This window comes from Petromyzon marinus, chromosome 68 (assembly GCF_048934315.1).
Source record: "Petromyzon marinus isolate PM22_M1 ecotype Great Lakes invasive population chromosome 68, UKy_Petmar_22M1.pri1.0, whole genome shotgun sequence".
In the NCBI taxonomy this organism is placed as follows: Eukaryota; Metazoa; Chordata; class Hyperoartia; order Petromyzontiformes; family Petromyzontidae; genus Petromyzon; species Petromyzon marinus.
Window position 1 is genome coordinate 3,049,023 of NC_133734.1, and position 72,089 is coordinate 3,121,111.

General features: G+C 47.4%; 2 protein-coding genes across 2 annotated transcripts in view; both read left to right on the forward strand.

Moving 5' to 3' along the window:
- The first annotated feature begins 8,641 nt into the window (after window positions 1-8,641).
- Window positions 8,642-40,439, forward strand: TXNL1 (thioredoxin like 1). The gene is made up of 9 exons (XM_076054925.1): window positions 8,642-8,734; window positions 11,254-11,294; window positions 28,257-28,353; window positions 29,727-30,116; window positions 31,077-31,199; window positions 32,555-32,624; window positions 33,113-33,285; window positions 36,133-36,237; window positions 39,087-40,439. The coding sequence occupies exons 1-9, from the start codon at window positions 8,642-8,644 to the stop codon at window positions 39,114-39,116; spliced, it is 1,122 nt and encodes a 373-aa protein (XP_075911040.1). The 3' UTR covers window positions 39,117-40,439.
- Window positions 40,440-52,141: 11,702 nt separating this feature from the next.
- The window catches only part of LOC142906604 (tumor necrosis factor receptor superfamily member 6-like), a 50,960-nt gene continuing 31,012 nt past the window's right edge, over window positions 52,142-72,089 (forward strand). The window contains exons 1-5 of the mRNA XM_076054759.1: window positions 52,142-52,220; window positions 56,947-57,179; window positions 61,533-61,611; window positions 67,530-67,658; window positions 68,862-69,008. Coding sequence (XP_075910874.1) covers window positions 57,126-57,179; window positions 61,533-61,611; window positions 67,530-67,658; window positions 68,862-69,008 — 409 coding nt within the window. The 5' untranslated portion in view covers window positions 52,142-52,220; window positions 56,947-57,125. The remainder of the gene's footprint in view (window positions 52,221-56,946; window positions 57,180-61,532; window positions 61,612-67,529; window positions 67,659-68,861; window positions 69,009-72,089) is intronic.

Sequence of the window (72,089 nt, forward strand, 5' to 3'; positions counted from 1 at the left end):
TTTGTCAAGGGGTGCCTCTGTGGATGTGTATGCTTTAACTTTAACATAGCCATTTCTGTGACCAGTCACAAGGTAATCACTCAGCTATTTCAATGCTAAATTATCCTGTTTGGTTTGTACTAGGTGCCTCTGTGGATGTGTATGCTTTGACTTTAACATAGCCATTTCTGTGACCAGTCACAAGCTAATCACTCAGCTATTTCAATGCTAAATTATCCTGTTTTTAATTTGTACTAATTTGTACTAGGTGCCTCTGTGGATGTGTAGGCTTTGACTTTAACATAGCCATTTCTGTGACCAGTCACAAGCTAATCACTCAGCTATTTCAATGCTAAATTCTATGCCAATTCCTTTGTCAAGGGGTGCCTCTGTGGATGTGTATGCTTTGACTTTAACATAGCCATTTCTGTGACCAGTCACAAGCTAATCACTCAGCTATTTCAATGCTAAATTCTCCTGTTTGATTTGTACTAGGTGCCTCTGTGGATTTGTAGGCTTTGACTTTAACATAGCTATTTCTGTGACCAGTCACAAGCTAATCACTCAGCTATTTCAATGCTAAATTCTATGCTAATTACTTTGTCAAGGGGTGCCTCTGTGGATGTGTAGGCTTTGTCTTTAACATAGCCATTTCTGTGACCAGTCACAAGCTAATCACTCAGCTATTTCAATGCTAAATTCTCCTGTTTGATTTGTACTGGGTGCCTCTGTGGATGTGTAGTCTTTGACTTTAACATAGCTATTTCTGCGACCAGTCACAAGCTAATCACTCAGCTATTTCAACGCTAAATTCTATGCGAATTCCTTTTTCAAGGGGTGCCTCTGTGGATGTGTATGCTTTGACTTTAACATAGCCATTTCTGTGACCAGTCACAAGCTAATCACTCAGCTATTTCAATGCTAAATTCTCTGCTAATTCCTTTGTCAACGGGTGCCTCTATGGATGTGTATGGTTTGACTTTAACATAGCCATTTCTGTGACCAGTCACAAGCTAATCACTCAGCTATTTCAATGCTAAATTCTCCTGTTTGATTTGTACTAGGTGCCTCTGTGGATGTGTATGCTTTGACTTTAACATAGCCATTTCTGTGACCAGTCACAAGCTAATCACTCAGCTATTTCAATGCTAAATTATCCTGTTTGATTTGTACTAGGTGCCTCTGTGGATGTGTATGCTTCAACTTTAACATAGCTATTTCTGTGACCAGTCACAAGCTAATCACTCAGCTATTTCAATGCTAAATTCTATGCTAATTCCTTTGTCAAGGGGTGCCTCTGTGGATGTGTAGGCTTTGACTTTAACATAGACATTTCTGTGACCAGTCACAAGCTAATCACTCAGCCATTTCAATGCTAAATTATATGCTAATTCCTTTGTCAAGGCGCTTTGTTTCTTCTCACATAGCTTAAAGGTCGTGATCTGAGCTTGGCTTTGTTCGCTCCAGCGCTGTCCTACCAGACAGTCTCGTCCCTTCACCTGATGAAGGCCGCTTGTGTTGTGGCCGAAAACGTCGTGAGAATATTATTATTGTGTTATTTTATTTTATCAATTTATTCTTTTATTTTATTATTCTACGTGGTGGTGACTTTACCGAAAGAACCAACGATGATGAATCCTTGCAGGCACGGAAAGCTTTAAATCGAGAAATCGTTCTCATGGTTTTCATTTATTTTGGGTGTAAGCCCCCCCCCCCTAGTGAGCCACCCGGCTCTTGAACCGGAGTGAGTGCTACGCGTTGGACTGTGACTTTGTTGCAGGGGGGGGGGATATAAAAAAACCCCAGCACAAAAATAATCCTGAGATAGGCACACCGTGTAACACAATGCCAGCAAGGCTGCGCGCAAAACACCCCGGTGGGATGATGCAAAGTCAAACATCGACAACAACAACAACAACCACAACAACCACCACATATAGATGAATATAGACCTATAGAGAGCTATAGATACCCATATAGATTAATAGAGACATTCAGAGATACATGGAGACCCATAGAGATTAATTGAGACCCATAGATACCCATAGAGACCCATATAGATACATAGAGACCCATATAGATACATAGAGACCGATAGATACCCATATAGATTAATAGAGACACATAGATACCCATATAGATACATAGAGACCTATAGAGACCCATAGATACCAATATAGATTAAGAGACCCATAGAAATACATGGAGACACATATAGATATATAGAGACCTATAGAGACCCATCTAGACCCTTAGAGACCCATATATAGATACATAGAGACCTATAGAGACCTATAGAGACATATAGAGACCCATAGAGATAAATAGAGACCGATAGAGATATACAGAGACCCATAGAGACCCATATAGATTAATAGATACCCCGGGTCAGCTTAGCCTCCCCTAGCCCCCGTAGACCTGGGTACCCTCAACTGAGGTTCTTGTCAGAGCCGGGGTTGTAGCGGAACCGGCGGTGAGTCCTGTACACCCTGGCTAGGCTGGGTCAGCTTAGTCTCCCTTAGCCCCCGTAGCCCTGAGTAACCTCAACCGAGAGTCTTGTGAGAGCCGGGGTTGTAGCGGAAATGGTGGTGAGTCCCGTAGACCCCTGGCTAGGCCGGCTCAGCTTAGCCCCACCCCTAGTTCCCGTAGCCCTGGGCAACCCTCACCAAGGGTCTTGTGAGAGCCGGGGTTGTAGCAGAACCGGTGGTGAGTCCCGTAGACCCCCGGCTAGGCTGGCTCAGCTTAGTCTCCGCTAGCCCCCGTAGCCCTGGGTAACTCTCAACTAAGGTTCTTGTGAGAGCCTGGGTTGTAGCGGAACCGGCGGTGAGTCCCGTAGACCCCTGGCTAGGCCGGCTCAGTCTAGCCTCCCCTAGCCCCCGTAGCCCTGGGTACCTCTCAACCGAGGGTCTTGTCAGAGGCGGGGTTGTAGCGGAACCGGCGGTGAGTCCCGTAGACCCCTGGCTAGGCCGGCTCAGTCTAGCCTCCCCTAGCCCCCGTAGTCCTGGGTACCTCTCAACCGAGGGTCTTGTCAGAGGCGGGGTTGTAGCGGAACCGGCGGTGAGTCCCGTAGACCCCCGGCTAGGCCGGCTCAGCTTAGTCTCCCTTAGCCCCCGTAGCCCTGGGTAACTCTCACCAAGGTTCTTGTGAGAGCCGGGGTTGTAGCGGGACCGGTGGTGAGTCCCGTAGACCCCTGGCTAGGCCGGCTCAGCTTAGTCTCCGCTAGCCCCCGTAGCCCTGGGTAACTCTCAACCGAGGGTCTTGTGAGAGCCGGGGTTGGAGCAGAACCGGCGGTGAGTCCTGTACACCCTGGCTAGGCTGGGCCAGCTTAGTCTCCGCTAGCCCCCGTAGCCCTGGGTAACTCTCAACCGAGGGTCTTGTGAGAGCCGGGGTTGTAGCGGAACCGGTGGTGAGTCCCGTAGACCCCTGGCTAGGCCGGCTCAGCTTAGTCTCCGCTAGTTCCCGTAGCCCTGGGTAACTCTCAACCGAGGGTCTTGTGAGAGCCGGGGTTGGAGCAGAACCGGCGGTGAGTCCTGTACACCCTGGCTAGGCTGGGCCAGCTTAGTCTCCGCTAGCCCCCGTAGCCCTGGGTAACTCTCAACCGAGGGTCTTGTGAGAGCCGGGGTTGTAGCGGAACCGGTGGTGAGTCCCGTAGACCCCTGGCTAGGCCGGCTCAGCTTAGTCTCCGCTAGTTCCCGTAGCCCTGGGTAACTCTCAACCGAGGGTCTTGTGAGAGCCGGGGTTGGAGCAGAACCGGCGGTGAGTCCTGTAGACCCCTGGCTAGGCTGGGCCAGCTTAGTCTCCCTTAGCCCCCGTAGCCCTGGGTAACTCTCACCGAGGTTCTTGTGAGAGCCGGGGTTGTAGCGGAAACGGCGGTGAGTCCTGTAGACCCCTGGCTAGGCCGGCTCAACTTAGTCTCCGCTAGCCCCCGTAGCCCTGGGTACCTCTCACCGAGGTTCTTCTCAGAGCCGGGGTTATAGCGGAACCGGTGGTGAGTCCTGTAGACCCCCGGCTAGGCCGGCTCAGCTTAGTCTCCGCTAGTTCCCGTAGCCCTGGGTAACTCTCAACCGAGGGTCTTGTCAGAGCCGGGGTTGTAGCGGAACCGGCGGTGAGTCCTGTAGACCCCTGGCTAGGCTGGGCCAGCTTAGTCTCCCTTAGCCCCCGTAGCCCTGGGTAACCTCACCCGAGGTTCTTGTCAGAGCCTGGGTTGTAGCGGGACCGGCGGTGAGTCCCGTAGACCCCTGGCTAGGCCGGCTCAGCTTAGTCTCCCTTAGCCCCCGTAGTCCTGGGTACCTCTCAACCGAGGTTCTTGTGAGAGCCGGGGTTGTAGCGAAACCGGCGGTGAGTCCCGTAGACCCCCGGCTAGGCCGGCTCAGCTTAGTCTCCGCTAGCCCCCGTAGCCCTGGGTAACTCTCAACCGAGGTTCTTGTCAAAGCCTGGGTTGTAGCAGAACCGGTGGTGAGTCCTGTAGACCCCCGGCTCAGCTTAGTCTCCGCTAGCCCCCGTAGCCGAGGACCCGTGAGAGCGTCGCCCTGAGTCTGTGGGGCTCCGCTAGTTGGGGACGCTCCACTCCACCCACAACACCTGCCCTGGCTCTCCCGGAAGGACCCAGGGGGTATGGATCCCTCCAGCCGCCGGAGGCTTCTAACCAAGAACCTCGCAACAGGTCGTGGGTCTTGTTCCCTGGGCAAAGCTCGCGTAGGTCCGCGAAAAACGAGAAACGAGAAACGAGAAACCAGTCACGGCGTCTCGATCGACAACGCAGGCGACCGGCACCGGGCGCGGATCGATGCGGCAGGGTGACCTGCCGATTTTAGGAGAGGGATCAGCCCAACAGCGAGGGCTCATCAAGGCCCTTCTTCGGCTCTTTCGGCGAGAGTCACCCACCCACGTAGAATGAAATAATGAAAGAATGAAATAATGAAATAATGAAGAGACGGTTAAAATTTCTCGCGACGTTTCAGGCCACAGCGCAAGTGGCCCTCTTCAGGTGAAGCGACGGAACTGTCGGGAGGACAGGGCTCCAAATCATCGCTGCTGAGATTCGCGGCGGCTTTTGAGCTCGGTGAGAGGCGTGAAGACGCCTTGGCAAAGGAGTTTACGTATCAGAGCAGGAGAATTTCGCATTGAAAGGGCCCGAGGATTTACATTATGAGACCTCCCTTGCCAGTAACAAGATATAGTAATAGGTTTTTACCCTTTTAACCAGCGCAAAAACTGACGCCTTTATTCAAGGCATCATGTTTGCAATAACCACAACACAAGCAGTCAAAATGCAAACAAAAAAGAGACTAGGCTCTAAGAAAAGCCGTCTCTGGTGTGGACCAATCAAATTCAAGGACAGTGCCAATATTATTATCAGAGTTGTCTCTTTTTGCGTTTTGACTGCTTGTGTTGTGGTTATTGCAAACACGATGCCTTGAATAAAGGTGTCAGTTTTTGTGCGAGTTAAAAGGGTAAAACCTATTCCTATATCTTGTTCCTGGCAAAGGAGGTCTCATAATGTAAGTGCTCACCCCGAGCTCTCAATAACTCTGATAGTGCGCTGTTTTTGAGTTGTACGCCTTTTGGCGTCTTCTGGTCCAACACCAATGGAGACTAGACTAATTTTATTGTTTTATATTTTTTATTTTATTGTTTCCCTTCTACGTGGTGATGACTTTACCGAAAGAACCAAGAATAATAATTTTATTGTTTTACAATAATTTTATTGTTTTATATTTTTATTATTTTATTGTTTCCCTTCTACGTGGTGGTGACTTTACCGAAAGAACCAAGAATAATAATTTTATTGTTTTACAATAATTTTATTGTTTTATATTTTTATTATTTTATTGTTTCCCTTCTACGTGGTGGTGACTTTACCGAAAGAACCAAGAATAATAATTTTATTGTTTTATATTTGTATTATTTTATTGTTTCCCTTCTAACGTGGTGGTGACTTTACCGAAAAAAACCCCCAATAATATAATGGCACGGTACACTACTATCAGAAATGTGTGGTGTGTTGTTTGTGTTTTAGTGTTTGTCAGTGTTGTGGTCAGCATGCGGTGTAGAGGTGCAGCGTGATTCCTCGTCAAAGGGGTTTCAAATTCTTGGCTCTCTCGGTAGAGTCACCACGTTGAAGGGAAACAATAAAATAATATATATAATATTCTTGGTTCTTTCTGTAGAGTCACATTGAAGGGAAACAATAAAAAAAATATATAAAATATTCTTGGTTCTTTCTGTAGAGTCACATTGAAGGGAAACAATAAAAAATATATAAAATATTCTTGGTTCTTTCAGTAAAGTCACCACGTTGAAGGGAAATAATAAAATATATATAATATTCTTGGTTCTTTCTGTAGAGTCACATTGAAGGGAAACAATAAAAAAAATATATAAAATATTCTTGGTTCTTTCTGTAGAGTCACATTGAAGGGAAACAATAAAAAAAATATATAAAATATTCTTGGTTCTTTCAGTAAAGTCACGTTGAAGGGAAACAATAAAATAATAAAATATATAAAATATTCTTGGTTCTTTCGGTAGTCACCACGTTGAAGGGAAACAATAAAATAATAAAATAAATATATAAAATATTCTTGGTTCTTATATATAAAACAAAATATATATATAAAATATAAATAAAACAATAAAATAAATATAAAAACAATAATAAAAATTCTCACGACCTTTCGACCGTAACACAAACGATCGTCATCAGTCACGAACGCTTTCAATCAAAGGGGTTTTTAGTTTGGTTGCCAGAGCACAAACTTGGAATATAAAAATAAAATCTCTTCTCACGTTTTGGATTCACTGACAAAATCAATTCCCAGGATTGTGGGGGGTGGGGGGAGCGAATACTTCGGAATTCACCCTGCAATCGATTCCAAATGAAGTTTAAGTTTGCTGCCGATTCCTCTGGAGTCGACGATTCCCCACCTAACAGGAGTTTGTTTCCTGAAGTCTTCTCGAGTCAAGAAATCTAGAATTTTAAAAAATCGATTGGGATCGATTTTTTTTTCAAAACAAAAATTCGATTGGAATCGTATTAACAAAATTCCGTAATCGATTCCGATATCGATGAGGCCGGAGCGTCTCGAAAATGTTCGATTCCACGGTCATCGATTCCCGCTAACTACAACACGACCAACCAATCGATTCACGCAATCTTCGATTCCCCATACCGATTCCCCCTATTTCCTAAATTACCAACTCATCGATTGCCCCTGTATCCAACACTCTCTACCAATCGATTCCCCCTATCTACAACACTTCAGACCAATCGACTCCGCCCCCATCCGATTCCCCCTATCTCCAACACTACCCACCGATCGATTCCCACTTATCCAATTCCCCCTACCGATTCCGCCTTTCTCCAAAATTACCAACTCATCGATTCCCCCATATCAACACCATCTAGGAAACGATTCCCCCTATCCGATTCTACCCATCTCCAACACTACCAACCAATCGATCCACTCAATATCTGATTCACCATTTCCGATTCCCCCATCTCCAACACTACCCACCGATCGATTCCCACTTATCCAATTCCCCCTACCGATTCCGCCTTTCTCCAAAATTACCAACTCATCGATTCCCCCTCTATCAACACCATCTAGGAAACGATTCCCCCGACCGATTCCCCCCATCTCCAACACTAACAACCAATCGATTCCCACTTATCCGATTCCCCCTATCTTCAACACTACCCACCGATCGATTCCCACTCATCGTATTCCCCCTACCGATTCCGCCTTTCTCCAAAATTACCAACTCATCGATTCCCCAATTTGATCACCATCTAGGAAACGATTCCCCCTATCCGATTCCCCCCTATCTCCAACACTACCAACCAATCGATCCACACAAATTTTGATTCACCCTATCCGATCCCCCCCCATCTCTAACACAACCAACCGATCGATTCCCACTATTCCAAATACCCCTACCGATTCCGCCTTTCTCCAAAATTACCAACTCGTCGATTCCCCAATTTCAGCACCATCTAGGAAACGATTCCCCCTATCCGATTCCCCCCTATCTCCAACACTACTAACCAATTGATCCACTCAAATTTTGATTCACCTTTTCCGATTCCCCCTATCTCCAACACTACCCACCGATCGATTCCAACTTATCCAATTCCCCATACCGATTCCCCCTTTCTCCAAAATTACCAACTCATCGATTCCCCTATATCAACACTATCTAGGAAACGATTCCCCCTATCCGATTCCCCCCCATCTCCAACACTACCAACCAATCGATTCACTCAATTTCTGATTCACCCTTTCCGATTCCCCCTATCTCCAACACTACCCACCGATCGATTCCAACTTATCCAATTACCCCTACCGATTCCGCCTTCCTCCAAAATTACCAACTCATCGATTCCCCCATATCAACACCTTCTATGAAACGATTTCCCCTACCGATTCCCCCTATCTCCAACACTACCCACCGATCGATTCCAACTTATCCAATTACCCCTACCGATTCCGCCTTCCTCAAAAATTACCAACTCATCGATTCCCCTATATCAACACCTTCTAGGAAACGATTCCCCCTACCGATTCCCCCTATCTCCCAACACTACCAACCGATCGATTCCCGTGTGAGCCGCACGAGGAGAATCGGATCGCCACTCCCCACCCACACTCCCTCTCCCGTCATGGCCGCCCCCGTTCGGCGTCTTCGCTCCGCTGCGGAGTTTGAGGCGGCGCTGAGGGCGGCGGAGGCGAAAATCGTCCTCGTCGCCTTCACCGCACACTGGTGAGGATTACTGTAGACACACATAGATAGACACACACATAGACACACACATAGACACACACATAGACACACACATAGACACACACATAGACACACACACATAGACACACAGTCCTCGTCGCCTTCACCGCACACTGGTGAGGATTACTGTAGATAGACACACACATAGACACACACATATAGACACACACATAGACACACACACATAGACACACAGTCCTCGTCGCCTTCACCGCACACTGGTGAGGATTACTGTAGATAGACACACACACATACACACACAAAGACACACACACATAGACACACACACATAGACACATAGACACACACATAGATAGACACACACATAGACAGTCCTCGTCGCCTTCACCGCACACTGGTGAGGATTACTGTAGATAGACACACACATAGACACACACACATAGACACACACACATAGACACATAGACACATACATAGACACACACACACATAGACACATACACATAGACACACACACATAGACACACAGTCCTCGTCGCCTTCACCGCACACTGGTGAGGATTACTGTAGATAGACACACACACATACACACACATAGACACACACATAGACACACACACACAGAAACACACATAGACACACACATAGACACACACATAGACAGTCCTCGTCGCCTTCACCGCACACTGGTGAGGATTACTGTAGATAGACACACACACATACACACACATAGACACACACACATAGACACACACACATAGATAGACACACACATAGACACACACATAGACACATAGACACACAGTCCTCGTCGCCTTCACCGCACACTGGTGAGGATTACTGTAGACACACACACATAGACACACACACACATAGACACACACATAGACACACACATAGACACACACATAGACACACACATAGACACACACATAGACACACACATAGACACACACACATAGACACACACACACACATAGACACACACACATAGACACACACATAGACACACACATAGACACACACACATAGACACATAGACACACACATAGATACACATAGACACACACATAGACACATAGACACACACATAGATACACATAGACACACACATAGACACACACACATAGATAGATATACACATAGATAGACACACACACAGTCCTCGTCGCCTTCACCGCACACTGGTGAGGATTACTGTAGATAGACACACATAGATAGACACACACATACACATAGACACACACATAGACACATAGACACACACATAGATAGACACACACATACACATAGACACACACATAGACACACAGTCCTCGTCGCCTTCACCGCACACTGGTGAGGATTACTGTAGATAGACACACATAGACACACACACACATAGACACACACACATAGACACACACATAGACACATAGACACACACATAGATAGACACACACATACACATAGACACACACATAGACACACAGTCCTCGTCGCCTTCACCGCACACTGGTGAGGATTACTGTAGACACACATAGACACACACACATAGATAGACACACATAGACACACACACACATAGACACACACACATAGACACATAGACACACACATAGACACACACATAGACACATAGACACATAGACAGTCCTCGTCGCCTTCACCGCACACTGGTGAGGATTACTGTAGATAGACACACACACATAGATAGATATACACATAGACACACATAGACACATAGACACACAGTCCTCGTCGCCTTCACCGCACACTGGTGAGGATTACTGTAGACACACACATAGACACACACATAGACACACACATAGACACACACATAGACACACACACACAGACACACATACACATAGACACACACACAGACACACACATAGACACACACATAGACACATAGACACACAGTCCTCGTCGCTTTCACCGCACACTGGTGAGGATTACTGTAGATAGACACACACACATAGACACACACATAGACACACACACATAGACACACACACACATAGACACACACATAGACACACACACATAGACACACACACATAGACACACACACAGACACATAGACACACACACACACAGACACACACATAGACACATAGACACACACACACATAGACACACACACATAGACACACACACACATAGACACACACACACATAGACACACACACATAGACACATAGACACACACATAGATAGACACACACATAGACAGTCCTCGTCGCCTTCACCGCACACTGGTGAGGATTACTGTAGATAGACACACACACATAGACACACACATAGACACACACATAGACACACACACATAGACACACACACATAGACACACACACAGACACATAGACACACACACACACAGACACACACATAGACACATAGACACACACACACACACATAGACACACACACATAGACACACACACATAGACACACACACATAGACACACACACACATAGACACACACATAGACACACACACATAGACACACACACATAGACACACACACATAGACACACACATAGACACACACACACACAGTCCTCGTCGCCTTCACCGCACACTGGTGAGGATTACTGTAGATAGACACACATAGATAGACACACACACATAGATAGATATACACATAGACACACACACACACATACACACACACACACATAGACACACACAGATAGACATAGACACATAGACACACACACATAGACACACACACATAGACACACACACACATAGACACACACACATAGACACACACACATAGACACACACACATACACACACACACATAGACACACACACATAGACACACACACATAGACACACACACATAGACACACACACACATAGACATAGACACACACACACATAGACACACACACATAGACACACACACATAGACACACACACATAGACACACACATAGACACACACACATAGACACACACACATAGACACACACACACATAGACACACACATAGACACACACATAGATACATACACAGATAGACATAGACACACACACACATAGACACACACATAGATACATACACAGATAGACATAGACACATAGACACACACATAGACACACACACATAGACACACACATAGACACACACACATAGACACACACACACATAGACACACACATAGACACACACATAGATACATACACAGATAGACATAGACACACACACACATAGACACACACATAGATACACATAGACACACATAGACACACATAGATACACATAGACACACATAGACACACACATAGATACACATAGACACACATAGACACACATAGACACACACATAGACACACAGACACACATACACATAGACACACATAGACACACATAGATACACATAGACACACATAGATACACATAGACACACACATAGACACACACACATAGACACACACATACACATAGACACACACATACACATAGACACACATACACATAGATATACACATACACATAGACACACACATACACATAGATACACATAGACACACACATACACATAGATACACACATACACATAGACACACGTAGACACACATAGATACACATAGACACACATAGATACACATAGACACACACATAGACGTAGACACACATAGACGCATAGATATACACATAGACACACACATACACATAGACACACACATACACATAGATATACACATAGACACACACATACACATAGATACACACACACATAGATACACATAGATACACATAGACACACATAGATACACATAGACACACACATACACATAGACACACATAGACACACAGACACACATAGATACACGTAGACACACATAGATACACATAGACACACATAGATACACATAGATACACATAGACACACACATACACATAGACACACATAGACAGACATAGATACACGTAGACACACATAGATACACATAGACACACATAGATACACATAGATACACATAGACACACACGTAGATTTACGCATACACATAGACACACACATACACATAGATACACATAGACACACACAGACATAGATACACAAAGACACACACATAGACATAGATATACGCATACACATAGACACACACATAGGCATAGATACACATAGACACACAGACATAGATATACGCATACACATAGACACACACATACACATAGACACACACATACACATAGATACACATAGACACACACATAGATACACACATAGATACACCCACAGATACACACACAGATACACACACAGACACACACATAGATACACACGTAGACACACACGTAGATACACACGTGGATACACACATGGGTACACATAGATACACATAGATACACACATAGATACACATAGATACACACATAGATACACACGTGGATACACACATGGGTACACACATAGATACACATGTAGATACACACATAGATACACACATAGATACACATAGACACACACATAGACACACACGTAGATACACATAGACACACACATAGATACACACATAGATACACATAGATACACATAGAGACACACGTAGATAAACACGTAGATACACACGTAGATACACACGTAGATACACACACATAGACACATAGATACACACATAGATACACACGTAGATACACACATAGATACACACGTATATACACACGTAGATACACACGTAGATACACACATAGATACACACACAGATACACACACAGATACACACACAGATACACACACAGATACACACATAGACACACACATAGACACACACATAGATACACACATAGATACACATAGATACACACATAGATACACATGGACACACACGTAGATACACATAGACACACACATAGACACACACATAGACACACACATTGATACACACATAGATACACGTAGATACACATATAGATACACACATAGACACACACATAGATACACACATAAATACACACATAGACACACACATTGATACACACATAGATACACACATAGATACACACAGATACACACATAGATACACACATAATTACACACATAGATACACACACAGACACACACACAGATACACACATAGATACACACATAGATACACACATAGATACACACATAGACACACGCATAGATACACACGTAGATACACACGTAGATACACACGTAGATACACACGTAGATACACACATAGACACACACATAGATACACACATAGATACACACACAGATACACACACAGATACACACACAGATACACACACAGATACACACGCAGATACACACACAGATACACACATAGATACACATAGATACACACATAGATACACACATAGATACACATAGATACACACATAGATACACACATTGATACACACATAGATACACACATAGATACACACGTAGATACACACTTAGATACACACACAGATACACACGTAGATACACACTTAGATACACACATAGACACACACATAGATACACACGTAGATACACACATAGATACACACATAGATACATACATAGATACACACATAGATACACATAGATACACACATAGATACACATAGATACACACAGATACACACAGACACACACATAGACACACACATAGACACACACATAGACACACACATAGACACACACATAGACACACACATAGATACACACATTGATACACATAGATACACACGTAGATACACACATAGATACACACATAGATACACACATAGACACACATAGATACACACATAGATACACATAGACACACACATAGACACACACATAGACACACACAGATACACACGTAGATACACACATAGACACGCACATAGATACACACATAGATACACACATAGATACACGTAGATACACACATAGACACACACATAGACACACACATAGATACACACAGATAGATAGATATACACATAGATACACACACATAGATACACACACAGATACACACATAGATACACACAGATAGATAGATACACACATAGATACACACAGATACACACAGACACACACATAGACACACACATAGACACACACATAGACACACACATAGACACACACATAGATACACACATTGATACACATAGATACACACGTAGATACACACATAGATACACACATAGATACACACATAGACACACATAGATACACACATAGATACACATAGACACACACATAGACACACACATAGACACACACAGATACACACGTAGATACACACATAGACACACACATAGACACGCACATAGATACACACATAGATACACACATAGATACACGTAGATACACACATAGACACACACATAGACACACACATAGATACACACAGATAGATAGATATACACATAGATACACACACATAGATACACACACAGATACACACATAGATACACACAGATAGATAGATAGATACACACACAGATACACACATAGATACACACATAGATACACACATCGATACACACATAGATACACACATAGATACACACACATAGACACGTAGATACACACATAGATACACACATAGATACACACATAGATACACACGTAGATACACACGTAGATACACACATAGATACACACATAGATACACATAGATACACACATAGATACACACATAGATACACATGGACACACACGTAGATACACATAGACACACACATAGACACACACATAGACACACACATTGATACACACATAGATACACGTAGATACACATATAGATACACACATAGACACACACATAGATACACACATAAATACACACATAGACACACACATTGATACACACATAGATACACACATAGATACACACAGATACACACATAGATACACACATAGATACACATAGACACACACATAGACACACACATAGACACACACAGATACACACGTAGATACACACATAGACACACACATAGACACGCACATAGATACACACATAGATACACACATAGATACACGTAGATACACACATAGACACACACATAGACACACACATAGATACACACAGATAGATAGATATACACATAGATACACACACATAGATACACACACAGATACACACGTAGATACACACACATAGACACATAGATACACACATAGATACACACATAGATACACACGTAGATACACACGTATATACACACGTAGATACACACGTAGATACACACGTAGATACACACATAGATACACACACAGATACACACACAGATACACACACAGATACACACATAGACACACACATAGACACACACATAGATACACACATAGATACACATAGATACACATAGATACACATGGACACACACGTAGATACACATAGACACACACATAGACACACACATAGACACACACATTGATACACACATAGATACACGTAGATACACATATAGATACACACATAGACACACACATAGATACACACATAAATACACACATAGACACACACATTGATACACACATAGATACACACATAGATACACACAGATACACACATAGATACACACATAATTACACACATAGATACACACACAGACACACACACAGATACGCACATAGATACACACATAGATACACACATAGATACACACATAGATACACGCATAGACACACGCGTAGATACACACGTAGATACACACGTAGATACACACGTAGATACACACATAGACACACACGTAGATACACACGTAGATACACACACAGATACACACACAGATACACACACAGATACACACATAGATACACACGCAGATACACACACAGATACACACATAGATACACATAGATACACACATAGATACACACATAGATACACATAGATACACACATAGATACACACATTGATACACACATAGATACACACATAGATACACACGTAGATACACACTTAGATACACACACAGATACACACGTAGATACACACTTAGATACACACATAGACACACACATAGATACACACGTAGATACACACATAGATACACACATAGATACATACATAGATACACACATAGATACACATAGATACACACATAGATACACATAGATACACACAGATACACACAGACACACACATAGACACACACATAGACACACACATAGACACACACATAGACACACACATAGACACACACATAGATACACACATTGATACACATAGATACACACGTAGATACACACATAGATACACACATAGATACACACATAGACACACATAGATACACACATAGATACACATAGACACACACATAGACACACACATAGACACACACAGATACACACGTAGATACACACATAGACACGCACATAGATACACACATAGATACACACATAGATACACGTTGATACACACATAGACACACACATAGACACACACATAGATACACACAGATAGATAGATATAACAACAACAACCGCCATTCGCCACTAAGTGGCGGTGACGTCACCACGACGCTTGTGCCAGGCTATGTGCACCCTGAGGCCACGTGAAGTGTCGAACGCCCGCTGGCAGGAGGTCACGGGGCAGACCCAGGTGCCACGGGTCGACTGACTGAGATGACTGGCTGATGCACCACCTGTGCCCCCTACTGTGCCAACCTGCTGTGCTTTAGCCACCCGGCGCTCCGCTCGCTGTTGTGAGCGTCGCTCCTCCGCCCTCCGTTGTTGTTGGAGGGCGACTGCCTCCAACTGCCCAGTAGCATCCTTCACGAGCCTCCTCCACAGAGGCCGATCTTGACACCGCTGGTACCAGTCATCGGCAAGTCCACTCAGCTCCACGTCCTCCTGTACCACATCACTCCATCTCTTCTCTAGCCCGTGCCGCGCCCGCTTAGCCCCCTCAATCCGGCCAAACAAAAGCTGTTTCGGCATGCGGTGGCTGAGCATGCGGGCTACATGACCCAGCCATCGCAGCCTTGCCTGCCGGAGGAGCTCACCGATGGGACCCTGCCCAGATCTTTCAAGGATTTGTGAGCTCCTCACACAATCCAGTCTGGTTAAACCCAGGATGGATCGTAGGCAGGTCAGCCTAAATGTTTCTAACCGGCGAAGATGTTCCATTAGGGGGGTCCACGTTTCGCAAGCGTAGAGAAGGGAGGGAATGACCGTGGCCGAGAAGACCTGAAGCTTAGTGCGGAGCGACAGACCAGGTAGCTTCCACACAGCGTTACGCAACCGATGAAAAGATATTGCCGCTCGACTGATTCGGAGTGAGACCTCTGCTGTTAAACTGGAGCCAGTCATAAGCACACTGCCCAGGTATGGGAAACTCTCCACTCTCTCCACAACTGCCCCATCACCGATTGGGAGTTGTGGGGGTGGAGTGTCCGATGGTACAAAATACCCAGGCAGGTGCTTAGTTTTGGTGGGGCTGATGGTAAGGCCCCACCTCTTAGTGGCACGCTCCAGTCTCAGCAGCAGCGTCTCCAACTCCTCCTCTGACTGAGCAGCTATTACCAAGTCATCAGCATACATAACGTGGTTGAGCAATAGGGAGCCATCCCTTGACCGCACCCGGGCATCGATTAGCCTCCCATTATATCTGTACCATATGGAGATTCCCCCGGTACAGCTATTGAAGGCTTCACGAACTACATGGTCAAAATAGATGTTAAATAATGTGGGAGCCAGAGGACATCCCTGTCGCACCCCAAGGTGTACAGGGAATGGCTCTGACTCCCGGCCACGTAGTTTTACCCGGGCCCGCTCACCATCATGAAGGTCCTTAATGATCGTGAGCAGAGGGTCAGGTACTCCAAAAGCACGAAGAACGACCCAGAGCCCAGGCCTACTGATGGTATCATAGGCCTTGACCAGGTCAATAAAGCAGAGATGTAGGTCTTGTTGGAATTCCCTACACCTCTGCTGTAGCAGACGGACAGAAAATATGGCATCTGTGCAGGACCGCCCTTTCCTGAAACCGCATTGGGGCTCCGCAAGCCTCTCCTCAGCGTGCCTGGCAAGGCGATGCTGAATAATCCTTGCCAGGACCTTTCACGGCACACTGAGGAGTGAGATGCCCCTGTAGTTGTTACAGTCTGTGCGGTCCCCCTTCTTAAAAAGGGGGACCACCAGGGCATCCTTCCAATCCTGCGGAACCCGTCCAGTGGTCCAGACTGTTGTTATGATGTCATATAGGGCAGTCTGTGCACAAACGCCACCCTCCCTCAGCATTTCGCTTGGGAGATCATCTCTGCCCGCTGCCTTTCCTGGTCTCAGACTCCGGATCGCCTTCAATACTTCCTCAGCAGATGGCACCTCAGCCAGCCACTCACAGGGGGTGACTTCATCCAATATTTGAGGCACCGCAGCCTCAGCAGGGTCATCCTCACTTTGTGCCACGATGTTTTCCTGGCTGTGGGATTTTCCCTCCCCCAGGACCTCACAGAAATGCTCAGCAAATCTGCGAACCTGTTCCTGGGGGTCGGAAATTGGATCACCGTTTTTTCCCCTAATGATGGTAATAGGTGTGGCGCTGCAGGTTACTTTTTTGATGGAGTTAAATAGCGATTTGTGATCATGGGCCACTGAGGCAGACCCCATCTCCTCAGCAACCCGCGACCACCACCCATCCTTGCAGCGCCTCACGGCTCTCCGAACCTCCGAGCGAAGGCTGCGGTAAGCCTCCTCATTCTCTGACGTGGGATTCTGTAGCCGATGACAGTGGGCCTGTCGCTTTTTCTCAACCATCCTGAACAACTCCTCTGTCATCCAGGGTGTCTGGGGAGGTCTGGACCGCGTACCCAAAGCAGCCATTGCAGCTGCATAAGTCACAGTCCTAAACCTCGCCCATTTACCCTCGACATCAGGAGGAGTCGGGGACGATGCCAATCCCAGCCGCAAGCGATGATGAAATTCTCGCTTGCAACTTTCATCAGATAACTGAGACCAGGCCACTTTAGGTTGGAATGGGGTCCTGGGTGTACACCCACCACCGGAGTGGAAGAATGGCAGGCGCATCTTACAGATTACTAGTCGATGGTCAGAGGGCAGATCAGCTCCACGGTAGGTCCTGGTGTCAAGGACATGGGCTCGCATTCGCTGGTCCGTCACTATGTAGTCCAGCAGATGTTCTTGCTTGGACCCGGCATGCATCCATGATGTTGTGTGGATGCGCCGATGCCGGAACAGCGTGTTGGTAATTACAAGCCCATGGGCTGCACAAAAATCTAGCAGCCTCCTACCGTTGTTATTGAGCTGATCTGGCCCATGCCCTCCAATCACTCCAGACCAGGTGCCAGTATCATGACCAACTCGGGCATTGAAGTCACCCAACATGATGACTCTATCCCGAGGGGCCACTTTAGCCAGCACCTGTGACAGGAGGTCATAGAAGGCATCTGACTCATCGGCTTTGCCTGCATCCCTCCACGGATGTTCATCTTCGGTGGGGGCATAAGTAACCACGACCACCATTCCTCGCCTCCGGTTGATGGGAAGGCGAGCCCAAAGTAGCCTGGGGCTTACAGCTTCCCACACCTCACCGCCACGCTCCCACGCCCCCTTCATTCTTTTGTTCAAAAGAAGACCCACACCCTGTTGTTTGGCAGTCTGCTGCCCCGAGTAGAGGACTGTCCACCCCTCATGGTGGCAGGAGCCAGAGCCGGTCCACCGGACCTCCTGAATGCCGCATAGATCCAGGCGGTACCGGTCCAGCTCCCGACAGAGGAGTGGCAGCCTCTCCTCTGCAGTGAGCGTTCGAACATTCCACGTGGCCACCCGTAGTGGCTTTTCGTTGTTTCTGGAGTAGCCCCGAGGGTAGGTATTCAATCTCCTGGCTCCGCCAATTGGGGTTTGGCCAGGAGACGTCATAGACGCCTGGCCCCCCGGGGCCTCCGGCACAAGCTTAGTTGTTACATATTTCACTTTAATTCGTGGTTTTGTGGTAATTAATTGAAGGTGGAGGGGTTACCAGCCCCTCGCACCCGTCCAGAGCCCCCGTTTAGCCCCTGTGGTGGACACATATGCCATGAGGGGAGGAGCCAATCAAAATTGGAACTCCCCCCACAGCACTGTCCACGACAGAGTTGCCCGTCCGGCACCGCGAGGAGGTAGGGGGTTGTTTTGCCGGACTGTGTGTGTATCTAGATATACACATAGATACACACACATAGATACACACACAGATACACACATAGATACACACAGATAGATAGATACACACATAGATACACACAGATACACACAGACACACACATAGACACACACATAGACACACACATAGACACACACATAGACACACACATAGATACACACGTTGATACACATAGATACACACGTAGATACACACATAGATACACACATAGATACACACATAGACACACATAGATACACACATAGATACACATAGACACACACATAGACACACACATAGACACACACAGATACACACGTAGATACACACATAGACACACACATAGACACGCACATAGATACACACATAGATACACACATAGATACACGTAGATACACACATAGACACACACATAGACACACACATAGATACACACAGATAGATAGATATACACATAGATACACACACATAGATACACACACAGATACACACATAGATACACACAGATAGATAGATAGATACACACACAGATACACACATAGATACACACATAGATACACACATAGATACACACATCGATACACACATAGATACACACATAGATACACACACATAGACACGTAGATACACACATAGATACACACATAGATACACACGTAGATACACACGTAGATACACACATAGATACACACAGATACACACACATAGATACACACATAGATACACACATAGATACACACGTAGATACACATAGATACACACATAGATACACACACATAGATACACACACAGATACACACATAGATACACACAGATAGATAGATACACACACAGATACACACATAGATACACACGTAGATACACACGTAGATACATACGTAGATACACACACAGATACACACATAGATACACACACATAGACACGTAGATACACACATAGATACACACATAGATACACACATAGATACACACGTAGATACACACATAGATACACACAGATACACACACATAGATACACACATAGATACACACATAGATACACACGTAGATACACGTAGATACACACATAGATACACACATAGATACACACATAGATACACACGTAGATACACACGTAGATACGCATAGATACACACGTAGATATACACACATAGATGCACACATAGACACACACATAGATACACACATAGACACACACATAGACACACACATAGATACACACGTAGACACACATAGACACACACATAGATACACACATAGATACCCATAGATACACATAGAGACACACGTAGATAAACACGTAGATACACACGTAGATACACACACATAGACACATAGATACACACATAGATACACACGTAGATACACACGTAGATACACACGTAGATACACACGTAGATACACACGTAGATACACACACAGCTACACACACAGATACACACACAGATACACACATAGACACACACATAGACACACACATAGATGCACACATAGATACACATAGATACACATACACACATAGATACACATAGATACACACATAGATACACATAGATACACATAGACACACACGTAGATACACATAGACACACACATAGACACACACATAGATACACACATAGACACACACATAGATACACACATAGATACACACGTAGATACACACGTAGATACACACGTAGATACACACATAGACACACACATAGATACACACATAGATACACACACACAGATACACACACAGATACACACACAGATACACACACAGATACACACATAGATACACACGCAGATACACACGCAGATACACACACAGATACACACATAGATACACATAGATACACACATAGATACACACAGATACACACATAGATACACACATAGATACACACATAGATACACACATAGATACACACATAGATACACACACAGATACACACGTAGATACACACTTAGATACACACATAGACACACACATAGATACACACGTAGATACACACATAGATACACACATAGATACACACATAGATACACACATAGATACACATAGATACACACATAGATACACATAGATACACACAGATACACACAGATACACACATAGACACACACATAGACACACACATAGATACACACATAGATACACACAGATACACACGTAGATACACACATAGATACACACAGATACACACACATAGATACACACATAGATACACACGTAGATACACACGTAGATACACATAGATACACACGTAGATACGCACATAGATACACACGTAGACACACACATAGATACACACACATAGATACACACATAGATACACACATAGATACAAACACGTAGATACACACATAGATACACACGTAGATACACACATAGATACACACATAGATACACACTTAGATACACACATAGACACACACACACATAGACACACACATAGACATAGATACACACATGCACATAGATACACATAGACACACTCATAGACATAGATACACACATACACATAGACACACACATACACATAGATACACATAGACACACACATAGACATAGACACACACAGACATAGACACACACATACACATAGACACACACATAGACATAGATACACATAGACACACACATAGACATGGATACACACATACACATAGATACACATAGACACACACATAGACATAGATACACACATACACATAGATACACATAGACACACACATAGACAGATACACAGATACACATAGATACACATAGACACACACATAGACATAGTCACACACACACACACATAGACACATACATAGACATAGATACACATAGACACACACATAGACATAGATACACACATAAACATAGATACACATAGACACACACATAGACATAGATACACACATACACATAGATACACATAGACACACACATAGACATAGACACACACACACATAGACACACATAGACACATATATATCACTGTGTGTATAACACTGTGTGTATAACACTGTGTGTATATCACTGTTTGTATATCACTGTGTATATATCACTGTGTGTGTGTCACACTGTGTGTATAATAGCGTGTGTGTGTCACACTGTGTGTATAACACCGCGTGTGTGTTTGTCACACTGTGTATATATAACACTGTGTGTGTGTGTCACACTGTGTATATATAACACTGTGTGTGTGTCACACTGTGTATATAACACTGTGTGTGTGTCACACTGTATATATATATAACACTGTGTGTGTGTCACACTGTGTATATATAACACTGTGTGTGTGTCACACTGTGTATATAACACTGTGTGTGTGTCACACTGTATATATATATATAACACTGTGTGTGTGTGTCACACTGTGTGTATATAACACTGTGTGTGTGTGTCACACTGTGTATATATAACACTGTGTGTGTGTGTGTCACACTGTGTGTATAACACTGTGTGTGTGTCACTGTGTGTATATCACTGTGTGTGTGTCACACTGTGTGTATATCACTGTGTGTGTGTCACACTGTGTGTATATCACTGTGTGTGTGTCACACTGTGTATATAACACTGTGTATGTGTGTGTCACACTGTGTATATATCACTGTGTGTGTGTGTATATATCACTGTGTGTGTCACACTGTGTGTATAACACCGTGTGTGTGTGTATATATCACTGTGTGTGTCACACTGTGTATATATAACACCGTGTGTGTGTGTGTCACACTGTGTGTATAACACCGCGTGTGTGTGTGTGTGTCACACTGTGTGTATAACACTGTGTGTGTGTGTCACACTGTGTATAACACCGTTAAGGTGTATGTGTGTGTGTCGGAGTGCCCCTTGTCACGCTGTGTGTATAACACCGTGTGTGTGTGTGTCACACTGTGTATATATAACACCGTGTGTGTGTGTGTGTTTATGTGTGTGTCTGTAGGAGTGTGTGTGTGTGTGTCACACTGTGTATAACACCGCGTGTGTGTGTGTGAATCACACTGTGTATATATAACACCGTGTGTGTGTGTCACACTGTGTATATATAACACCGTGTGTGTGTGTCACACTGTGTATATATAACACCGTGTGTATGTGTGTGTGTCACACTGTGTATATATCACTGTGTGTGTGTTACACTGTGTATATATAACACCGTGTGTATGTGTGTATGTGTGTGTGTGTATGTGTGTGTGTCACACTGTGTATATATCACTGTGTGTGTCACACTGTGTATATATAACACCGTGTGTGTGTGTGTCACACTGTGTATATATAACACTGTGTGTGTGTCTGTGTGTGTGTGTAGGAGTGCCCCTTGTCACACTGTGTATAACACCGTGTGTGTGTGAGTCACACTGTGTGTATAACACCGTGTGTATAACACTGTGTATGTGTGTATGTGTGTGTCTGTGTGTGTGTGTAGGAGTGCCCCTTGTCACGCTGTGTATATGTAACACCGTGTGTGTGTGTGTCACACTGTGTATAACACCGTGTATGTGTGTGTGTGTATATAACACCGTATGTGTGTGTCTGTGTGTGTGTGTGTAGGAGTGCCCCTTGTCACGCTGTGTATATGTAACACCGTGTGTGTGTGTGTCACACTGTGTGTATATAACACCGTGTGTGTGTGTGTATATAACACCGTGTGTATGTGTGTGTCTGTGTGTGTGTGTGTAGGAGTGCCCCTTGTCACACTGTGTGTATATAACACCGTGTGTGTGTGTATATAACACCGTGTGTGTGTGTGTGTCTGTGTGTGTGTGTAGGAGTGCCCCTTGTCACACTGTGTGTATATAACACCGTGTGTGTGTGTATATAACACCGTGTGTGTCTGTGTGTCTGTGTGTGTGTGTAGGAGTGCCCCTTGTCACACTGTGTCTATATAACACCGTGTGTGTGTGTATATAACACCGTGTGTGTGTGTGTGTGTATATAACACCGTGTGTATGTGTGTGTGTGTGTCTGTGTGTCTGTGTGTGTGTGTGTGTAGGAGTGCCCCTTGTCACACTGTGTGTATATAACACCGTGTGTGTGTGTGTGTATATAACACCGTGTGTGTGTGTATGTGTGTGTGTGTCTGTGTGTGTGTGTAGGAGTGCCCCTTGTCACGCTGTGTGTATATAACACCGTGTGTGTGTGTGTATAACACCGTGTGTATGTGTGTGTCTGTGTGTGTGTGTGTAGGAGTGCCCCTTGTCACGCTGTGTGTATATAACACCGTGTGTGTGTGTGTGTATATAACACTGTGTGTGTGTGTGTGTATATAACACCGTGTGTGTGTGTCTGTGTGTGTCTGTGTGTGTGTGTAGGAGTGCCCCTTGTCACGCTGTGTGTATATAACACCGTGTGTGTGTGTGTGTATATAACACCGTGTGTGTGTGTCTGTGTGTGTCTGTGTGTGTGTGTAGGAGTGCCCCTTGTCACACTGTGTGTATATAACACCGTGTGTGTGTGTGTGTATATAACACCGTGTGTGTGTGTCTGTGTGTGTCTGTGTGTGTGTGTAGGAGTGCCCCTTGTCACACTGTGTGTATATAACACCGTGTGTGTGTGTGTGTATATAACACCGTGTGTGTGTGTGTGTCTGTGTGTGTGTGTAGGAGTGCCCCTTGTCACACTGTGTATAACACCGTGTGTGTGTGTGTGTCACAATGTGTATATATAACACTGTGTGTGTGTGTGTGTGTCACACTGTGTGTATATAACACCGTGTGTGTGTGTATGTGTGTGTGTGTCTGTGTGTGTGTAGGAGTGCCCCTTGTCACGCTGTGTATATGTAACACCGTGTGTGTGTGTGTGTATATAACACCGTGTGTGTCTGTGTGTCTGTGTGTGTGTGTAGGAGTGCCCCTTGTCACGCTGTGTATAACACCGTGTGTGTGTGTCACGCTGTGTATATATAACACCGTGTGTGTGTGTGTCACAATGTGTATATATAACACTGTGTGTGTGTGTGTCACGCTGTGTGTATATAACACCGTGTGTGTGTGTATGTGTGTGTGTGTCTGTGTGTGTGTGTAGGAGTGCCCCTTGTCACACTGTGTGTATATAACACCGTGTGTATGTGTGTGTGTGTGTATATAACACCGTGTGTGTGTGTGTGTGTCTGTGTGTCTGTGTGTGTGTGTAGGAGTGCCCCTTGTCACACTGTGTGTATATAACACCATGTGTGTGTGTGTCACAATGTGTATATATAACACTGTGTGTATGTGTGTCACACTGTGTGTATATAACACCGTGTGTGTGTGTGTGTATATAACACCGTGTGTGTGTGTATGTGTGTGTGTGTCTGTGTGTGTGTGTAGGAGTGCCCCTTGTCACGCTGTGTGTATATAACACCGTGTGTGTGTGTGTGTATAACACCGTGTGTGTGTGTGTCTGTGTGTGTGTGTAGGAGTGCCCCTTGTCACACTGTGTGTATATAACACCGTGTGTGTGTGTATATAACACCGTGTGTGTGTCTGTGTGTCTGTGTGTGTGTGTAGGAGTGCCCCTTGTCACGCTGTGTATAACACCGTGTGTGTGTGTCACACTGTGTATATATAACACTGTGTGTATGTGTGTCACACTGTTGTTATATAACACCGTGTGTATAACACCGTGTGTGTGTCTGTGTGTGTGTGTCTGTGTGTGTGTGTAGGAGTGCCCCTTGTCACACTGTGTATATATAACACCGTGTGTGTGTCTGTGTGTGTGTGTGTGTATATAACACCGTGTGTGTGTGTGTCTGTGTGTGTGTGTGTAGGAGTGCCCCTTGTCACGCTGTGTGTATATCACTGTGTATGTGTGTGTATGTGTATGTGTGTGTCACACTGTGTGTATATAACACCGTGTGTGTGTGTGTCTGTGTGTGTGTGTGTCTGTGTGTGTGTGTCTGTGTGTGTGTGTAGGAGTGCCCCTTGTCACACTGTGTGTATATAACACCGTGTGTGTGTGTGTGTATATAACACCGTGTGTGTGTGTATGTGTGTGTGTGTCTGTGTGTGTGTGTAGGAGTGCCCCTTGTCACGCTGTGTATATATAACACCGTGTGTGTGTGTATGTGTGTCTGTGTGTGTGTCTGTGTGTGTGTGTGTAGGAGTGCCCCTTGTCACACTGTGTGTATATAACACCGTGTGTGTGTCACACTGTGTGTATATATCACCGTGTGTGTGTGTATATAACACCGTGTGTGTGTGTGTGTATATAACACTGTGTGTGTGTGTGTGTATATAACACCGTGTGTGTGTGTCTGTGTGTGTCTGTGTGTGTGTGTAGGAGTGCCCCTTGTCACGCTGTGTGTATATAACACCGTGTATGTGTGTGTGTGTATAACACCGTGTGTGTGTGTGTGTCTGTGTGTGTGTGTAGGAGTGCCCCTTGTCACACTGTGTATATATAACACCGTGTGTGTGTGTGTGTATATAACACCGTGTGTGTCTGTGTGTGTGTGTGTGTCTGTGTGTCTGTGTGTGTGTGTGTGTAGGAGTGCCCCTTGTCACGCTGTCCCCTCTCTGCTGAGCCAGCTCAGTTCCAGCTTCCCCGGCGTCGTCTTCCTAGAGGTGGACATCGACCAATGCCGGGTGCGGGACAACGTGCAGCTGTGCCTGGCGCCAAGCGTCTGTGTGTGTCACTGTGTGTCTGTGTGTGTGAGTGTCTGTGTCTGTGTGTGTCTGTGTGTGTGAGTGTGTGTGGCTGTGTGTGTCTATGTGTGTGAGTGTCTGTGTGTGTCTGTGTGTGTCTGTGTGTGTGAGTGTGTGTGTAGTGTGTGTGTGTGTGTGTTTGTGTGTGTCTGTCACTGTGTGTGTGTGTGTGTGTCTGTGTGTGTGTAGTGTGTCTGTGTGTGTGTCTGTGTGTGTGTAGTGTGTGTCTGTGTGTGTGTGTGTAGTGTGTCTGTGTGTGTGTGTCTGTGTGTGTCTGTGTGTGTGTGTGTGTCTGCGTGTGTCTGTGTGTGTGTGTGTGTCTGCGTGTGTCTGTGTGTGGGGAGCGATAGTGTAGTGGTTAGCGCTACGCTGCGCTATGAACCTGGCGACCCGAGTTCGATTCTCGCTCACGGCCAACACCAGTGACGATTATCTGAACCGGTCCCGGGCCTCCTCTAGGTCGACTCAGCCTCAAATGAGTACCTGGTGCGGTGTGTAAACATTGCCACTAGGGAGACAAAGGCGGTCGGGCGTGGTGCTGGCCACCCACCCCCTCGTGTACCGTTCCGGCCTTCATAGGTGCTCGCTAACAGCACTTGCCCCTACAGTCTGTTAAGGCTATAAGGGGGATCTTTGTGTCTGTGTGTGTGTCTGTGTGTGTGAGTGTGTTTGTGTGTCTGTGTGTGTGTGTCACTGTGTGTGTGTCTGTGTGTGTCTGTGTGTGTGTGGCTGTGTGTGAGTGTGTCGCTGTGTGTGGCTGTGTGTGTGTCTGTGTGTGTGTCTGTGTGTGTGTCTGTGTGTCTGTGTGTGTGTCTGTGTGTGTGAGTGTGTTTGTGTGTCTGTGTGTGTGTGTGTGTGTCACTGTGTGTGTGTGTGTCTGTGTGTGTCTGTGTGTGTGAGTGTGTCGCTGTGTGTGGCTGTGTGTGTGTCCGTGTGTGTGTGTGTGTCTGTGTGTGTGTCTGTGTGTGTGTGTGTCTGTGTGTGTGTGTGTGTGCCTACCCACCCATCTACCCACCCACCTACCTACCTACCCACCTACCCACCCACCCATCTACCTACCCACCTGCCCACCCACCCACCTACCCACCCACCCACCTACCTACCCACCTACCCACCCACCTACCCACCCACCCACCTACCTACCCACCTGCCCACCCACCTACCCACCTACCCACCCACCTACCCACCCACCTGCCCACCCACCTACCTACCCACCTGCCCACCCACCTACCCACCTACCCACCCACCTGCCCACCCACCCACCTACCCGCCCACCCACCTACCCACCCATAACTGTCCCCTCCCCGCCCTAGACGCTGGCCACCACTCACGGCGTCGTGCTACCGAAGTCGTCGTCGTCGGCGTCGTCGCCCGGGCGGAGCGAGGAGGCGGTGGAGGCGGTGGAGGCGGTGGAGGCGGTGGAGGCGGTGGAGGCGGCGGAGGCGGCGGAGGCGGCGGGGGGCTCCCTCCCGGCGTTCGCCCTCTTCAGGCAGCGTGTCCGCCTGGAGACGCTGGGCGCCCCGCCGCCGGCGGCCCTGAGCGAGAGGATCCGGCGGCTCGTCGCTCCTGCACAGGAGGAGGCAGAGGCCACCGCCGCGGCCGCCTCCACCACCACCGCCTCCACCGCCTCCTCCGCCACCGCCTCCTCCGTCGTCACCGCGGCACAGCAGGAGGCAGACCCCACGGATATCCCTCGTGGATACGTGAGCACGGGGTGGGGGGGGGGGAGGGTGGGGGGAGGGGTGAGGGGGGGTGAGGGAGGGGTGGGGGTGGGGGGAGGGGTGAGGGGTGAGGGGTGAGGGGGAGGGGTGAGGGGGAGGGGGAGGGGTGAGGGGGAGGGGTGAGAGGGGGAGGGGGGAGGGTGAGGGGTGGGGGGGGTGAGGGGGAGGGGTGAGGGGGAGGGGTGAGAGGGGGAGGGGTGAGGGGTGAGAGGGAGGGGTGAGGGGTGAGAGGGTGAGGGGTGAGGGTGAGGGTGAGGGGTTAGGGGGAGGGGTGAGGGTGAGGGGTGAGGGTGAGGGGTGAGAGGGTGAGGGTTGAGGGGTGAGGGTTAGGGGGAGGGGTGAGGGTGAGGGGTGAGGGTTGAGGGGTGAGGGGTGAGGGTTGAGGGGTGAGGGGTGAGGGTTGAGGGGTGAGGGTGAGGGTTGAGGGGTGAGAGGGGAGGGGTGAGGGTGAGGGGGAGGGGTGAGGGTGAGGGTTGAGGGGTGAGAGGGGAGGGGTGAGGGTGAGGGGGAGGGGTGAGAGGGGGGAGGGGTGAGAGGGGGAGGGGTGAGAGGGGAGGGGTGAGGGGTGAGTGAGAGGGGGGTAAGAAGGAGTGGGTGAGGGGGAGGGAGTGGGTGGATGATGATTGTCGCTGTGACTGATGACGAATCCCATCGCCGTGACGACAACGACGCCCATCGCCATGACGACGACGATGCCCGTCTCCATGACGACGACGCTGCCCGTTGCCGTGACGACGACGCTGCCCGTTGCCGTGACGACGACGCCCATCGCCATGACGACGACGACGCTGCCCGTTGCCATGACGACGACGCCCATCGCCATGACGACGACGACGCTGCCCGTTGCCGTGACGACGACGCTGCCCGTTGCCGTGACGACGACGACGCTGGCCGTTGCCGTGACGACGACGCTGGCCGTGCCCTCTGTGTTGGCCGCTGCAGGTGGAGCTGAACGCGTTGGTGAACCTGGCCGGCTGCGAGTGCCTCAACAGTAGCGATGAGCACGGCCTGGAGAACTCCCTGGCCAGAGACGACTCGTTCCTGGAGTCCGACTGTGACGAGCAGGTGGGGGGGCAGGGGGGGGAGGAGTGTGGGGGGGTGGGTGGGTGGGTGAGTCTGTGGGTGGGTGGATGAGTGAGTGGGTGGGTGGATGAGTGAGTCTGTGGGTGGATGAGTGAGTCTGTGGGTGGATGAGTAGATGAGTGGATGAGTGGGTGGGTGGATGAGTGAGTCTGTGGGTGGACGAGTGAGTCTGTGGGTGGATGAGTGGGTGGGTGGGTGGATGAGTGAGTCTGTGAGTGGATGAGTGAGTGGGTGGGTGGATGAGTGGGTGGGTGGGTGGATGAGTGAGTCTGTGGGTGGATGAGTGGGTGGGTGGATGAGTGAGTCTGTGGGTGGATGAGTGGGTGGGTGGATGAGTGAGTCTGTGGGTGGGTGGATGAGTGAGTCTGTGGGTGGATGAGTGGGTGGGTGGGTGGATGAGTGAGTCTGTGGGTGGATGAGTGAGCGGGTGGGTGGATGAGTGAGTCTGTGGGTGGATGAGTGAGTCTGTGGGTGGATGAGTGGGTGGGTGGATGAGTGGGTGGGTGGATGAGTTGATGAGTGGGTGGGTGAATGAGTGAGTCTGTGGGTGGATGAGTGGGTGGGTGGATGAGTGGGTGGGTGGATGAGTTGATGAGTGGGTGGGTGGATGAGTGAGTCTGTGGGTGGATGAGTGGGTGGGTGGATGAGTGGGTGGATGAGTGGGTGGATGAGTGAGTCTGTGGATGGGTGGGTGGGTGGGTGGGTGGATGAGTCGGTGGGTGAGTGGGTGGATGAGTGGATGGGTGGATGAGTGGGTGGGTGGATGAGTGGGTGGGTGGATGAGTCGGTGGGTGGGTGGATGAGTGGGTGGATGAGTGGGTGAGTGGGTGGGTGGATGAGTCAGTGCGTGGGTGGATGAATGGGTGGGTGGATGAGTGTGTGGGTGGATGAGTGTGTTGGTGGATGGGTGGGTGGGTGGGTGGATGAGTGGGTGGGTGGATGAGTGGATGGGTGGGTGGATGAGTCAGTGGGTGGATGAGTGTGTGGGTGGGTGGATGAGTGGGTGAGTGGATGAGTGGGTGAGTGGATGAGTGGGTGGGTGGATGAGTGGGTTGGTGGGTGGATCAGTGGATAGGTGGGTGGATGAGTGAGTTTGTGTGTGGATGAGTGGGTGGGTGAGTTAGTGGGTGGGTGGATGAGTGGGTGGGTGGGTGGATGAGTCGGTGGGTGGGTGGATGAGTGGATAGGTGGGTGAGTCAGTGGGTGGATGAGTGGGTGGGTGGATGAGTGGGTGGGTGGATGAGTTAGTGGGTGGGTGGATGAGTTAGTGAGTGGGTGGATGAGTTGGTGCGTGGGTGGGTGAGCGCTGAGCTGTGTTTCTCCCCTGGCATTCACAGCTCCTCATCTCCATGGCGTTCAACCAGCCGGTGAAGCTCTACGCTCTGCGCATAATCGGACCAGGCGATGGTAACAGCCTCGCATGCAGACACACACACAGACAGACACACACACAGACACACACACACAGACACACACACACACAGACAGAGACACACAGACGATGTTAATGATCACGATGACGATGTTCCCCACCCCCCTGTGTGTGTGTGCGCGTGTGTGTGTGTATGTATGTATGTGTGTATATGTGTGTGTGTGTGTATGTGTGTGTATGTGCGCGTGTGTGTGTATGTATGTTTGTGTATGTATGTGTGTGTATGTGTGTGTGTATGTGTGTATGTGTGTGTATGTGTGTGTATGTGCGTGTGTGTGTGTGCGTGTGTGTGTGCGTGTATGTGTGTGTGTATGTGTGTGTGTGCGTGTGTGTGCGTGTGTGTGTGTATGTGTGTGTATGTGTATATGTGTATGTATGTGCGTGTGTATGTGTGCGTGTGTATGTGTGTGTATGTGTGTGTGTGTATGTGTGTGTGCGTGCGTGTGGTGGGTGCCCACTTCAGGCCACGCTCCCCGCAGCCTGAAGATCTTCATCAACCAGACGCGCTCCATGGACTTTGACGAGGCGGAGCGTTGCGAGGCCACCCAGAGCCTGCAGCTGTCGCCCGAGGAGCTCACCGAGGATTCCAGCGTCCAGCTGCGCTACGTCAAGTTCCAGCACGTCAACAACGTCACCGTGAGTCCGCCGACGTTCGCACCACGACGTTCGCACCACGACGTTCGCACCACGACGTTCGCACCACGACGTTCGCACCACGACGCTGTACCGACGTTTCACCGACGTCCGTGCCTTCGGGGACGATCTCCCGAGCGGAATGCTGAGGGAGGGTGGCGTTTGTTCGTGCGCAGACTGCCCCTATGTGACATCATAACAACAACGGTTTGGACCACCGGACGGGTTCCGCAGGATTGGAAGGATGCCCTGGTGGGTCCCCCCCCTCTTTAAGAAGAAGGGGGGACCGCACAGACTGTAACAACTTACAGGGGCATCTCACTCCTCAGTGTGAGGCCCGGGAAAGGTCCTGGTTAAGGATTATTCAGCATCGTCGCCTCGCCAGGCACGCTGAGGAGAGGCTTGCGGAGCCCCAATGCGGTTTCAGGAAAGGGCGGTCCTGCACAGATGCCATATTTTCTGTCCGTCTGCCACAGCAGAGGTGTAGGGAATTCCAGCAAGACCTACATCTCTGCTTTATTGACCTGGTCAAGGCCTATGATGCCATCAGTAGGCCTGGGCTCTGGGTTGTTCTTCATGCTTTTGGAGTCCCCGACACTCTGCTCACGATCATTAAGGACCTTCATGATGGTGAGCGGGCCCGGGTAAAACTACGTGGCCGGGAGTCAGAGCCATTCCCTGTACACCTTGGGGGTGCGACAGGGATGTCCTCTGGCTCCCCACGTTTATACTGGCAGTAGGAAACTTGGTGGACTGGAAGCCCAAACCGGGATTCATTCACAGGAGGCAGGGGATTAATTGTTGTGTATGTCTGCGGATGTCTGTCCACGTGGGAGGGGTGGGGCTGGGTTTTGGGAGGGGCTGGTCACCACGTGGTGCCCTTATATGGACTGGAAGCACCACCGGGATTGATTCTCACAGGGGGCTCGGGGGTTGTGACGCTGCACCTGCTGGTGCGACCTCTTCTACACTGAAACTTCCTGGCGCCGTTTCATAACCCTGCTCACTTTTCAATTTGCTCTCTTCTGCGCACGACCCTAACAAGTTCGGCAAGGTCCATGAGGCGAGCGAGGAAGATTATGGCCGATTCCTCCCACCCTGGACACTCTCTGTTCCAGCTACTCCCCTCCGGCAGAAAGCTTCGGTCCATCAGGACCAAAACCTCACGCCATAAAGACAGATTCTTCCCATCTGCTGCTGGCCTGTTAAACAAGGCCAAGGGCTAACATTGATATTAACATTTTATCTACATAATGACACCTTGCCGATATTAACTATGTTAACCTATTTGTATTTTTTTATTTTTAAATTATATCTTAAAGCTATTTTATATTCGATATTTATTCAATTTTATATACTTCAGCCCCTTGGTCTTAGTTAGACTTTTAACCCTTATTATTATAGTAAGACTTGTTTAAAACTTATCTAAGATTTTAGATTCCTATATGTTGAATGTATGCACCATCCTGCCAAAGTAAATTCCGTGTCGGTGTGAACTTACATGGCGAATAAAACCCCTTTCTGATTCTGATTGAATATCCGTGCATAATCACTTCGTGATTACCTCAAAATTTCCTACCAGCCCCCTCCGCAGGAATGTGTTTTAGCATCTGTTTCGACCGTGTAGTTCGTGAAGCCGTCGATGGCTGTACCGGAGGAATTTCCATCTGGTACAGGTACAGTGGGAGGCTGATCGATGCCCGCGTGCAGTGTACGCTTATGATCTGGTGATTACTGCTCAGAGGAGGAGTTGGAGACGCTGCTGCTGAGACTGGAGCTTGCCACTAAGAGTTGTGGGGCCTTACCATCAGCCCCACCAAAACTAAGCACCCGCCTGGGTATTTTGTAACCATCGGACACTCCACCCCCACAACTCCCAATCGGTGATGGGGCAGTTGTGGAGAGAGTGGAGAGTTTCCCATACCTGGGCAGTGTGCTTATGACCGGCTCCGGTTTAACAGCAGAGGTCTCACTCCGAATCAGTCGAGCGGCAATATCTTTTCATCGGTTGCGTAACGCTGTGTGGAAGCTACCTGGTCTGTCGCTCCGCACTGAGCTTCAGGTCTTCTCGGCCACGGTCATTCCCTCCCTTCTCTACGCTTGCGAAACGTGGACCCCCCTAATGGAACATCTTCGCCGGTTAGAAACATTTAGGCTGGCCTGCCTACGATCCGTCCTGGGTTTAACCAGGCTGGATTGTGTGAGGAGCTCACAGATCCTCGAAAGATCTGGGCAAGGTCCCATCGGTGAGCTCCTCCGGCGGGCAAGGCTGCATTGGCTGGTCATGTAGCCGCATGCCCAGCCACCGCATGCCGAAACAGCTTTTGTTCGGCCGGATTGAGGGGGCAAAACGGGCGCGGCACGGGCTATAGAAGAGATGGAGTGATGTGGTACAGGAGGACGTGGAGCTGAGTGGACTTGCCGATGACTGGTACCAGCGGTGTCAAGATCGGCCTCTGTGGAGGAGGCTCGTGAAGGACGCTACTGGGCAGTTGGAGGCAGTCGCCCTCCAACAACAACGGAGGACGGAGGAGCGACGCTCACAACAACGAGCGGAGCGCCAAGTGGCTAAAGCACAGCAGGTTGGGCACAGTAGGGGGCACAGGTGGTGCATCAGCCAGTCATCTCAGTCAGTCGACCCGTGGCACCTGGGTCTGCCCCGTGACCTCCTGCCAGCGGGCGTTCGACACTTCACGTGGCCTCAAGGTGCACATAGCCTGGCACAAGCGTCGTGGTGACGTCACCGCCACTTAGTGGCGAATGGCGGTTGTTGTTGTTGTGTGTCTATGTGTGTGTGTCTGTGTGTGTGTGTCTATCTACGTGTCTGTCTTTATCTGTGTGTGTGTCCAGGTGTTTGTGAAGGACAATCAGGGAGGAGAGGACACGACCAGAATCTGCTACCTCTCCTTCATCGGCACGACGGTGCAGGCCACCAACATGGGCGACTTCAAGAGAGTGAGCGTCTCACACACACAGAGACATACACACATACAGAGACACACATACATACACATACACACACACATACAGATACACACACATACAGACACACATACACATATACACACACACAGACACACATACAGAGACACACATACATACACATACACACACATACATACACACATATATACACACACACACATACACACATACACACACATACACACATACAGATACACACACACACACATACACACACACATACACACACACAGAGACACTCACACAGACACACACATACACAAATACAAACACTCACACACATACACACATAGACACACACATAGACACACACATACACACATACACACATAGACACACACATAGACACACACATACACACATAGACACACACATAGACACACACATACACACATACGCCGCTGGCAGGAGGTCACGGGGCAGACCCAGGTGCCACGGGTCGACACACACACACAGAGACACACACACAGACACAGAGAGACACACACAGACACGCACAGACACACACACACGCACACACACAGACGCACACACAGACACGCACACACACACACACGCGCACACACGCAGCCACAGGCACACACAGACACACACAGACACACACACACACAGACACACGCACACACACACACACATGCAAACACACATACACACACACACAGACACACACACATACACACACAGACACACAGACACACACACACACGCACACACAGACACACACAGTGGTGTAGTGTATAGTTGTGTATAGTAGTGTGTAGTGTAGTGTGTAGTGTTTAGTGTAGTGTATAGTGTAGTGTATAGTAGTGTAGTGTATAGTATAGTAGTGTATAGTGTAGTGTATAGTATAGTGTATAGTGTAGTGTATAGTAGTGTAGTGTATAGTGTAGTCTATAGTGTATAGTGTAGTGTATAGTGTAGTCTATAGTGTAGTGTATAGTGTAGTGTATAGTAGTGTGTAGTGTAGTGTATAGTGTAGTCTATAGTGTAGTGTAGTGTATAGTGTAGTGTATAGTAGTGTAGTGTGTAGTGTAGTGTGTAGTGTATAGTGTAGTGTATAGTGTGTAGTGTAGTGTGTAGTGTAGTGTATAGTGTAGTGTATAGTGTAGTGTATAGTGTAATGTATAGAGTAGTGTAGTGTGTAGTGTAGTGTGTAGTGTAGTGTATAGTAGTGTATAGTGTAGTGTATAGTGTATAGTGTAGTCTATAGTGTAGTGTAGTGTATAGTGTAGTGTATAATGTAGTGTATAGTGTAGTGTATAGTGTAGTGTATAGTGTGTAGTGTATAGTGTGTAGTGTAGTGTGTAGTGTAGTGTATAGTGTAGTGTATAGTGTAATGTATAGAGTAGTGTATAGTGTAGTGTGTAGTGTAGTGTATAGTGTAGTGTATAGTGTAGTGTATAGTGTAGTGTATAGTGTAGTGTATAGTGTAGTGTATAGTAGTGTATAGTGTAGTGTATAGTGTAGAGTATAGTGTAGTGTATAGTAGTGTAGTGTAGTGTGTAGTGTAGTGTGTAGTGTAGTGTATAGTGTAGTGTATAGTCTAGTGTATAGTGTAGTGTATAGTGTAGTGTATAGTGTAGTGTATAGTAGTGTATAGTGTAGTGTATAGTGTAGTGTATAGTAGTGTATAGTCTAGTGTATAGTGTAGTGTATAGTGTAGTGTATAGTGTAGTGTATAGTGTAGTGTATAGTGTAGTGTATAGTAGTGTATAGTGTAGAGTATAGTGTAGTGTATAGTAGTGTAGTGTAGTGTGTAGTGTAGTGTATAGTGTAGTGTGTAGTGTAGTGTATAGTGTAGTGTAATGTATAGTGTAGTGTAGTGTATAGTGTAGTGTGTAGTGTAGTGTATAGTGTAGTGTGTAGTGTAGTGTATAGTGTAGTGTAATGTATAGTGTAGTGTAGTGTATAGTGTAGTGTATAGTGTAGTGTATAGTGTAGTGTATAGTAGTGTATAGTATAGTGTAGTGTATAGTGTAGTGTATAGTGTAGTGTATAGTGTAGTGTATAGTAGTGTATAGTGTAGTGTATAGTGTAGTGTATAGTGTAGTGTATAGTGTAGTGTATAGTGTAGTGTATAGTTTAGTGTATAGTGTAGTGGTGTAGTGTATAGTGTAGTGTATAGTGTAGTGTATAGTGTAGTGTATAGTAGTGTATAGTGTAGTGTATAGTGTAGTGTATAGTGTAGTGTATAGTGTAGTGTATAGTGTAGTGTATAGTTTAGTGTATAGTGTAGTGTGTAGTGTAGTGTATAGTGTAGTGTATTGTGTAGTGTATTGTGTAGTGTATAGTGTAGTGTATAGTGTAGTGTATAGTGTAGTGTGTAGTGTAGTGTATAGTGTAGTGTATAGTGTAGTGTATTGTGTAGTGTAGTGTATAGTGTAGTGTATAGTGTAGTGTATAGTGTAGTGTGTAGTGTGTAGTGTAGTGTATAGTGTAGTGTATAGTGTAGTGTATTGTGTAGTGTATAGTGTAGTGTATAGTGTAGTGTATAGTAGTGTATAGTGTAGTGTGTAGTGTAGTAGTGTATAGTGTAGTGTATAGTAGTGTATGTAGACAACCGTGCTCACAATCCCTTCGTTCTGTATCTTTTCTCCTCCTGCTACCCACCCACCCATCCACCTACCCACCCACCCATCCACCTACCCACCCACCCACCTACACACCCATCCACCCACCCATCCACCTACCCACCCACCCACCTACACACCCATCCACCCACCCATCCACCTACCCACCCACCCACCTTCCCACCTACCCACCCACCTTCCCACCCACCCACCCACCTCTTCTCTCCCCCCCCCACGAACCTTCCGCAGATTGCTGGCAAGAAGGGCGAGAGTCATTAGCGGTCGGGCCACAACGTGGCGAGGGATTCTACTTTGGTGGTTTCTTTGGGGGGGGAGCACGCATTTGTGTGTGAGTGTGTGTGTGTATGTGTGTGTGTGTGTGTGTGTCTGTGAGTGTGTGTGAGTGTGTGAGTGTGTGTGAGTGTGTGTGTGAGTGAGTGTCTGTGTGCGTGTGTGTGAGTGTGTGTGTGAGTGTGTGTGTGTGAGTGTGTGTGAGTGTGTGTGTGAGTGTGTGTGTGAGTGTGTGTGTGTGTGAGTGTGTGTGTGTGTGAGTGTGTGTGAGTGTATGTGTGTGTGAGTGTGTGTGAGTGTGTGTGTGAGTGTGTCTGTGTGTGTGTCTGTGTGTGTGTGTGAGTGTGTGTGTGTGAGTGTGTCTGTGTGTGTGTCTGTGTGTGTGTGTGAGTGTGTGTGTGTGAGTGTGTGTGAGTGTGTGTGTGAGTGTGTCTGTGTGTGTGTCTGTGTGTGTGTGTGAGTGTGTGTGTGTGAGTGTGTCTGTGTGTGTGTGTGTGTGTGCGTGTGTGTGTGTGCGTGTGTCTATGTGTGTGTGTGCGTGTGTGTGCGTGTGTGTGTGTGTGTGTGTGCGTGTGTGTGTGTCTGTGTGTGTGCGCGTGTGAGTGTGTGTGTGTGTGAGTGTGTGCGTGTGCGTGAGTGTGCGTGAGTGTGTGTGAGTGTGTGTGAGTGGTGTGTGTGTGCGTGTGTGTGTGCGCGCGTGTGTGTGTGTGTATGTGTGTATGTCTGTGTGTGTGTGTGTGCGCGTGTGTGTGTCTGTGTGTGTGTGTGTGTCTGTGCGTGTGTGTGTGCGTGTGCGTGCGTGTGTGTGCGTGTGTGCATGTCTGCGTGTGTGTGCGTGTGTGTGTGCGTGTGTCTGTGTGCGTGTGTGTGTGTGTGCGTGTGTGCATGTCTGCGTGTGTGTGCGTGTGTGTGTGCGTGTGTGTGCGTGTATGTGTATGTGTGTGCGTGTGTCTGCGTGCGCTCGTGCGAAAAAAGTGGGTGGCAGGAGGTTTAATGAGGAGACGGGGAGTAGCGAGAGACACGCTGAGGTGGTGGTGGTGGTGGTGGGGTTGGTGGCGGTTTTGGTGGAGGTATTGGTGGAGGTGTTGGTGTTGGTGGAGTTGGCGTTGGTGGTGGCAGCGAGAGATGGGAAGGTGCAGCAGGGTGGACAGAGACGGAGAGGGACAAGGTAGCGGTGGCGGTGTGATTTTGTTTGGCTTGAGAATCGTGAGTTGGGTGTGCGCGTGTGTGTGTGGGGAGATTTGGGACCTCTGTCACCTTTCATTGACCCGACTCGATCGGAGTGATTAAAACAAAACAGAAACTATGAAAGAGTCGACGTCGCTGCGAGTTTATTTTCCCGTCGTCTCTCCCGCGACCCCTCGCACGCAAGCGGCGGGAACCTCTCCCCCCCCCCCCCCCCCCCCGTCTTGACGAACGTTCCACTCGCGGGCGTTGAGAGAATCTGAGAAGCCTCCTCTACCTACGAACGTTTGACTTGGGAACGTTGAGAGAATCTGAGAAGCCTCCTCTACCTACGAACGTTTGACTTGGGAACTTTGAGAGAATCTGAGAAGCCTCCTCTACCCACGAACTTTTGACTTGGGAGCGTTGAGAGAATCTGAGGAGCCTCTACCTAGGAACATTCGACTTGGGAACTTTGAGAGAATCAGAGAAGCCTCCTCTACCTAGGAACGTTTGACTTGGGAACGTTGAGAGAATCTCAGAAGCCTCTACCTACGAACGTTTGACTTGTGAGCGTTGAGAGAATCTCAGAAGCCTCCTCTACCTACGAACTTTAGACTTGGGAACGTTGAGAGAATCTGAGAAGCCTCCTCTACCTACGAACGTTTGACTTGGGAGCGTTGAAAGAATCTCAGAAGCCTCCTCTACCTAGGATCTTTAGACTTAGGAACGTTGAGAGAATCTGAGAAGCCTCCTCTACCTACGAACGTTTGACTTGGGAACGTTGAGAGAATCTGAGAAGCCTCCTCTACCTACGAACGTTTGACTTGGGAACTTTGAGAGAATCTGAGAAGCCTCCTCTACCCACGAACTTTTGACTTGGGAGCGTTGAGAGAATCTGAGGAGCCTCTACCTAGGAACATTCGACTTGGGAACTTTGAGAGAATCAGAGAAGCCTCCTCTACCTAGGAACGTTTGACTTGGGAACGTTGAGAGAATCTCAGAAGCCTCTACCTACGAACGTTTGACTTGTGAGCGTTGAGAGAATCTCAGAAGCCTCCTCTACCTACGAACTTTAGACTTGGGAACGTTGAGAGAATCTGAGAAGCCTCCTCTACCTACGAACGTTTGACTTGGGAGCGTTGAAAGAATCTCAGAAGCCTCCTCTACCTAGGATCTTTAGACTTAGGAACGTTGAGAGAATCTGAGAAGCCTCCTCTACCTACGAACGTTTGACTTGCGAGCATTGAGAGAATCTGGGAAGCCTCCTCTACCTACGAACTTTAGACTTGGGAACGTTGAGAGAATCTGAGAAGCCTCCTCTACCTACGAACGTTTGACTTGGGAGCGTTGAAAGAATCTCAGAAGCCTCCTCTACCTAGGATCTTTAGACTTAGGAACGTTGAGAGAATCTGAGAAGCCTCCTCTACCTACGAACGTTTGACTTGCGAGCATTGAGAGAATCTGGGAAGCCTCCTCTACCTACGAACTTTAGACTTGGGAAATTTTAGAGAATCGTGGAAGCCTCCTCTACCTACGAACGTTTGACTTGGGAACTTTGAGAGAATCTGAGAAGCCTCTACCTACGAACGTTTGACTTGGGAACTTTGAGAGAATCTGAAAAGCCTCCTCTACCTACGAACGTTTGACTCGGGAACTTTGAGAGAATCTGAAAAGCCTCCCCTACCTACGAACGTTTGACTTGGGAGCGTTGAGAGAATCGGAGAACCCTCTACCTACGAACGTTTGACTTGCGAACTTTGAGAGATTCTGAGAAGCCTCCTCTACCTACGAACGTTCGAGTTGCGAACGTGGAGAGAATCGTGGAAGCCTCCTCTACCTACGAACTTTAGACTTGCGAGCGTTGAGAGAATCAGAGAAGCCTCCTCTACCTACGAACGTTCAACTCGGGAACTTTGAGAGAATCTGAGCAGTCTCCTCTACCTACGAACGTTTGACTTGGGAGCGTTGAGAGAATCTGAGGAGCCTCTACCTACGAACTTCCGACTTGCGAGCATTGAGAGAATCGGGAGAAGCCTCCTCTACCTGCGAACGTTTGACTTGGGAACGTTGAGAGAATCTAACAAACTTGGTCCCTTATGGTCCAGTTGCCCGTTTGGACCGAGAGGCGTAAGTTCAACGGCCGTGCAGTAGATGGCGGTGGTGGCATCTTCATCTGCAGAACGTGAAGAACCTGTGGCATCTACATCTGTAGAACGTGAAGAACCAGTGACATCTACATCTACAGAACGTGAAGAATCAGTGGCATCTACATCTGCAGAACGTGAAGAACCAGTGGGATCTACAGAATGTGAAGAACCAGTGGCATCTACAGAACGTGAAGAACCAGTTGCATCTGCAGAATGTTAAGAACCAGTGGCATCTACATCTACAGAACGTGAAGAACCAGTGGCATCTACATCTACAGAACGTTAAAAACCAGTGGCATCTACATCTACAGAACGTGAAGAACCAGTGGCATCTGCAGAATGTTAAGAACCAGTGGCATCTACATCTACAGAACGTGAAGAACCAGTGGCATCTACATCTGCAGAACGTGAAGTACCAGTGGCATCTACATCTACAGAATGTGAAGAACCAGTTGCATCTACATCTGTAGAACATGAAGAACCAATGGCATCTACAGAACGTGAAGAACCAGTGACATCTACATCTACAGAACGTGAAGAACCAGTGGCATCTGCAGAACGTGAAGTACCAGTGGCATCTACATCTGCAGAATGTGAAGAACCAGTGGCATCTACATCTACAGAACGTGAAGAACCAGTGGCATCTACATCTACAGAACGTGAAGAACCAGTGGCATCTACATCTACAGAACGTGAAGAACCAGTGGCATCTACATCTACAGAACGTGAAGAACCAGTGGCATCTACATCTACAGAACGTGAAGAACCAGTGACATCTACATCTGCAGAACGTGAAGAACCAGTGACATCTACATCTACAGAACGTGAAGAACCAGTGGCATCTACATCTGCAGAACGTGAAGAACCAGTGGCATCTACATCTACAGAATGTGAAGAACCAGTGGCATCTACATCTACAGAATGTGAAGAACCAGTGACATCTACATCTGCAGAACGTGAAGAACCAGTGGCATCTACATCTGCAGAACTTGAAGAACCAGTGACATCTACATCTACAGAATGTGAAGAACCAGTGGCATCTACATCTACAGAATGTGAAGAACCAGTGACATCTACATCTGCAGAACGTGAAGAACCAGTGGCATCTACATCTACAGAATGTGAAGAACCAGTGGCATCTACACCTGCAGAACGTGAAGAACCAGTGGCATCTACATCTACAGAACGTGAAGAACCAGTGGCATCTACATTTGTAGAACATGAAGAACCAGTGGCATCTACATTTGTAGAACATGAAGAACCAGTGGCATCTACATTTGTAGAACGTGAAGAACCAATTAGTGTGCATGCTGTACAACATGTTTGGAATCGACAAATCAACTTACGAACACCTGGAACCTACCTGGTTCGTAAGTAGAGGAGTCCCTTGTTGGAAGTTCACGTCAAAGGCCTAATTCGTTCAGATGTAACGAAAGTGAAGGACTTTTTTTACCCACCCAATAACGCACCTTAAAATATTTAAACAACGTGTATTTAAACACAACGATCCTAACAACATTACGAGCACGTAATATTAGGAGGAAGCATGGTTTAGTAATGCGTTAATATTTACTGCACCTGCAGTAGCAACGTCGTTCACCGGAGAATGGTTGGTAAGATGTTATCTCCCTCTCCTGGTACGCCGGAGGTCGTGGGTTAGATCCCAGACCCTGTGAGATGTTATCTCCCTCGCCTGGTATGCGGGAGGTCGTGGGTTTTATCCCAGACCCTGTGAGATGTTGACTACCTCGCCTGGTGTACAGGAGGTCGTGGGTTAGATCCCAGACCTGTGAGATGTTATCTCCCTCGCCTGGTGTACAGGAGGTCGTGGGTTTTATCCCAGACCCTGTGAGATGTTGACTACCTCGCCTGGTGTACAGGAGGTTGTGGGTTAGATCCCAGACCCTGTGAGATGTTAACTACCTCGCCTGGTGTACAGGAGGTCGTGGGTTAGATCCCAGACCCTGTGAGATGTTAACTACCTCGCCTGGTGTACAGGAGGTCGTGGGTTAGATCCCAGACCCTATGAGATGTTAACTACCTCGCCTGGTGTACAGGAGGTCGTGGGTTAGATCCCAGACCCTGTGAGATGTTAACTACCTCGCCTAGTATGCGGGACGTCGTGGGTTTTATCCGGGACCTTGTGAGATGTGATCTCCCTCCCCTGTCACAATCCAATCTCCCTCGGCCTGGGGATCCATGCAAGATCTCACCTCGTGGAGTTGCAATGATCATGAGAACGGTGAGGAATCAGCCCAGAACTACACGGGAGGATCTTGTCAATGATCTCAAGGCAGCTGGGACCATAGTCACCAAGAAAACAATTGGTAACACACTACGCCGTGAAGGACTGAAATCCTGCAGCGCCCGCAAGGTCCCCCTGCTCAAGAAAGCACATACATGCCCGTCTGAAGTTTGCCAATGAACATCTGAATGATTCAGAGGACAACTGGGTGAAAGTGTTGTGGTCAGATGAGACCAAAATGGAGCTCTTTGGCATCAACTCAACTCGCCGTGTTTGGAGGAGGAGGAATGCTGCCTATGACCCCAAGAACACCATCCCCACCGTCAAACATGGAGGTGGAAACATTATGCTTTGGGTGTGTTATTCTGCTAAGGAGACAGGACAACTTCACCGCATCAACGGGACGATGGACGGGGCCATGTACCGTCAAATCTTTGGTGAGAACCTCCTTCCCTCAGCCAGGGCATCGAAAATGGGTCGTGGATGGGTATTCCAGCATGACAATGACCCAAAACACCCGGCCAAGGCAACAAAGGAGTGGCTCAAGAAGAAGCACATTAAGGTTCTGGAGTGGCCTAGCCAGTCTCCAGACCTTAATCCCATAGAAAATCTGTGGAGGGAGCTGAAGGTTCGAGTTGCTAAACGTCAGCCTTGAAACCTTAATGACTTGGAGAAAATCTGCAAAGAGGAGTGGGACAAAATCCCTCCTGAGATGTGTGCAAACCTGGTGGCCAACTACAAGAAACGTCTGACCTCTGTGATTGCCAACAAGGGTTTTGCCACCAAGTACTAAGTCATGTTTTGCAGAGGGGTCAAATACTTATTTCCCTCTTTAAAATGCAAATCAATTCATAACATTTTTGACATTCGTTTTTCTGGATTTTTGTTGTTGTTATTCTGTCTCTCACTGTTCAAATAAACCTACCATTAAAATTATAGACTGATCATTTCTTTGTCAATGGGCAAACGTACAAAATCAGCAGGGGATCGAATGCTTTTTTTCCTCACTGTACATCTGCAGAACGTGAAGAACCAGTGGCATCTACATCTGCAGAACGTGAAGAACCAGTGACATCTACATCTGCAGAATGTGAAGAACCAGTGACATCTACATCTACAGAACGTGAAGAACCAGTGGCATCTACATCTACAGAACGTGAAGAACCAGTGGCATCTACATCTACAGAACGTGGAGAACCAGTGGCATCTACAGAACGTGAAGAACCAGTGGCATCTACATCTACAGAACATGAAGAACCAGTGGAATCTACATCTGTAGAACATGAAGAACCAGTTGCATCTACATCTGCAGAACGTGAAGAACCAGTGGCATCTACATCTGCAGAACGTGAAGAACCAGTGACATCTACATCTGCAGAACGTGAAGAACCAGTGACATCTACATCTGCAGAACGTGAAGAACCAGTGACATCTACATCTACAGAAAGTGAAGAACCAGTGGCATCTACATCTGCAGAACGTGAAGAACCAGTGACATCTACATCTGCAGAACGTGAAGAACCAGTGACATCTACATCTACATAACGTGAAGAACCAGTGGCATCTACATCTACAGAACGTGAAGAACCAGTGGCATCTACATCTACAGAACGTGGAGAAACAGTGGCATCTACATCTGTAGAACGTGAAGAACCAGTGGCCTCTACATTTGTAGAACGTGAAGAACCAATTAGTGTGCATGCTGTACAACATGTTTGGAATCGACAAATCAACTTACGAACACCTGGAACCTACCTGGTTCGTAAGTAGAGGAGTCCCTTGTAGGAAGTTCACGTCAAAGGCCTAATTCGTTCAGATGTAACGAAAGTGAATTACTTTTTTTACCCACCCAATAACGCACCTTAAAATATTTAAACAACGTGTATTTAAACACAACGATCCTAACAACATTACGAGCACGTAATATTAGGAGGAAGCATGGTTTAGTAATGCGTTAATATTTACTGCACCTGCAGTAGCAACGTCGTTCACCGGAGAATGGTCGGTAAGATGTTATCTCCCTCGCCTGGTACGCGGGAGGTCGTGGGTTTTATCCCAGACCCTGTGAGATGTTGACTACCTCGCCTGGTGTACAGGAAGTTGTGGGTTAGATCCCAGACCCTGTGAGATGTTATCTCCCTCGCCTGGTGTACAGGAGGTCGTGGGTTAGATCCCAGACCCTGTGAGATGTTAACTACCTCGCCTGCTGTGCAAGGGGTCGTGGGTTAGATCCCAGACCCTAAGAGATTTTAACTACCTCGCCAGGTGTGCAGGAGTTCGTGGGTTAGATCCGGTGACACTGCGAGATGTTAACTACCTCGCTTGGTATGCGGGAGGTCGTGGGTTTGATCCCGTGACCCTGTGAGATGTCAACTACCTCGCCTGGTGTGCATGAGGTCGTGGATTAGATCCCGGACCCTGTGAGATGTTAACTACCTCGCCTGGTGTACAGGCGGTCGTGGGTTTGATCCGTGACCCTGTGAGATGTTAACTACCTCGCCTAGTTTGAGGGAGGTCGTGGGTTTTATCCGGGGCCTTGCGAGATGTGATCTCCCTCCCCTGTCACAATCCAATCTCCCTCGGTCTGGGGATCCATGCAAGATCTCACCTCGTGGAGTTGCAGTGATCATGAGAACGGTGAGGAATCAGCCCAGAACTACACGGGAGGATCTTGTCAATGATCTCAAGGCAGCTGGGACCATAGTCACCAAGAAAACAATTGGTAACACATTACGCCGTGAAGGACTGAAATCCTGCAGCGCACGCAAGGTCCCCCTGCTCAAGAAAGCACATACATGCCCGTCTGAAGTTTGCCAATGAACATCTGAATGATTCAGAGGACAACTGGGTGAAAGTGTTGTGGTCAGATGAGACCAAAATGGAGCTCTTTGGCATCAACTCAACTCGCCGTGTTTGGAGGAGGAGGAATGCTGCCTATGACCCCAAGAACACCATCCCCACCGTCAAACATGGAGGTGGAAACATTATGCTTTTGGGGTGTTTTTCTGCTAAGGGCACAGGACAACTTCACCGCATCAAAGGGACGATGGACGGGGCCATGTACCGTCAAATCTTGGGTGAGAACCTCCTTCCCTCAGCCAGGGCATTGAAAATGGGTCATGGATGGGTATTCCAGCATGACAATGACCCAAAACACACGGCTAAGGCAACAAAGGAGTGGCTCAAGAAGAAGCACATTAATGTCCTGGAGTGGCCTAGCCAGTCTCCAGACCTTAATCCCATAGAAATTCTGTGGAGGGAGCTGAAGGTTCGAGTTGCCAAACGTCAGCCTCGAAACCTTAATGACTTGGAGAAGATCTGCAAAGAGGAGTGGGACAAAATCCCTCCTGAGATGTGTGCAAACCTGGTGGCAAACTACAAGAAACGTCTGACCTCTGTGATTACCAACAAGGGTTTTGCCACTAAGTACTAAGTCATGTTTTGCAGAGGGGTCAAATACTTATTTCCCTCATTAAAATGCAAATCAATTTATAACATTTTTGACATGCGTTTTTCTGGATTTTTTGTTGTTATTATTCTGTCTCTCACTGTTCAAATAAACCTACCATTAAAATTATAGACTGATCATTTCTTTGTCAGTGGGCAAACGTACAAAATCAGCAGGGGATCAAATACTTTTTTCCCTCACTGTACATCTGCAGAACGTGAAGAACCAGTGGCATCTACATCTGCAGAACGTGAAGAACCAGTGGCATCTACATCTGCAGAACGTGAAGAACCAGTGGCATCTACATTTGTAGAACGTGAAGAACCAATTAGTGTGCATGCTGTACAACATGTTTGGAATCGACAAATCAACTTACGAACACCTGGAACCTACCTGGTTCGTAAGTAGAGGAGTCCCCTGTAGGAAGTACACTTCAAAGGCCTAATTCGTTCAGATGTAACGAAAGTGAAGGACTTTTTTTACCCACCCAATAACGCACCTTAAAATATTTAAACAACGTGTATTTAAACACAACGATCCTAACAACATTACGAGCACGTAATATTAGGAGGAAGCATGGTTTAGTAATGCGTTAATATTTACTGCACCTGCAGTAGCAACGTCGTTCACCGGAGAATGGTCGGTAAGATGTTATCTCCCTCGCCTGGTACGTGGGAGGTCGTGGGTTAGCTCCCAGACCCTGTGAGATGTTATCTCCCTCGCCTGGTGTACAGGAGGTCGTGGGTTTTATCCCAGACACTGTGAGATGTTGAATACCTCGCCTGGTGTACAGGAGGTCGTGGGTTAGATCCCAGACCCTGTGAGATGTTAACTACCTCGCCTGGTGTACAGGAGGTCGTGGGTTAGATCCCAGACCCTGTGAGATGTTATCTCCCTTGCCTGGTGTGCAGGTGGTCGTAGGTTAGATCTCAGACCCTGTAAGATGTTATCTCCCTCGCCTGGTACGCGGGAGGTCGTGGGTTAGATCCCAGACCCTGTGAGATGTTGACTACCTCGCCTGGTGTACAGGAGGTTGTGGGTTAGATCCCAGACCCTGTGAGATGTTATCTCCCTCGCCTGGTGTACAGAAGGTTGTGGGTTAGATCCCAGACCCTGTGAGATGTTGACTACCTCGCCTGGTGTACAGGAGGTCGTGGGTTTGATCCCAGACCCTGTGAGATGTTGACTACCTCGCTTGCTGTACATGAGGTCGTGGGTTTGATCCCAGACCCTGTGAGATGTTGACTACCTCGCCTGGTGTACAGGAGGTCGTGGGTTTGATCTCAGGCCCTGTGAGATGTTAACTACCTCGCCCGGTGTGCAGGAGGTCGTGGGTTAGATCCGGTGACACTGCGAGATGTTAACTACCTCGCCTGGTATGCGGGAGGTCGTGGGTTTGATCCCGTGACCCTGTGAGATGTCAACTACCTCGCCTGGTGTACAGGAGGTTGTGGGTTAGATCCCAGACCCTGTGAGATGTTAACTATCTCGCCTGGTGTACAGGAAGTCGTGGGTTAGATCCCGGACCTTGCGAGATGTTAACTACCTCGCCTGGTGTACAGGAGGTCGTGGGTTTGATCCTGTGACCATGTGAAATGTTAACTACCTCGCCTGGTGTGCAGGAGGTCGTAGGTTAGATCTCAGACCCTGTAAGATGTTATCTCCCTCGCCTGGTGTACAGGAGGTTGTGGGTTAGATCCCAGACCCTGTGAGATGTTGACTACCTCGCCTGGTGTACAGGAGGTTGTGGGTTAGATCCCAGTCCCTGTGAGATGTTGACTACCTCGCCTGGTGTACAGGAGGTCGTGGGTTTGATCCCAGACCCTGCGAGATGTTTACTACCTCGCCTGGTGTGCAGGAGCTCGTGGGTTAGATCCCAGGCCCTGTGAGATGTTAACTACCTCGCCCGGTGTGCAGGAGGTCGTGGGTTAGATCCGGTGACACTGCGAGATGTTAACTACCTCGCCTGGTCTGCGGGAGGTCGTGGGTTTGATCCCGTGACACTGTGAGATGTCAACTACGTCGCCTGGTGTACAGGAGGTTGTGGGTTAGATCCCAGACCCTGTGAGATGTTAACTATCTCGCCTGGTGTACAGGAAGTCGTGGGTTAGATCCCGGACCTTGCGAGATGTTAACTACCTCGCCTGGTGTACAGGAGGTCGTGGGTTTGATCCTGTGACCCTGTGAAATGTTAACTACCTCGCCTGGTGTGCAGGAGGTCGTAGGTTAGATCTCAGACCCTGTAAGATGTTATCTCCCTCGCCTGGTACGCGGGAGGTCGTGGGTTAGATCCCAGACCCTGTGAGATGTTGACTACCTCGCCTGGTGTACAGGAGGTTGTGGGTTATATCCCAGACCCTGCGAGATGTTATCTCCCTCGCCTGGTGTACAGGAGGTTGTGGGTTAGATCCCAGACCCTGTGAGATGTTGACTACCTCGCCTGGTGTACAGGAGGTCGTGGGTTTGATCCCAGACCCTGTGAGATGTTGACTACCTCGCCTGGTGTGCAGGAGGTCGTGGGTTAGATCCCAGGCCCTGTGAGATGTTAACTATCTCGCCCGGTGTGCAGGAGGTCGTGGGTTAGATCCGGTGACACTGCGAGATGTTAACTACCTCGCCTGGTATGCGGGAGGTCGTGGGTTTGATCCGTGACCCTGTGAGATGTCAACTACCTTGCCTGGTGTACAGGAGGTTGTGGGTTAGATCCCAGACCCTGTGAGATGTTGACTACCTCGCCTGGTGTACAGGAGGTCGTGGGTTTGATCCTGTGACCCTGTGAAATGTTAACTACCTCGCCTGGTATGCGGGAAGTCGTGGGTTTGATCCGGGACCTTGCGAGATGTGATCCCCCTCCCATGTCACAATCCGATGGTCTATAAAGCCAGTTTCTTCCACAGATGTCCCAGTAAGGAGAACGTTGCAGCAACAAACAAATTATACACACAAACACAAACACGTAAGTTATGTGTATGTGTCTGTGAAAAAGAGCTTCAAGCATGTGATTATTCTCATACTGATTTGATTCGAAGATTCATAACCACCTTGTCTGCTCACTCAGCCACTCGAGCACTCAATCCCTCAATCACTCACCAACTACTCACCCACTCAATCACTCACCCACCCACTCACCCACTCACTCACCCACTCACTGAGCCACTCACTCACCACCTCACCCACTCACCCACTAACTCACCCACCCACTCACCCACTCACTCACCCACTCAGCCACTCACTCACCCACTCACTCACTCACCCACTCACCCACTCACTCACCCACCCACCCACTCACTCACCCACTCAGCCACTCACTCACCCACTCACTCACTCACCCACTCACCCACTCACTCACTCACCCACTCAGCCACTCAATCACCCACTCACCTACTCACTCACTCACCCATCCACCCACTCACCCACCCACTCACTCACTCACCCACTCACTCACCCACCCACCCACTCACCCACTCACCCACTCACTCACCCACTCACCCACTCACTCACCCACTCACTCACTCACCCATCCACCCACTCACCCACCCACCCACCCACTCATTCACTCACCCACTCACTCACCCACCCACCCACTCACCCACCCAGCCACTCACTCACTCACCCACTTACCCACTCACCCACTCACCCACCCACTCACCCACTCACTCACTCACCCACTCACTCACCCACTCACCCACTCACCCACTCACCCACCCACTCACCCACTCACTCACTCACCCACTCACCCACTCACCCACCCAGCCACTCACTCACTCACCAACTCACCCACTCACCCACCCACTCACCCACTCACTCACTCACTCACCCACTCACTCACCCACTCACCCACTCACTCACCCACTCACCCACTCACCCACCCACTCACCCACTCACTCACCCACTCACCCACTCACTCACCCACTCACTCACCCACTCACTCACCCACTCACCCACCCACCCACTCACCCACTCACTCACTCACCCACTGACTCCTCCCCCATCTCTGCGGTCTCATCCACGATACGCCAGTTGACCCGTGACGTCACAAGAAGCGAAAGAGGAAGTTTGGTGCCGTTGCGATAACAGCGAGTTGGGTGAGTGGCGAGGGCGGGTGGGTGAGTAGGTGGTGAGTGGGTGAGTGAGTGGGTGGTGAGTAGGTGGTGAGTGGGTGAGTGAGTGGGTGGGTGGGTGAGTGGGTGAGTGAGTGAGTGGGTGAGTAGGTGGTGAGTGGGTGAGTGAGTGGGTGGGTGGGTGAGTGGGTGAGTGAGTGGGTGAGTGAGTGGGTGGTGAGTGGGTGAGTGGGTGAGTGAGTGGGTGAGTGAGTGAGTGGGTGAGTGAGTGAGTGGGTGAGTGAGTGAGTGAGTGGTGAGTGAGTGGGTGAGTGAGTAGGTGAGTGGGTGAGTGAGTGGGTGAGTGAGTAGGTGAGTGGGTGGGTGAGTGAGTGAGTGGTGAGTGAGTGGGTGAGTGAGTGGGTGAGTGAGTAGGTGAGTGGGTGGGTGAGCGGGTGAGTGAGTGAGTGGGTGAGTGAGTGAGTGGGTGAGTGAGTAGGTGAGTGGGTGGGTGAGTGAGTGAGTGAGTGGGTGAGTGAGTGAGTGGGTGAGTGAGTGGGTGAGTGAGTGAGTGGTGAGTGAGTGAGTGGTGAGTGGGTGGGTGAGTGAGTGGTGAGTGGGTGAGTAGGTGAGTGAGTGAGTGGGTGAGTGGGTGGGTGAGTGAGTGGATGAGTGAGTGAGTGGGTGAGTGAGTGGATGAGTGAGTGGGTGAGTGAGTGGGTGAGTGGGTGAGTGAGTGGGTGGGTGAGTGGGTGGTGAGTGAGTGAGTGGGTGAGTGGGTGAGTGAGTGGGTGGGTGAGTGAGTGGGTGGGTGGGTGAGTGAGTAAGTGAGTAAGTGAGTGAGTGAGTGGGTGAGTGGGTGGGTGAGTGAGTGAGTGGTGAGTCAGTGGGTGAGTGAGTGAGTGGGTGAGTGAGTGGGTGAGTGAGTGGGTGGGTGGGTGAGTGAGTGGGTGAGTGAGTGGGTAAGTCAGTGGGTGAGTGGGTGAGTGGTGAGTGGGTGGGTGAGTGAGTGGGTGAGTGAGTGAGTGGTGAGTGAGTGGGTGAGTGGGTGAGTGAGTGAGTGGGTGAGTGAGTGGGTGAGTGAGTGGGTGGTGAGTAGGTGGTGAGTGGGTGAGTGAGTGGGTGGGTGGGTGAGTGGGTGAGTGAGTGAGTGGGTGAGTAGGTGGTGAGTGGGTGAGTGAGTGGGTGGGTGGGTGAGTGGGTGAGTGAGTGGGTGAGTGAGTGGGTGGTGAGTGGGTGAGTGGGTGAGTGAGTGGGTGAGTGAGTGAGTGGGTGAGTGAGTGAGTGGGTGAGTGAGTGAGTGAGTGGTGAGTGAGTGGGTGAGTGAGTAGGTGAGTGGGTGAGTGAGTGGGTGAGTGAGTAGGTGAGTGGGTGGGTGAGTGAGTGAGTGGTGAGTGAGTGGGTGAGTGAGTGGGTGAGTGAGTAGGTGAGTGGGTGGGTGAGCGGGTGAGTGAGTGAGTGGGTGAGTGAGTGAGTGGGTGAGTGAGTAGGTGAGTGGGTGGGTGAGTGAGTGAGTGAGTGGGTGAGTGAGTGAGTGGGTGAGTGAGTGGGTGAGTGAGTGAGTGGTGAGTGAGTGAGTGGTGAGTGGGTGGGTGAGTGAGTGGTGAGTGGGTGAGTAGGTGAGTGAGTGAGTGGGTGAGTGGGTGGGTGAGTGAGTGGATGAGTGAGTGAGTGGGTGAGTGAGTGGATGAGTGAGTGGGTGAGTGAGTGGGTGAGTGGGTGAGTGAGTGGGTGGGTGAGTGGGTGGTGAGTGAGTGAGTGGGTGAGTGGGTGAGTGAGTGGGTGGGTGAGTGAGTGGGTGGGTGGGTGAGTGAGTAAGTGAGTAAGTGAGTGAGTGAGTGGGTGAGTGGGTGGGTGAGTGAGTGAGTGGTGAGTCAGTGGGTGAGTGAGTGAGTGGGTGAGTGAGTGGGTGAGTGAGTGGGTGGGTGGGTGAGTGAGTGGGTGAGTGAGTGGGTAAGTCAGTGGGTGAGTGGGTGAGTGGTGAGTGGGTGGGTGAGTGAGTGGGTGAGTGAGTGAGTGGTGAGTGAGTGGGTGAGTGGGTGAGTGAGTGAGTGGGTGAGTGAGTGGGTGAGTGAGTGAGTGGGTGAGTGGGTGAGTGAGTGAGTGGGTGGGTGAGTGAGTGGGTGAGTGAGTGAGTGGGTGAGTGAGTGGGTGAGTGAGTGAGTGAGTGGGTGAGTGGGTGAGTGAGTGGGTGGGTGAGAGAGTGGGTGAGTGAGTGGTGGGTGAGTGAGTGGGTGAGTGTGTGAGTGAGTGGGTGAGTGGGTGAGTGAGTGAGTGGGTAGGTCAGTGAGTGAGTGGGTGAGTGGGTGAGTGAGTGGGTGATTGGTGAGTGGTGGGTGAGTGAGTAGGTGAGTGAGTGGGTGAGGGGGTGAGTGAGTGGTGAGTGAGTGAGTAGGTGGTGAGTAGGTGAGTGTGTGGGTGGGGGAGTTGGTAGGTGAGTGAGTGGGTGAGTGGGTGAGTGGGTGAGTGAGTGAGTGAGTTGGTGAGTGGGTGAGTGGTGAGTGAGTGGGTGAGTGAGTGAGTAGGTGGGTGCGTGAGTGGTGAGTGAGTGAGTGGGTGAGTGAGTGAGTGAGTGGGTGAGTGAGTGAGTGGGTGAGTGGTGAGTGAGTGGGTGAGTGAGTGAGTGAGTGGTGAGTGAGTGAGTGGGTGAGTGAGTTTGGTGAGTGAGTGGGTGAGTGGTGAGTGGGTGAGTGAGTGAGTGGGTGAGTGAGTGAGTTAGTGGTGAGTGAGTGAGTGGGTGGGTGGGTGAGTGGGTGGGTGGGTGAGTGAGTGGGTGGGTGAGTGGGTGATTGAGTGAGTAAGTAGGTGAGTGAGTGAGTAGGTGAGTGAGTGAGTAGGTGAGTGAGTGGGTGAGTGAGTGAGTGTGTGAGTGAGTGAGTGGGTGAGTGAGTGGGTGAGTGAGTGAGTGAGTGGGTGAGTGAGTGGGTGAGTGAGTGAGTGGGTGAGTGAGTGAGTGGGTGAGTGAGTAGGTGAGTAGGTGAGTAAGTGATTGGGTGAGTGAGTGGGTGAGTGAGTGAGTGGGTGAGTGAGTGAGTGTGTGAGTGAGTGAGTGGGTGAGTGAGTGAGTGGGTAGGTGAGTGAGTGGGTGAGTAGGTGAGTGAGTGGGTGAGTGGGTGAGTCAGTGTGGCATACCATGTTGATATTAGTCATTGTTCAAGTTATCTCGCGGTCCATCGGCATTAGTTCAAGGAAGCAGTCCTTGCATTAAACCAATGTTAGTGTTGTGTAACTGTGTCGTGTATAGTGTAGTGTGTAACAGTATAGTAACATCGTGTAGTGTATAGTGGTGTATAGTGTATTGTATAGTGTAGTGTTTAGTGTATTTTATAGTGTAGTGTATAGTGGCGTATTGTATTGTATAGTGTAGTATGTAGTAGTGTAGTGTATAGTAGTGTATAGTGTAGTGTATAGTAGTGTTTACTAGTGTATAGTGTAGTGTATAGTGTATTGTATCGTGTAGTGTGAACTGTATTATGAAGTGTAATGTATAGTGTAGTGTAGTGTATAGTAGTGCATAGTGTAGTGTATAGTGTAGTGTATAGTAGTGTATACTAGTGTATAGTGTAGGGTATATTGTAGTGTATAGTGTAGTATATAGTGTAGTGTATAGTGTAGTGTATAGTGTAGTGTATAGTGTGTAGTATAGTGTATAGTGTAGTAAATAATGTAGTGTATAGTGTAGTCTATAGTGTAGTGTATAGTGTAGTGTTTAGTGTGTAGAATAGTGTATAGTGTAGAATATAGTGTAGTATATAGTGTAGTGTATAGTGTAGTGTATAGTGTAGTGTGTAGCAGTGTATAGTGTAGTGTATAGTGTAGTGTATAGTGTTTTGTATAGTATAGTGTATAGTGTAGTGTATAGTGTATTGTATAGTGTAGTGTATAGTAGTGTATAGTGTAGTGTATAGTGTAGTGTATAGTGTAGTATATTGTAGTGTATAATGTAGTGTATAGTGTAGTGTATAGTGTAGTGTATAGTGTAGTATATAGTGTAGTGTATAGTGTAGTGTATAGTGTAGTGTATAGTGTAGTGTATAGTGTAGTATAGTGTAGTGTATAGTGTAGTGTATAGTGTAGTGTATAGTATAGTGTAGTGTATAGTGTATGGTGTAGTGTATAGTGTAGTGTATAGTGTAGTGTATAGTGTAGTATAGTGTAGTGTATAGTGTAGTGTATAGTGTAGTATATAGTGTAGTATATAGTGTAGTGTATAGTGTAGTGTATAGTATAGTGTAGTGTATAGTGTAGTGTAGTGTATAGTGTAGTATATAGTGTAGTGTATAGTGTATAGTAGTGTATAGTGTAGTGTATAGTGTATAGTGTAGTGTATAGTGTAGTGTGTAGTGTATAGTGTAGTGTATAGTGTAGTGTATAGTGTAGTGTATAGTGTAGTGTATAGTGTATAGTGTAGTATATAGTGTAGTGTATAGTGTAGTATATAGTGTAGTATACAGTGTAGTGTATAGTGTAGTGTATAGTGTAGTGTATAGTATAGTGTAGTGTATAGTGTAGTATATAGTGTAGTGTATAGTGTAGTGTATAGTGTAGTGTATTGTGTAGTGTATAGTGTAGTGTAGTGTGTAGTGTATAGTGTAGTGTATAGTGTAGTATATAGTGTATAGTATAGTGTAGTGTATAGTGTAGTGTATAGTGTAGTATATAGTAGTATAGTGTAGTATATAGTGTATAGTATAGTGTAGTGTATAGTGTAGAGTATAGTGTAGTATAAAATATAATCCACTTACCCTGATCTTCACTGTGCACCTGGCAGGGCCGACAGCGCCGGCGGTTCCCCTCGGGCGAATCGGCTTTGCCGGGGGTTGCCGCTGGCTGACCAACGGACCATCAGTCACCACTGATCAATCAACAATCACTGATCAATCATCAATCACCACTGATCAATCATCACGACGGAGAAACGCCTAGGTTGAGTCGTCCGTGCGAGTGGCGATGAGGGCCTTGTTGGTGATGGCCGTGGTGGTGATGGAGGCTGCCGTGTTGCAGGTGATCGAGTTTGCCCGGCGTCAAAGTGCTGACCCATCCACCCTCTTGGTTTAGGCCTAGCACGTCGGTCGTGGTGTGTATGGTGTAGTGTGTAGTGTAGAGTGTAGTGTGTAGTGTATAGTGTAGTGTATAAGTCGTGGTGTGTATAGTGTAGTATAGAGTGTAGTGTGTAGTGTATAGTGTAGTGTATAGTGTAGTGTGTAGTGTATAGTGTAGTGTATAGTGTAGTGTGTAGTGTAGTGTGTAGTGTAGTGTGTAGTGTATAGTGTAGTGTATAGTGTAGTGTATAGTGTAGTGTGTAGTGTAGTGTAGTGTGTAGTGTGTAGTGTATAGTGTAGTGTATAGTGTAGTGTATAGTGTAGTGTATAGTGTAGTGTATAGTGTATAGTGTAGTGTAGTGTGTAGTGTAGTGTGTAGTGTATAGTGTAGTGTATAGTGTAGTGTATAGTGTAGTGTATAGTGTAGTGTATAGTGTAGTGTAGTGTGTAGTGTAGTGTGTAGTGTAGTGTGTAGTGTATAGTGTATAGTGTAGTGTGTAGTGTAGTGTGTAGTGTATAGTGTATAGTGTAGTGTGTAGTGTATAGTGTAGTGTAGTGTATAGTGTAGTGTGTAGTGTAGTGTATAGTGGTGTGTAGTGTATAGTGTAGTGTATAAGTCGGAGTGTGTAGTGTATAGTGTAGTGTATAATCCGTGGTGTGTAGTGTATAGTGTAGTGTGTAGTGTATAGTAGTGTAGTGTATAGTAGTGTAGTCAATAGTGTAGTGTATAGTAGTGTAGTGTATAGTGTAGTGTATAATAGTGTAGTGTATAGTGTAGTGTGTAGTGTATAGTGTATAGTGTAGTGTACAGTGTAGTGTATAATAGTGTAGTGTATAGTGTAGTGTGTAGTGTATAAGTCGTGGTGTGTAGTGTAGTGTATAGTGTAGTGTATAGTGTAGTGTATAGTGTAGTGTGTAGTGTATAGTGTAGTGTATTGTTGTACTGCATAGTTTGGTAGTGTATAGTGGAGTGTACAGTATAGTGTAGTGTATAATGTAGTGTATTGTAGTGTATAGTGGAGTGTACAGTATAGTGGAGTGTATAATGTAGTGTATTGTAGTGCATTGTGTAGTGTACAGTGTCATGTATAGTCGTGTTTAGTATAGTGTATAGAAGTGTATGGTGTATAGTAGTGTGAAGTGTATAGAAGTGCATTGTGTAGTGTATAGTGTAGTGTATTGTGTAGTGTATATTAGTTTATTGTGTAGTAGTGGAGTGTATAGTGTATGTACAGTAGTGTGGTGTATCATAGTGGTGTAGTGTAGTGTATAGTAGTTTAGTGTATAGTGTAGTGTATAGTGTATGTACAGTAGTGTGGTGTATCATAGTGGTGTAGTGTAGTGTATAGTAGTTTAGTGTATAGTGTAGTGTATAGTGTAGTGTATACTAGTGTATAGTGTAGTGTAGAGTCTAGTGTATAGTAGTGCATAGTGTAGTGTATAGTATATAGTGTATAGTTTAGTGTATAGTGTAGTGTATAGTGCAATGTATAGTGTATAGTGTAGTGTATAGTGTAGTGTATAGTAGTGTATAGTGTAGTGTAGAGTGTAGTGTATAGTGTATAGTATGTTTGTGTCGATTAACTGTGAATATCATGAGACCTCCTTTGCCAGTAACAAAATATGATCATCATAACTGTGAATAACCCAACTGATAATACATATTCCATCGTAATTGATACCACGACCTTAGATCAACACTAATCCCCCGGTATGGGGAGTCACACCCACGACCTCCTGTATAGCAGGCGAGGTAGTTAACATCTCGCAGGGTCTGGGATCTAACCCACGACCTCCTGTATAGCAGGCGAGGTAGTCAACATCTCCCAGTGTCTGGAATATAACCCACGACCTCCTCTACACCAGGCGAGGTAGTTAACATTTCACAGGGTCACGGGATCGAACCCACGACCTCCTGTACACCAGGCGAGGTAGTTAACATCTCTCAGGGTCACGGGATATAACCCACGACCTCCATCTTACCAGGCGAGGTAGTTAACATCTCGCAGGGTCTGGGATCTAACCCATGACCTCCATATCAGGCGAGGTAGTTAACATATCATAGAATCCGGTGATCTAACCCACTAACCTCCCGCACACCAGGCGAGGTAGTCAACATCTCACAGTGTCCCAGATCGAACCGACGACTTCCTGCACACCAGGCGAGGTAGTTAACATCTCGCAGGGTCTGGGATCTAACCCATGACCTCCTGTACAACAGGCGAGGTAGTTAACATCTCGCAGGGTCTGGGATCTAACCCACGACCTCCTGTACAACAGGCGAGGTAGTTAACATCTCACAGAATCCGGGATCTAACCCACGACCTCCTGTACACCAGGCGAGGTAGTTAACATCTCACAGAATCAGGGATCTAACCCACGACCTCCTGCATACCAGGCGAGGTAGTTAACATATCACAGAATCCGGGATATAACCCACGACCTTCCTGTACACCAGGCGAGGTAGTTAACATCTCACAGAATCAGGGATCTAACCCATGACCTCCATACCAGGCGAGGCAGTTAACATCTCACAGAATCTGGGATCTAACCCACGACCTCCTGTACAACAGGCGAGATAGTTAACATCTCACAGAATCCGGGATCTAACCCACGACCTCCTGTACAACAGGCGAGGTAGTTAACATCTCACAGAATCCGGGATCTAACCCATGACCTTCCTGTACACCAGGCGAGGTAGTTAACATCTCACAGAATCCGGGATCTAACCCACGACCTCCTGCATACCAGGCGAGGTAGTTAACATATCACAGAATCCGGGATCTAACCCATGACCTCCATACCAGGCGAGGCAGTTAACATCTCACAGAATCCGGGATCTAACCCACGACCTTCCTGTACACAAGGCGAGGTAGTCAACATCTCACAGTGTCCGGTGATCTAACCCACGAACCTCCCGCACACCAGGCGAGGTAGTTAACATCTCACAGAATCCGGGATCTAACCCACGACCTTCCTGTACACCAGGCGAGGTAGTTAACATCTCACAGAATCCGGGATCTAACCCACGACCTCCTGCATACCAGGCGAGGTAGTTAACATCTCACAGAATCCGGGATCTAACCCACGACCTCCTGCATACCAGGCGAGGTAGTTAACATATCACAGAATCCGGGATCTAACCCATGACCTCCATACCAGGCGAGGCAGTTAACATCTCACAGAATCCGGGATCTAACCCACGACCTCCTGCATACTAGGCGAGGTAGTTAACATATCACAGAATCCGGGATCTAACCCATGACCTCCATACCAGGCGAGGCAGTTAACATCTCACAGAATCCGGGATCTAACCCACGACCACCTGTACACAAGGCGAGGTAGTCAACATCTCGCAGGGTCTGGGATCTAACCCATGACCTCCTGCACACCAGGCGAGGTATTTAACATCTCACAGGGTCCGGGATCTAACCCACGACCTCCTGCATAACAGCGAGGTAGTTAACATCTCACAGTGTCTGGGATCTAACCCACGACCTCCTGCGTACCAGGCGAGGTAGTTAACATCTCACAGGGTCCGGGATCTAACCCGCGACGTCCTGTACACCAGGCGAGGTAGTTAACATCTCACAGGGTCCGGGATCTAACCCACGACCTCCATATCAGGCGAGGCAGTTAACATCTCACAGAATCCGGGATCTAACCCACGACCTCCTGTACACAAGGCGAGGTAGTCAACATCTCACAGAATCCGGGATCTAACCCACGAACCTCCTGCACACGAGGCGAGGTAGTTAACATCTCACAGGGTCCGGTGATCTAACCCACGAACCTCCCGCACACCAGGCGAGGTAGTCAACATCTCACAGAATCCGGGATCTAACCCACGACCTCCTGCACACGAGGCGAGGTAGTTAACATCTCACAGGGTCCGGTGATCTAACCCACGAACCTCCCGCACACCAGGCGAGGTAGTCAACATCTCACAGAATCCGGGATCTAACCCACGAACCTCCTGCACACGAGGCGAGGTAGTTAACATCTCACAGGGTCCGGTGATCTAACCCACGAACCTCCCGCACACCAGGCGAGGTAGTTAACATCTCAAAGGGGTCACAGGATCTAACCCACGAACCTCCCGCACACCAGGCGAGGTAGTTAACATATCACAGAATCCGGGATCTAACCCATGACCTCAATACCAGGCGAGGCAGTTAACATCTCACAGTGTCCGGGATCTAACCCACGAACCTCTCGCACACCAGGCGAGGTAGTTAACATCTCACAGGGGTCACGGGATCTCACCCACGAACCTCCTCTGGATTGACGGTGCCCGTCTCTCTACCCGTTGCAGGCAGCCACGGTGCCCTCATGCGGCGATGGCTTCTACCGTGCCTCAAGCGGCGCCATTTGCTGCCAGAAGTGCTCACAAGGTGACGGGGATGGCATGATTTGGTCGCGCTGCGTCTTCTACGCGCGTGCGTTTCTCTCTTCGTCTGTCATCACGGAAGAAATTGAAAATTGAGAATAAAATAATAAATTGATGAAATAAAATAATAACACAACAATATTCTCACGACGTTTCGGCCACAACGCAAGCGGCCTTCATCAGGTGAAGGGGGACGAGGCTGTCTGGTAGGACAGCGCTGGAGTGAGAAAGCCACGCTGAGATCGCGACCTTTAAGCTGTGTGAGAAGAAACAAAGCGCCTTGACAAAGGAATTAGCGTATGTATACACACAGCTTAAAGGTCGTGATCTCAGCGTGGCTTTCTCACTCCAGTGCTGTCCTACCAGACAGTCTCGTCCCTTTACCTGATGAAGGCCGCTTGTGTTGTGGCCGAAACGTCGTGAGAATTTTATTGTGTTATTTTATTTTATCAATTTATTATTTAATTCTCATTCTACGTGGTGGTGACTTTACCGAAAGAACCAAAGATGATGAATCCTTGCAGTCACGAAAGCTTTAAATCGAAAAATAAAAACGAGTTGGGGTTGAGGCAATCCATCGGTAGTGGCGCCTGTCGTAGAGAGAGCTACGTAGCTCAGCGCGCCAAACTTAAGCGAAACATAGTTTCATTCTAATATGGGTCTCTGTGTGATTTCTGTGCGGTCCTCTATCGGTTTCTATGGGTCTCTGTGGGTCTCTTTGGGTCTCTGTGGGTCTCTGTGGGTGTCTGTGGGTCTCTGTGGGTCTCTCTCTAAATCTATGGGTCTCTATCTAACCCGATGGGGTCTCTATGGGTCTCTGTATGTCAATGTCATCTCTAGGAATCTCTATATGTCTATGAGTGGCTTCATGGGTCTCTATTTAAATCTTTGGGTCTCTATCTAACACTATGGGGTCTCTATGGGTCTCTGTATGTCAATGTCATCTCTAGGAATCTCTATATGTCTCTATAAGTGGATTTATGGGTCTCTAGCTAAATCTATGGGTCTCTGTCTAACCCGATGGGGTCTCTATGGGTCTCTGTATATCAATATGATCTCTAGGAATCTCTATATGTCTATAAGTGGCTTTATGGGTCTCTATTTAAATCTATGGGTCTCCATCTAACACTATGGGATCTCTATGGATCTCTATGGGCCTATATATCTATATGGGTCTCTAAGTATCTCTATGTAACTCTATGTAACTCTATGGGTCTCTATCTAACCCTATGGGGTGTCTATGCATCTATTTGGGTCTCTAGGTATCTCTATATGTCTATACATGTCTCTATGGGTCTATATGGGTCTCTGTACATCTATATGGGTCTCTATGTAAACTATATGTGTCTCTATGTGTCTCTATGGGTCTCTATGTAATTCTATGGGTCTCTATGTAACTCTATGGGCCTCTATGTATCTCTATGGGTATCTATGTATCTCTATGGGTCTCTATGGGTCTCTATGGGTCTCTATGGGTCTCTATATCTAAATGGGTCTCTAGGTATCTCTATGGGTCTATGTGTAACTCTATGGGGTCTCTATGGGTCTCTGTATCTCTAAATGGGTCTCTATGTGTCTCTGTGGTGGCCACCCACCCCTTCTGTGTGTAGCTATAGTGCCAGTAGCCATCATAGACGCTGCTGCTGCTACTCGCTACTAACAGCACTTGCCCCTACAGTCTGCCAGAGGCTACCTGGGGGTTCTTTGTTTTTGTGATACTCGCTACTACTAACAGCACTTGCCCCTACAGCCCTGCTAGATGCTACCTGGGGGATCTTTGTCTTTGTGTTACTAACAGCCACTTGCCCCTACAGCCTGCTAGAGGCTACCTGGGGGATCTTTGTCTTTGTGATACTACTAACAGCCACTTGCCACTACAGCCTGCTAGAGGCTACCTGGGGGATCTTTGTCTTTGTGCTATTACTAACAGCACTTGCCCCTACAGCCTGCTAGAGGCTACCTGGGGGATCTTTGTCTTTGCTACTAACAGCCACTTGCCCCTACAGCCTGCTAGAGGCTACCTGGGGGATCTGTGTCTTTGCTCCCAACAGCACTTGCCCCTACAGCATGCTAGAGGCTACCTGGGGGATCTTTGTATTTGTGCTACTACTAACAGCACTTGCCCCTACAGCCTGCTAGAGGCTACCCGGGGGATCTTTGTCTTTGTGATACTACTAACAGCCACTTGCCCCTACAGCCTGCTAGAGGCTACCTGGGGGATCTTTGTCTTTGTGCTACTACTAACAGCACTTGCCCCTACAGCCTGCTAGAGGCTACCTGGGGGATCTTTGTCTTTGTGCTACTACTAAAAGCATTTGCCCCTACAGCCTGCTAGAGGCTACCTGGGGGATCTTTGTCTTTGCTACTAACAGCCACTTGCCCCTACAGCCTGCCAGAGGCTACCTGGGGGATCTGTGTCTTTGCTACTAACAGCACTTGCCCCTACAGCCTGCTAGAGGCTACCTGGGGGATCTTTGTCTTTGTGACACTCGCTACTACTAACAGCCACTTGCCCCTACAGCCTGCTAGAGGCTACCTGGGGGATCTTTGTCTTTGCTACTAACAGCCACTTGCCCCTACAGCCCTGCTAGAGGCTACCTGGGGGATCTTTGTCTTTGTGATACTCGCTACTACTAACAGCCACTTGCCCCTACAGACTGCTAGAGGCTACCTGGGGGATCTTTGTCTTTGCTACTAGCATCACTTACCCCTACAGCCTGCTAGAGGCTACCTGGGGGATCTTTGTCTTTGTGCTACAACTAACACAGCACTTACCCCTACAGCTTGCTAGAGGCTACCTGGGGGATCTTTGTCTTTGCTACTAACAGCCACTTGCCCCTACAGCCTGCTAGAGGCTACCTGGGGGATCTGTGTCTTTGCTCCCAACAGCACTTGCCCCTACAGCATGCTAGAGGCTACCTGGGGGATCTTTGTATTTGTGCTACTACTAACAGCACTTGCCCCTACAGCCTGCTAGAGGCTACCCGGGGGATCTTTGTCTTTGTGATACTACTAACAGCCACTTGCCCCTACAGCCTGCTAGAGGCTACCTGGGGGATCTTTGTCTTTGTGCTACTACTAACAGCACTTGCCCCTACAGCCTGCTAGAGGCTACCTGGGGGATCTTTGTCTTTGTGCTACTACTAAAAGCATTTGCCCCTACAGCCTGCTAGAGGCTACCTGGGGGATCTTTGTCTTTGCTACTAACAGCCACTTGCCCCTACAGCCTGCCAGAGGCTACCTGGGGGATCTGTGTCTTTGCTACTAACAGCACTTGCCGCTACAGCCTGCTAGAGGCTACCCGGGGGATCTTTGTCTTTGTGATACTACTAACAGCCACTTGCCCCTACAGCCTGCTAGAGGCTACCTGGGGGATCTTTGTCTTTGTGCTACTACTAACAGCACTTGCCCCTACAGCCTGCTAGAGGCTACCTGGGGGATCTTTGTCTTTGTGCTACTACTAAAAGCATTTGCCCCTACAGCCTGCTAGAGGCTACCTGGGAGATCTTTGTCTTTGCTACTAACAGCCACTTGCCCCTACAGCCTGCCAGAGGCTACCTGGGGGATCTGTGTCTTTGCTACTAACAGCACTTGCCCCTACAGCCTGCCAGAGGCTACCTGGGGGATCTGTGTCTTTGCTACTAACAGCACTTGCCCCTACAACCTGCTAGAGGCTACCTGGGGGATCTTTGTCTTTGTGATACTACTAACAGCCACTTGCCCCTACAGCCTGCTAGAGGTTACCTGGGGGATCTTTGTCTTTGCTACTAACAGCACTTGCCTCTACAGCCTGCTAGACGCTACCTGGGGGATCTTTGTCTTTGTGCTACTACTAACAGCCACTTGCCCCTACAGCATGCTAGAGGCTACCTGGGGGATCTTTGTCTTTGCTACTAACAGCCACTTGCCCCTACAGCCTGCTAGAGGCTACCTGGGGGATCTTTTTCTTTGTGCTACTACTAACAGCACTTGCCCCTACAGCCTGCTAGAGGCTACCTGGGGGATCTTTGTCTTTGTGCTACAACTAACACAGCACTTACCCCTACAGCCTGCTAGAGGCTACCTGGGGGATCTTTGTCTTTGTGCTACTAACAGCCACTTGCCCCTACAGCCTGCCAGAGGCTACCTGGGGGATCTGTGTCTTTGCTACTAACAGCACTTGCCCCTACAGCCTGCTAGAGGCTACCTGGGGGATCTTTATCTTTGTGCTACTACTAACAGCACTTGCCCCTACAGCCTGCTAGAGGCTACCTGGGGGATCTTTGTCTTTGCTACTAACAGCCACTTGCCCCTACAGCCCTGCTAGAGGCTACCTGGGGGATCTTTGTCTTTGTGATACTCGCTACTACTAACAGCCACTTGCCCCTACAGCCCTGCTAGAGGCTACCAGGGGGATCTTTGTCTTTGTGATACTCGCTACTACTAACAGCCACTTGCCCCTACAGACTGCTAGAGGCTACCTGCGGGATCTTTGTCTTTGTGCTACAACTAACACAGCACTTACCCCTACAGCTTGCTAGAGGCTACCTGGGGGATCTTTGTCTTTGCTACTAGCATCACTTACCCCTACAGCCTGCTAGAGGCTACCTGGGGGATCTTTGTCTTTGCTACTAACAGCCACTTGCCCCTACAGCCCTGCTAGAGGCTACCTGGGGGATCTTTGTCTTTGTGATACTCGCTACTACTAACAGCCACTTGCCCCTACAGCCTGCTAGAGGCTACCTGGGGGGTCTTTGGCTGTGTGCAACTCGCTACTACTAACAGCCACTTGCCCCTACAGCCTGCTAGAGGCTACCTGCGGGATCTTTGTCTTTGTGCTACAACTAACACAGCACTTACCCCTACAGCTTGCTAGAGGCTACCTGTGGGATCTTTGTCTTTGCTACTAGCATCACTTACCCCTACAGCCTGCTAGAGGCTACCTGGGGGATCTTTGTCTTTGTGCTACAACTAACACAGCACTTACCCCTACAGCCTGCTAGAGGCTACCTGAGGGATCTTTGTCTTTGCTACTAACAGGACTTGCCCCTACAGCCTGCTAGAGGCTACCTGGGGGATCTTTGTCTTTGTGCTACAACTAACACAGCACTTACCCCTACAGCCTGCTAGAGGCTACCTGGGGGATCTTTGTCTTTGTGACACTACTAACAGCCACTTGCCCCTACAGCCTGCTAGAGGCTACCTGGGGGATCTTTGTCTTTGTGACACTCGCTACTACTAACAGCCACTTGCCCCTACAGCCTGCTAGAGGCTACCTGGGGGATCTTTGTCTTTGCTACTAACAGCCACTTGCCCCTACAGCCCTGCTAGAGGCTACCTGGGGGATCTTTGTCTTTGTGATACTCGCTACTACTAACAGCCACTTGCCCCTACAGACTGCTAGAGGCTACCTGGGGGATCTTTGTCTTTGCTACTAGCATCACTTACCCCTACAGCCTGCTAGAGGCTACCTGGGGGATCTTTGTCTTTGTGCTACAACTAACACAGCACTTACCCCTACAGCTTGCTAGAGGCTACCTGGGGGATCTTTGTCTTTGCTACTAGCATCACTTACCCCTACAGCCTGCTAGAGGCTACCTGCGGGATCTTTGCTACTAACAGCACTTGCCCCTACAGCCCTGCTAGAGGCTACCTGGGGGTTCTTTGTCTTTGTGCTACAACTAACACAGCACTTACCCCTACAGCTTGCTAGAGGCTACCTGGGGGATCTTTGTCTTTGCTACTAGCATCACTTACCCCTACAGCCTGCTAGAGGCTACCTGCGGGATCTTTGCTACTAACAGCACTTGCCCCTACAGCCCTGTTAGAGGCTACCTGGGGGATCTTTGTCTTTGTGCTACAACTAACACAGCACTTACCCCTACAGCTTGCTAGAGGCTACCTGGGGGATCACTGTCTTTGTCTTTGATTTGTGCCCAACAGGAAGCTATTTACAATCGGACTGCACTGTTGAGTACGGACCGCCCAGCTGTGACGTCTGTGTTCCAGGCACCTTCACCGAGTTCCCAAACAGCTCGGGGAAATGCATCATATGCACACCTTGTCAGCCTGGTGAGCCACTCGTAATGATTGTCTCGTGTGCTGAAGCATCAACAAGCCTAACACGCGATACACTACACTATACACTACACTATACACTACTATATACTACACTATACACTACACTATACTATACACTACACTATACACTACACTATACACTACTACACTACACTACTACACTATACACTACACTATACACTACTATATTCTACTATACACTACATTATACACTAGACTATACACTACACTATACACTACTATATACTACTATACACTACACTATACACTACTATACACTACACTATACACTACACTATACACTACTACACTACACTACTATATACTACTTTAAACTACACTATACACTACACTATACACTATACACTACACTATACACTACTACACTACTACACTACACTATACACTACACTATACACTACACTATACATTACTATACACTACACTATACACTACACTATAAACTACACGATACACTACTATACACTACACTATATACTACACTATACACTACACTAAACACTACACTATACACTACTATACACTACACTTAACACTATTATACACTACACTATACACTACACTGTACACTACACTATACACTACACTATACACTACACTATACACTACACTACTATACACTACACTATACACTACACTAAACACTACACTATACACTACACTACTATACACTACACTATACACTGCACTATACACTACTATACACTACACTAAACATTATACTATACACTACTATACACTACACTATACACTACACTGTACACTACACTATACTCTACACTGTACACTACACTATACACTACACTATACACTAAACTATACACTACTATACACTACACTATACACTACTATACACTACACTATACAATACACTATACACTATACTATACACTACACTATACACTACACTATACACTATACACTACACTATACACTACACTATACACTACTATACACTACACTATACACTACTATACACTACTATACACTACACTATCCACTACACTATACACTACACTATGCACTACACTATACACTACACTATACACTACACTACACTATACACTACACTATACACTACACTATACACTACACTATACACTACTATACACTACACTATACACTACTATACACTACACTATACACTACTTGATATTTTTCTCTAATCCACAGATGAGGATGAGGAGCAGGAATGCAGCACAACCGCAGACAGACGGTGCAGATGCAAACCCGGCTATCATAAGCGTGGCAGCGAGCATTTCTGCAGAGAGGATTCTGTTGCACCTGTGACATCAAGTACAACCCGTCCCCCTGACTCAGGTGCGCTTCTACGGTCTCGTCACGGAGAGATATAAACCATCGTCATCATCGTCATCATCATCGTCATCGTCTTCATCATATAAACCATCGTCATCATCACCACCACGTAAACCATCATTCTATAAAACCATCATCATCACGTAAACCATCATCATCACGTAAACCATCATCATCACATAAACCATCATCATCACATAAACCATCATCATCACGTAAACCATCATCATCACATAAACCATCATCATCACATAAACCATCATCATCACGTAAACCGCCATCATCACATAAACCATCATCATCATCACATAAACCACCATCATTACATAAACCATCATCATCACATAAACCACCATCATTACATAAACCATCATCATCACGTAAACCATCATCATCACGTAAACCACCATCATCACGTAAACCACCATCATCACGTAAACCATCATCATCACATAAACCGCCATCATCACATAAACCATCATCATCACATAAACCATCATCATCACATAAACCACCATCATCACATAAACCACCATCATCACATAAACCACCATCATCACGTAAACCATCATCATCACGTAAACCATCATCATCACATAAACCATCATCACATAAACCATCATCACATAAACCATCATCATCACATAAACCATCATCATCACATAAACCATCATCATCACATAAACCACCATCATCACATAAACCATCATCACATAAACCATCATCATCACGTAAACCATCATCATCACATAAACCACCATCATCACGTAAACCATCACCATCACATAAACCATCATCATCACATAAACCATCATCATCACATAAACCATCATCACATAAACCACCATCATCACATAAACCATCATCATCACATAAACCATCATCATCACGTAAACCATCATCATCACATAAACCACCATCATCACGTAAACCATCATCACATAAACCATCATCATCACATAAACCACCATCATCATGTAAACCATCATCATCACGTAAACCATCATCATCACATAAACCACCATCATCACGTAAACCATCATCATCACATAAACCACCATCATCACATAAACCACCATCATCACGTAAACCATCATCACGTAAACCATCATCATCACATAAACCACCATCATCACGTAAACCACCATCATCACATAAACCATCATCACGTAAACCATCATCATCACATAAACCATCATCATCACGTAAACGACCATCATCACATAAACCATCATCACATAAACCATCATCATCATGTAAACCACCATCATCACGTAAACCACCATCATCACGTAAACCACCATCATCACGTAAACCATCATCATCATCACATAAACCACCATCATCATGTAAACCATCATCATCACATAAACCATCATCATCACGTAAACCACCATCATCACATAAACCACCATCATCACGTAAACCATCATCATCACGTAAACCATCATCATCACATAAACCACCATCATCACATAAACCACCATCATCACATAAACCATCATCATCACATAAACCATCATCACGTAAACCACCATCATCATGTAAACCATCATCATCACATAAACCATCATCATCATCATCATGTAAACCATCATCATCACGTAAACCATCATCATCACATAAACCATCATCACATAAACCACCATCATCACGTAAACCATCATCATCACATAAACCACCATCATCATGTAAACCATCATCATCACATAAACCATCATCATCACGTAAACCACCATCATCATGTAAACCATCATCACGTAAACCATCATCATCACGTAAACCATCATCATCATCACGTAAACCATCATCACGTAAACCACCATCATCATGTAAACCATCATCATCACATAAACCATCATCATCATCATGTAAACCATCATCATCACGTAAACCATCATCACGTAAACCACCATCATCATGTAAACCATCATCATCACATAAACCACCATCATCATGTAAACCATCATCATCACATAAACCATCATCATCACGTAAACCACCATCATCGCGTAAACCATCATCACGTAAACCATCATCATCACGTAAACCATCATCATCATCACGTAAACCATCATCATCACATAAACCATCATCATCATCATGTAAACCATCATCACGTAAACCATCATCATCACGTAAACCATCATCATCACGTAAACCATCATCATCACATAAACCACCATCATCACATAAACCATCATCACGTAAACCATCATCATCTTCAACAGCAGCTTCTGGCTGATCATCTGAACAAAACCGGTCACTGCATCATCGCGTAGCACTTTCAGATGCTACATACACTACTACACTATACACTACACTATACACTACTACACTATACACTACTATACTATACACTACTACACTATACACTACACTATACACTACACTATACACTACACTATACACTACTACACTATACACTATACACTACACTATACACTACTACACTATACACTACACTATACACTACACTATACACTACTACACTATACACTACTACACTATACACTATTACACTATACACTATTACACTATACACTACACTATACACTACTACACAATACACTACTACACTATACACTACACTACAAACTACACTACACTATACACTACACTATACACTACTACACTATACACTACTACACTATACACTACACTACACTATACACTACACTATACACTACACTATACACTACACTATACACTACTACACTATACACTACACTATACACTACTACACTATACACTACACTATACACTACTATACACTACACACTACGCTATACACTACTATACACTACACTATACACTACACTATACACTACTACACAATACACTACACTATACACTACACTACTACACTATACACTACACTATACACTACTACACTATACACTACACTATACACTACTATACACTACACTACACACTACTATACACTACACTATACACTACTATACACTACACTATACACTACACTATACACTACACTATACACTACTACACTATACACTACACTATACACTACACTATACTACACACTACACTACACTATACACTACACTATACACTACTACA

Coding starts and splice junctions, on each gene's coding strand:
- TXNL1 (XM_076054925.1), top strand. CDS start 8,642: ATGGCCGCCCCCGTTCGGCGTCTTCGCTCCGCTGCGGAGTTTGAGGCG. Junction 33,286..36,132: donor AGCACGTCAACAACGTCACC/GTGAGTCCGCCG, acceptor GTGTGTGTCCAG/GTGTTTGTGAAGGACAATCA. Junction 36,238..39,086: donor ACATGGGCGACTTCAAGAGA/GTGAGCGTCTCA, acceptor AACCTTCCGCAG/ATTGCTGGCAAGAAGGGCGA.